At 36.5% G+C, this 72,089-nt stretch overlaps 2 protein-coding genes across 5 annotated transcripts; one reads left to right on the forward strand and one right to left on the reverse strand.

Moving 5' to 3' along the window:
* The first annotated feature begins 17,600 nt into the window (after positions 1 to 17,600).
* On the forward strand, positions 17,601 to 24,085 carry LOC103455965 (malate dehydrogenase, glyoxysomal-like). Of its 4 annotated transcripts, none has more exons than XM_070813291.1 (10): positions 17,610 to 18,148; positions 18,247 to 18,561; positions 18,646 to 18,735; positions 18,899 to 18,982; positions 19,863 to 19,898; positions 20,022 to 20,111; positions 20,213 to 20,307; positions 20,397 to 20,473; positions 22,030 to 22,066; positions 23,268 to 24,085. In XM_070813291.1, the coding sequence occupies exons 1-8, from the start codon at positions 17,849 to 17,851 to the stop codon at positions 20,467 to 20,469; spliced, it is 1,083 nt and encodes a 360-aa protein (XP_070669392.1). In that variant the 5' UTR covers positions 17,610 to 17,848; the 3' UTR covers positions 20,470 to 20,473; positions 22,030 to 22,066; positions 23,268 to 24,085. The 4 variants fall into 4 exon arrangements, with proteins under 4 accessions (XP_070669391.1, XP_070669392.1, XP_070669393.1 ...); XM_070813292.1 differs by having other exon boundaries at positions 22,050 to 22,066; XM_008395581.4 differs by lacking the exons at positions 22,030 to 22,066; positions 23,268 to 24,085 and adding an exon at positions 20,574 to 20,818.
* Positions 24,086 to 40,995: 16,910 nt separating this feature from the next.
* Positions 40,996 to 44,105, reverse strand: LOC139191837 (uncharacterized). The gene is made up of 4 exons (XM_070812863.1): positions 44,072 to 44,105; positions 42,830 to 42,904; positions 41,462 to 41,603; positions 40,996 to 41,326 (listed from the first exon to the last, which is right to left on the reverse strand). Exons 1-4 carry the CDS (start codon positions 44,103 to 44,105, stop codon positions 40,996 to 40,998), a joined length of 582 nt encoding a protein of 193 aa, XP_070668964.1.
* Between the last annotated feature and the right edge of the window lie 27,984 nt (positions 44,106 to 72,089).

Consider the following 72,089-nt stretch of genomic DNA (forward strand, 5'->3'; position numbering starts at 1 on the left):
CTCAATGCCTCACTGCTTGGTCTAATGCAGATTGGGCAGGTTGTCCTGTGGACAAAAGATCCACCAGTGGTTATTATGTTTTTCTAGGCCCTAATCTCATCTCTTTGAGTGCTAAGAAATAAGCAACAGTAACTAGATCGTCAACCGAAGCTGCATATAGGTCTCTTGCTCAAACTGTTGCTGAAATAACCTGGGTGTGCAAACTGCAGGATATCTCATTTCCTTTGTTAAAGACTCCAACCATATACTGTGACAACAAAAGTGCAATTGTGCTAGCATTCAATCCTGTTTTCTATGCTAGGACAAAACATGTTGAAATTGATTATCACTACATTCGAGAGAAAGTTTTACTTGGTCATATTGGTGTGTATCATGTTGCTTCAGCTCTTCAAATTGCTGATATTTTTACCAAGTCTTTAGCTACTGATCGATTTGCAGATCTTACTCACAAGCTCTCAGTTCAGTCTCCAACCTTCAGCTTGAGGGGGTGTGTTGAGAGTACAACCTCTTATAGCAACAATGTACCAGATTAGATGTTTACTTAGCTATTAAGCTTAGCATGGTTAGTGATTAGTTGTACATTATGCTTAGTTGGCACATATGGTTGAGATAGGATATTTATGTAGAAATACCTTGTGTAATGATCTGTTGATGTTAATGAAATCACAATCTTATTTTACTCTCTCTCTCTCTATAACTGAAATCTCTCTCTAGATTCTCAGCTTCTACACATATCACCGTACGCAAAATATTATTGGAAATTGCCGCATTTCTTGACCGTGGATTCCCTGAAATATACACAACATGATAGAAAGATGCCAGACAAGAAAACACATACGCACTGCCCTAGAACACACGGCTGGAATAGAGCAAGCATATGAATAATATATATATATATATATATATATTATTCCTCAAAATAAATAACAAAGTCTCAACAATTGATGGCCACTTTCAATTCTGAAATACTTGAAAGAATCAAGAACCCTAAAATAAACACCAACATATATGTAGACAGCAGAAATATTTGAACAAACGAAGGAGCTGGGAAGCAAACTATATATTTTCCCAGCTTCCAATGGTACCCTACGTATATACCAAACTGTAGTATATATGAATATCATCAAATCAAATTCTCCCATGAAAAATATATAACCTATTATAAAGCACGTGAGATGCAGGTAAAAAAAAAAAAACTTAAATTATGCATTTACACTTGCACAATATCCATTCTACAGAAATAGAATCCCAAAAGTGTCGGTGAGGTTAACTTCATTTTCAAAATGTTAAACCGATCCTGTGCAGACATATTGCAGTGCCAAGGCTAATGAATCTAAATTGGACTGTCATTCACTCACTGTACTGATTACCAATCTACAGTATCGAGTATGTATAATTTACTTGATATTTGATTCAAATGAAACATAAATATTGACAATAACAACGACGAACGATCTATATGTACGTACTAGAGGCTGAAACAAGTTGGTGCCCGCAACAAAACCTTTACTCCCAAAAAATATTGCATTCAATTCGGAACTATACTAGCCGGTGGAGGGAGGTAGAGGGATTCAAGAAAACTTGCTGGAAATTTTCTAGTCTGGAATAAATACTACAAAATCTCATCTAAAAGAAAACCAACAAACTGATCACACAATCATCTAATTACAATTAATCAACACACAATAATGACTTGGATGATAAGAAAATTATGACTTAATTTGTTAGGTAGCAATAGGAGCCTCCAGTTCATTACATAAATCCAGTACATCTAACTACATATACATATTTAAACAGATGAAATTCAAGTGAATATCAGAAAGAGAATGCAAAAAAAGCAGCAGCATATATCGATCATCATTACAATAAAAGAGAAAAAAAAATCAGATTAGATACTGAACTAAACCAGATCCCTCGATTATAATTTGTTTATTCTTTCCATGAACTTTTCACCCATGAAGACGATGACGAACCGGCGAACCCTTTAACCATCTTATTCACTTCTTCACCTTCTTCAGATTCAACAAAGTCAGAAGAATCACACACAGAAAAAATTGAAGGGTAGTTGGTATATGTATATATAAATCTTAAACAATAATAATATGTAGAATTACTTTGGAATCTACCAAATAGAAAATACATGAGAAAACTGTAATTAGAATTGCCTGGCTCCATCCTGTCTGCCTCTAAAATTTCTAGCAAGGAATGGTGTTGTTTGAGTTGGTACTCTTTCTACACAAAACCTATAAGAGATCAGTTACATTAATTGATCCACCACTTCTTCCTTCTAGGGATTTGTTTGAAAGTGACCTCTGATCATGCCCCAATGGATCAATCGAATGTCTTCATATGTAGGGTAGGGCATTTTGGTCAATGCACTTGAAATATTGGGCAATGGTGGTGAAGAAACAAGTAGTCATTGTCTTCTATGTCTTGCGCCATTACTGATGAGATGACTTTGCTTGCCCAAAGCTGGACCCCGCCACTTAGTCCGTCTCTTTTCTTCCCTTATTTTCTTCTTCTGGCTTCTTCCCTTTAGCCTATTTCTCCTTCACAGAGAGAGAGGGAGAGAGAGAGACTATGGGAGAAGAGTGAGAGAGGGAGAGATACGGTTATATAGATTGGGGCCAGAAGAACGAGATGGGAAGATGAAGAAGCATTTGTTTTAGGCCATGCGGCTAAATTTGGCTTGTGAAACGTAAAACTTTTCATTGTGCCCATAACACGGAGTGAAATACCACATGTTATTATACAATTGGTGGAAAACATTTTTTTTTCAAGTGTCCCTGCAACTCCAATTGTACAATGACATGTGATGTTCCGTCCCGTATTCCGGATACATTAAAAAATATCTCCTTTGAAAACACCATTTTCAACTTACCCTCTGGCTAGTTTTCTGGTAAGACAGAAAGTAAGCCTTTCACCCATTTAATTATGATTATTCTCATATTAGGAAGAGGGAAAAGACCGACCTAATGTACTATGAGGGATGAACAAAAAGTAGTACTTTTTCCAAAAGAAATAATGGGATTATTTGTGAGTTTTTTTTTTTTGAACAAATGATTTTTTTTTAAGCTAAGAGGGAGATGGTGGGTTTAGCCTCATAATGGGCTAGCAATAATGTGGTTCAAACTCGTCTTTGGCGATAATCAGACCTAAGACCTATCACTTACAATTGAAGAAGAATATCACTACACCGTAGTACTAAGTGACATTTGTGAGTTATTTAAGTTGGTATAAATAAATAAAACAATAAAGCATAGGCTCAACGTGGAGACTTATATGATATATCCATTATCCACCCCATGGACAATAAAAGGGTGGTGGTGGTCAGGGCCGTCTCTAACATTTTAGGAGCTTTGTGCGGATCTAATAAAATAGCCTTTTTTTTATATTTAAAAAAAATAATTCTTTAGACAATATATTCATACAGAGTTAAACAATCAATATTCAACTTAATTAAAATTAACATCTTACTTTTACTAATTAAATAATCTTCAATTGCTATGAAATCATGATTTAAAGTTCATCCATAAAAAAATTGGAGCACGACTGGTGGTGGTATTGTGCCTTAAACATCAATGATTCTCTAGTACCAACATTTTCAAGGGAACCCATCAAAAAGTTCTCCACAATATAAGACACCAAAAGCGACGTGCTGTTAATCTAGAAGCTCATTATTTTAGTGCTTTTTGAGTGCCTCTACCAATGGAAACAAAAAGGCAGACAAAACAGTTTACAGCCTGCTGGGAAGAACTGAATTTGTGCTTGCATTTTGATTTACCATTCCTCTTACTCTTAGAACTTAGGCTAGTAATTTAAAATTAAATTTACTAGGGCACTTAAATATTAATTATGTTATGTTTGGATGAGCGATTATCATGTACCAAACGATTCAAGCAAAATTAATAAGAAATGCATTACAAAACATTAGATAGATGAACCTAAGACACATATTTGGTATGATGGTTTATGCAACCCAAAAACATTCCTATCAAAGAGATTAAAGGATGGTTTAGGCGACATTACAAAGCCACAAGATGTGCAATATGTTCTTTCAACCGGTTTCCTTCATAAAGGATGTCTTGAGCTCAAATTTCATCGATTGCATGTGTTGGATTCAAGACAATTATATATCTTTCTCTTTTAAGTAACTTTTTAGGTTTTGATACAAATTTTTCGGAGAGCAGAATAATTACCAGCAAGCCTAAGAAGAGGAAGAAGAAGAAACCCATCACGTCCAATGAGCTCAAAAGTCATTTAGAACATAGCCCAAGTATGAAAGACAATTTTCGAGGATGGTTTTATCTTTTGATTGGCAATCAAGGGCAAAGGCTTGCCACCAAAGACAGGACTCAACTATTTTCCTAAACCTTGGTGTGAAGTGTGTTCTATTCTCCTCAAACTTTGAATCTCCTTATATCTAATTCTTAACTAGTCGCCTCTTAGTACTACATTCTACTGATATTCATCTTTACTTGTAAGTAATAGACCTTAGGTTCGATTTTCACTAAAGGAGAATTTGAATCACATTATTGCTAGCCCATTGTAAGGCTTAGTTCACTCCCCCACCCCCTTAGTGTAGATAATATCGTTTTGCCTTAAAAAAAAAAGTATTTTTTAACTAGTCTTTATTTTTAGGGTTTAGAAAATTGGGCTCCATCTTATGAAATACAAGAATGAAGAATGACGTATTTTTTGGAGGCCCAAAAAATGGTTGTGGGCTTATGAGTTTGAATGAATCATTTCTAGAATCTAAAGTACGATAATTTTTGAAATTTTCTTTAAGAAAATTGAGTTGTATTGTTATTTAGTATTATAATTTAGTTGTATTCCTCTTTACTTGTAAGAGAAGTTTTAGGTTCAAATCTTGTGAATGACGAGTTCGAAACTAATTTCCCACCCCTTAGTGTAAATATTTCGTTATATAAAAAAATCAATTGTATTGAGACATCATGTGAGGATATTAGTATGGTTTTGGCATCATGATTTCAAATGCCCACCCCTAGGTATAGAGTATATTCAAAGTCAAATATAACTTTACATCAACTCAAAAGTCATATATGACCCCACCTTAATATATACTTTTGAGACGAATTGAGTCAAATATAACTTTTTTATTTAACTTTTCCAATTTACTGAAATACCCTAACTCCTAAGTTTTATCTAAAGTTAAATATGAATTTGCGTATAACTCAAAAGTCAAATATTACCCTAGCGATTTTGGTGCACTGAAGACAGATAATCAAATTTAAAGTTAAGTATATATTTGACTCTGAACTTTATGATCGATTGGAGATAACTTCATTATTATTGTATCTAACAGCAAAAAGAATTGACGTGTAACAAATAAATTATCCAAAGACAAAATTAGAGCATTGGCCTCCGAACTTTAGTCGAATTTGAGCTTTGTTCATTAAACTAAAACTCGTATCCTTGGACTTATCACTATATGGAGCAATGATCATTTTGTGTAATTTAGTATGAACTTTCATCCTTTATTTGCCCATTTAAATCTTTATTTTTTAGAAAGTGGGGATGGGACAGGTGACCTCATGGAGGATATCCTAACGGACAAGGATTGTTTGCCCTCCCGTGCCCTCCTGTTCGTGTGGTCACGGTTAAATCACGTCAACATTTTATATTAATATTCATTTTTGTCTTATTATCTCCATAAAAAAAACAATATAAAATGTTGACGTGATTTAACCGTGACCACACAAAACAGGAGGGCATGGGAGGGCACCAGAAGTTGGAGGGCAGACAAGCTTTGTCCTATCCTAACACCCTAGAATATTGAAAGTTCTAATTGTGTTACCCAAATAGATTGTTGATCTACATTGTTGACAAGTTCATAGATCAATATCCATAGATTTTTAGTACAGTGGTCAAAACTCCAATTGGTCCAAAGTCTATGTACTAATGATCCAATTTTCTCTTATAAAAATGACCATTTCTTAATAAAGAACGAACTTAGTACACAAAGGAATTCTACCATGCATTACAGATAGGCTTAATTGTAGCAATAACCCTTGAACTTGGCGAATTTAGTTGTGTCCCTATAAACTCTAATAATAGCTCCAAGGGTCCTCCCACTCCACCTAGTGCCGCTTAGTTAATCCATCTATTAATTTGTTAGTTTTTCTGTCAAATATGGAGACGACATAGTAATTTCACCTCGCAAAATTGAATAGAAAACTAAAAACTAAAAAATAGAGAAAAAAGGGTTGGTTGGGTTGTACGGCGACGTTGGTGAGGGAGGATGGACGAGGTAAGTTGGCTTCCACGTTAAGTGAAAGGAAGGGGGCAGGGCTGAATAATGAGGTGGGGGTTGGGGTTGTATTGGGTGAGGAAGAAGGTGAGGTTTGAGGTGGTATGATATGGGGAGGAGGGGACCAAAGAGTCAGAGATGAATATGGAGGAAGATGAGAGATTTTTTCAAGTACATAGTATTTAAGTGAAGGAATTGATATATTTTTTTATGTCTCTCGACATCCGTTGTCCTTTTGAAATTTACAATATGTTAATATGGAAATTGGTTTGTTAGGGTAGAGATATTCGTTATTGGTAACCATGGATGACGATGAAAGATGGGAGGTGCTCGAGAAATCTATGGGATGAAGATGAAGAAGACAAAGGTTATAGAAGAATTTGGGGGAAATATTCAGGAGATATCAGCAACATATAATTCCAATTGGCAACTATCTATAGTTATATTCTAAACAATATTGTGTGAACATATAAACATCCGTTGTGTTCAAAATATATCAGCAATATCATTGAAAAAAGTCTTTATTAAGCTAATACAAGGCATCTTATCAACAATATCTATACTATATCAATATTGTATGGACATCGTATTGATAATATCTATGCTATCTCAATATACACTTCATCTTTCCGCCCCTATCATTCATGTCTTTTGTTTATATCTCTCGTATCTTTCTGACACGCCCCAACTCAGATATCTAAATGACACTTGGATGGCACGTGCTGGCCGACATCCAAGGGTGACGAAAGTCATGAATAAATGAATATGTGAAAATAAGGAAGGACAAGTAAACCAGAAATCATGCAACAACAATAATCCAATTTAAACATGAACGAGATAGAGTATCCAACGGTCACGATTCCAAAATATAGGATGTACGAATATGTAAAGAGCATACCACTATACGAAAGTGCTAGAGAAAGGTAAAACAGCAAGTAACAAATGATCATAAAAGGAAGCCATTGATGCGAAATATATAAGCACACAAATTAAACCCTCTTTTTGACAATTGTAGTATAGATGTAAGTAGGGTATCGTTCTAGGCCGGGGATTAGGAGGGATTGCTAATCTATTAAAAATATTAAACAAGACTCAAGGACACAAAACTAGGCTAAAAACTCTAATAACTCGAAACACACTTAGAATGACTCAAAATAATGAAAACAATCAAATTAAACACTAGGAACTGAAATGGACGGAAATTAAATTAAAAGACTAACAATAAAGAAAACTAACTAAATAATATAATTTAACAATGGATGGGTGTTTGGTTTTGATGAAAAGTAAATTAAACTTAATTAAATTACAGAATTTACAAAAACATGAAATTAAAATGAAAAGATAAATGACGGACTAGCTAGAGGGTTCTTCTCCACACATGTTATACTTGCATACAAAATGATTTCCAGTTGTTCATTTAATAAATTTTGAATCTCAATACTCCAAATTAACCGTGAACAACACTTTTTTAATCTTCAAGTTTTCCTTAAGTTATTGAATTGGACGGGAAAACGCATACAACAATTCAAAACATTCTTCAAAAGTCCCATACGTGAAAAGCACAATAGAGATACAATCAAAGATCATTAAACTTTGTGAAAACTATAAGCATTGACGAGGCATTCGTAACTATGAAAAGCATGATACTCTTGCCAAGAATTTACTTAACGTGATTGTGACTAGCAACCTTTACTACTTGTGAAAATAAGTTCATAACGATTAGGTGAAATTCACTTATATTCTAGCATCAAATTCATGCATGTAAATTAAGCGTGCACTCTCAACCAACATACACAAATCAGTTTTTATACGAACGGATAAGTAAATTGAAATCACAACTTATGAAATCACAACCGAAGGTAATCAATTCATATTACAAATATATTCATGGTTTTGAATTAACCTCTAGCCAAAATAAAATTTAATTACACATTATTAAAACAGAAATAAAATAGAAGTTTGGAAAGATTTAACCGAGAGCGAGAGTGTTTCTGCTTCCTGTGCGCTGACCTCCTTCGTTCTGCCTTCTTCCTGACCTCCACGTCAGCTCCTGGCTCCCACGCTGCTCTGACTTCTCCTCTCGTCTCACCCAGTCCGAGTCCTCCTCGGTTTTCTGCTGCAGCAAGGCAGCTGTCTGCTCCTCTTTCCTCTCCGCAGCTTCACGCTGCCCAAAGGGCAGCCCTCTGCCTTCCACCAATTCCCCCTCAAAGCAGCCTCCCACTTCTCCTTTTATTCTCCTCCTGACCCCTTCTCCAGCTCACGTTTTCTCCTTCCGAGTCACTCCTCTGGGCTGCCAAGACAGCCCACTGCTGTCCTCTCACATGCTCCCTGGCGCCCTGTCCTCTTCTTTTCACATGCTACTCTCTCCCCGCATCTTCTCCTTTCCTTCTGGCAGCCTTGCTGCTTTTCTCTTTTCTCCTCCCAGTCTCCACACCGCAAGGCAGCTCAGCTGCTTCTTTATTTTTCTTCCGTCTTTTCCGCTCCCCCCTCGACAGCCTGCCCTCCTGCCTTTATCACGCTGCCAAGGGCAGCCTTTCTTCTCCCACCTGCCTTTGCTGTCCCGTACTGACTTCCCTTTTATTTTCTGCTTTTCGTTTTTCAAGGCTGCAAGGGCAGCTAAGCTTCCCCCACTAGGTTTCTGCTTATTCTTTTCTTTTCTGTCAGTCTCCTCCCGCCAGTGCACCATCCACTTCTTCTTATTCTTCTTTTCTTGCTTTTATGCCTTTCTTCAATCTTTTGTTTATTTTTTTATTCTTTTCTTCTTTATTCCTTCTTTCTTTTCTTCTTTGCCGTTTGTTCCTTTCTTTTCTTCTACAAAACAAAACCATCATGATGATGTTTCAAACATCATCATGACTTATCATTATTATATTTTTTTTTAATTTAATTTAAAAGCTGATCTACACAGACAGTTTTGACGAATTTATTACATAAAATTTCACTTGTTCTATTTTTATTTTCTTTGCATAACAAATCCTATAAACACAAAAATAACGTAAATAACTCAAAAATATAAGGAACTAACTAAGAAAAGACGAGTGAATTTGAAGTAAAAATATATATAAATATCATCTGATCAGCCATACTCAAGTAGAAGGATGCAAAGTCACTAGTAGGGAAAAGCCTTGATGCTTGGATCGTACTCCTCGTCACTATGTCCTGAAGGGGCGCAAAAATAGAAAATGTGAGTGGACCATAATTTATAATAATACTTATAATAGGTAAACCATTTTATTTCTAAACATACTAACCCCTTTTCCGTTTTAAAAACACATATATAATACTACATGGTAGTTTTCCGAAAACTCTACATGCCATAAAAACATTCGTAAACATGTATGTATAAAACAATGCTCAAGAATGTGATGTCGCCGCCCAAAGGCAAATCCGTAAATCTCGATAATGCTGTACTCACTAGGGGTTTCATAGTCACCCAAAGGTGAAGTTGGGTAACCTGTCCCTCACCTGAAGGTGAAGCTGAATAACCTCTGACCATAGGCGTCATACCTGTGTTGTGTGTATGTGCCGTATGATAACCCACTAGGTAAGTACCAAAAATATTTCTCAAAACCTCGTATTAAAACACTGGAGCTCAAAGGCTTAAAACCTCATTTCATAAATCATAGTAAATCATAATCGTAAATCCGTAAAATAAATCATATTCGTAATCCATAGAATTTCATATACGAAAATATAATAATTCATAACCTTTCGTAAAACGTAAGTGCGATAAATCATAAATAATGCATAAAACGTAAAATTATGAAAGCATACTTTTCGTAAATACAATCCTAATATTTTATAAAAACATGCACGTTAAAAAGGGGCCAACTCACAAGTATTCCGCTACCGGAGAGCCACTCGAACTAGGGAGGACTAGATCACTTCCTAACCATCTACCTAAACACAAATAGAGACCATTTAATAAAACTCTACTAAAACGATGGAATTTCGGAAAATGGACAACGAATTTGGATTCGGCAAGTCGAAAAACCTAAGAAGGGACCTTGGGTTCCCTTACGTGACCCCACGGGGTGGCGGCTCGAAAGGCCACACGCACCTAATTGAGTCGCTGGAAAGTTCGTCGGAAAAGTCGTTGACAGCGCTGTGGACGGCGGTGAATCACAGTATTTTCGGCAGAGGTGTGTGTGCTCCACGTGCCGGCTATAATGCGCACCCACGCACAGGCCACACGCCAGCCCAGGATCTAGGACTGGGTCTGGGTCGATTTGAATCTGGGTCAAGTCTAGGCTTGGATAACTGGATTGGGCTAGTTTTTTGATCGAGTTGGGGCCTAGTTATAAGGTTGGATCTAGGTTATAGATATTGGGTTGAGCCTGGTTCTGGTTTGGGTTACTAGGTTAATGGGTCGGGTTATTGGTTTGAATCTGGCCCAAAGGTTTGGGTCAGATATTGTGTTGGGTTTTTGGTTCACAGGTCGAGTCGATTCGTTTTCAAGTTGTGGGTTCGGCCGGAATCTGGGCAATACTTCCTGAGCTCCGTTCGATTTCAAATCAACACCATTTACAATGATTCAAAAACCAAAATGAAGCTAAGAGAGTAAGGATTCGAGTCATACCAAGATGGGGTTGAGTCGAGGTCGAGATCGGCTTGAAAATGGCTTGCAACCTATGGTTTTTTGCCAGAAAAACTGAAAAAATGCTTCCCCGAGTTCTTTCTGCTTTCCAACATCACCCAAGTTCTCAAGACTACCCTAATCTAACCTAAAACACGATCTAAAGGGGTTCTAGGATGCTTACCTTAGCTGCAAACAACGGAACTTGCCGATGAAATGCAAGCACAGTAACTGTGCTATAGTGTTGAGCAAGGAAGAGAGAGAGTGAAATCGGAGAGGAGCAAGGTAGAGAATAGCAAGTCCATGTGATAGTGATGATGGTGTGGTTGTTGTCTGTATGTATATGGGCATGTGTGCTCGTCGGAAATGAGAAAAGAGAGTATAGACGAGAAAGAGAAAGGAAAATTCTAAAGAGAGAGATGTAACGGGAGTGGGGAGAAAAGCGCACCAGAAATGGGGTGAAATGAATGCCACGTGTCGGCCATGTAGAGTCCAAAGTGGAGAAATATCTCCACTTGTGAAATTACCAAAATGCCCTTGTCGTTCAAAAATCGTAGAAGTTTTGGTTTAGCTCCAAATTAGATTTTGATTGTGCCTACGTGTTCGTATTGACGAGAGCTACGGAAATAAAATAGACAAAAAATTTTGACATGTCGACGGACGAAAATCAACAAAAGTCAACCTTTCTAGGGGTATTTTCGTAATTTTAACTAATTAAAACGAAAATTTCGAAATAGGTCCGTATACTTTCTTTCTATTTCAGCAACCAAACTTTGAATTCTTTCTATTATAGCTAATTTCCCATTTTTTTATGTCTCTAAACATAAGGTGGTACACCACATGTTATAATATAAGTGGTTAACGAAACTAATATGTCATACTTTATGGTATATTTTCCAATGTTTATCCACTTAAATGATGACACCACATGTTATCATTGTGGGGCCATGATAAACCAGCGCTAGAGTAAGACGGATTGGAATATGAATACCTTAGAAGTACATTTAATTAACTTATGAACTCCGATTAGACTGTGCTGCACAAATGAACCAATGATGCCACCATCATCCAAGCATATCTAAAAGCATTTTCACAAGATTAGAGAATTTGTGAAAAACAAGAAGGTTCAAGTACAAATAGTTGACACTGCAGAAAATGTAGTGGACCCGTTCACTAAGGCGATGACATAAAAGCAGCTTGATCGACATTTAGATAGTATGGATGTGCCTCATTGGCGTAATTGACGTCATTGGCTTTAGTGCAAGTGGGAGATTGTTGGAGTTAGGCCTTAAAAGTCAGTTTATGTAATATTGGATATTATGTAATAACTCCACATTAATTAATTAATAAAAGTATATGTTTTATTCATTCATGAGTTTGGCTTGATATTATAATGATAATATACTATAGATGAGTCCATAGCATTTAAGGTATGAAAACAATGTCCTAAATGAGGTTAGGGTAGGGAGACTTGTATTACATAGTCACTTAGTCCTTAGATACATTTCTTAGTTGTTTAGAAAGTGAACTAGACGTTGACTATCTGGAAAAAAAGGCTGGTGTATATCGCATTAATGTTAGAATGGTCTCATGCTATGCATGTTGGACATGTGATGGATATGCATGTGCTTGTCTATTGGACAAGGTCACTAAAAACTGACCATCCAATAAGCTTAAACGTATATATAATGGTACAAAACTTCTGGTTATAGTATCTAAATAATTCTTAGACTTAAAAACATCATAGGTATCTTATATTTGTAGATATGACCTTTGATTTTCCTTAAAGCCCTTAATGAGATCGCATGGCCCGATAGTGTGATATTTGGGTTCATATGAGTATGTATGAAGGTACATGAATGTGTAATAAGGAATCTATCAACTTCAAATAATTGTTCGATAGAATGAGATATGCCTTAAAGCCACTTGAAGATTCATCTTAGAAATCTCTGGCCAGAGTAACTATTGATCAAGCTATATTGGTAAGAAATCCTTTAACATGTGATTCATCATGGCGATCATAGATGACTGTTCATGATTTGACTTTAATTCCATATCACATAAATCTTGATCAGGATATGAATGATAAAAGAACTGAATTGCAGTGTAACTACAATTAAGTTTGAAATAGTATTATGATTAAATTGTGTACTCTTTTACTAATTTGGGTAGCCATGACATGCTGCTAAATGTCACTCATTATTTGTGTAATTAATTTCACTGTTAGCGTTAGCTAGAACCTAAGACGTCACACACATACGATAAGTTCTTAGAACGTTGTATGGATGATGATTACAAATAATTAATTGTTAATTATATTGGATTAATTACTTTGGTTTACTGGACATGGTTTAAATTAAATAGGCATTGAGCCTTATTTAATTCAAAGGGGTCCAAGTCATAAATCCAAAGTGGGTAAGTGAGTGGGATTGGAGTGTGGGATAAAACCCAACCGCCAAACCCTAAGGGGGTGCTGCAATAAATACTCTTTGTGTTCTCTCAATGCACGCAATGCAAAAGTTGTTCAGTTTTCTCCCTCAAATAAAAGAGAGAGAAAACCCTATGCCAAAACACCTTAGTACGCCCATTTTATACTAATCCAAGTGAGATATATTGTTCTCAGATTTAAATCAATCACTCTATCATCCATCGTTAGATTTATCAGTGTGGATGCTCTTAGAGACTCAACACTTGGGTAGTTTCACGTGATCAATCATGAAGAGGAAGATTGCAAGCATAGGGATGATCCAATCATGCATCATGCATGTGGCTAGATATTCAAGTTGGTTAATCTTTTCTGCTTCTTTGTGTGTTGCTTGATCAATTACAATGAACCAAATATATAATCGGCATAACATATTGTATGTTTTTATTATTACTTTTTGTTGCATATTTGATTAGTTGAATTAAACTGTTTCCAATAATATGCCTGGAAATTGAACAATAACCTCTCACAAATACTTATTAATCTTCTGCAAATTTTAACAATTATTCTTACTTAGCCAGCAAGGCAATCTGAACATGTAGGATTGACATTAAGATCTGGAGACCATTCGAACACGAATTGCACTTTCTCATCCTTAATCTGATCAATGTGTCAAAAGCAAGTCCTAGAGTAAAAGATTTTTCATGGGTCTTAGACTTGAAGTCCAAATAGGGTGGTAATCCGATTATGGTAGTCAAAATTTTTGTAAACACTAAACTTAGGAGATAGCATTTTTCGTTGCAATGTTATCAAGGTGGGCTTAGAGTTCTATCATAGGCATATAAGCTTAATCGTGTTTAACTCCACGACTCAAACTCCGAAGTTGGTTTACTTTGAAAAATTGTTCGATTAAACTTTATTCCGTGATAAGAAAGTAGAGGATGAAATGTCCTAAGTATTTTACCCTAACAAGATCAATGACTTGAGTAAATAACACTCAACAAAAATGTGTGAGCAAGCTTTTAGGGTAAATTACATAATACCCTATCAGGTTTGAGGTCTATTACAACTCCATACAACATCTTTAAAACATTTCACTTTCATACCTCACGTACTATTTTATTTCAAAATAATACATTCGTTACATTTTTCATCCATTGGTGTGTTAAATGCTGACGTGACATTAGTGGACCCTGTTACACATCAGCCCACTCCTTCCAAAACTTGGACACTTAGATATCCATCTGTCACATAATGCCAACTCAGCAAAAAGTGCCACATGGCCAAAATTTCAAATTTCACAAATTTTGAATTTAAAATTCCAACCCAATTTTTTTTTAATTCTTATATCTTTATGGGTTTTGCCGGCCCCACCCTTCAAGTGTTCATCTGCATCTCTTTTTTCAACTTCACACGAGAGAGATCATGGCACATGTGTCATCCATCGCCATCATCGCCTATCACATAGCCACCATCGTCACCGGAGGTGAAAAGGCGGTGAAGAAGTGGGAGGAGAAGAGGTTTTGACTATGCAACGACAAGTGTAGCAACAGTAGGAGATGCGGCCATGGAAGCCAAACGAAGGTAAACCCTAGAAATTGCAGAAAATGTGGGAAAAATGATTTCTCTCTTCCGTTTTCAAAATTGGGAAAAGATTAAATCTTTGCTGTAGTGGAATTGAAGCTCCGCGACCCAGACGATGGCAATTGAAATCTTAGAAGTTCAGAACGTCTAGTGGAATTGGAAGCCATGGTGGGGATCCTTGAAATTGAGTATCTGTTTTTTGTTTGAAGAACGAGAGGCAATCATTGACCACGAAGCCAACATCGGCAATGAAGGCGTGGAGGCCGTCAAAGCCGCCATGGTTCTCAAAGTCGAGAGTGAAGGAAGGAGGCAAAGTTGTTCCGGGCAAGGAAGAACGGGGTGGTGAGGCTTTCTTGTTCCTCCCCACCAATTCGAGTCGCTGCCGCTACTGTTGAAAACCCCATCGCCGCACCAAACCAAGAAGCTTGTTGTTGTGCCTGCACCACTCATATGCACAGGGAAAAGGAAAAGGAAAATAAGAGGAAGAAAAGGAAAAGAAAAGAAATTGGGAGGTAACGACAGCTTCGCGATGGAATGCGAGAGCGTTGCCATCGTTGCTTGCTGTTGCTTGAGTGACAAAGCTTTTTGCAGAGGAAAGAAAGCATTCATCCAAATTCAGGCGAAACCCACCCTTGGTTGTTTTTTTTTTAATTAAATGAATAAGTTTTTTTTTTTGAAATTTTGGCCACGTGACCCTTTTTGTTGAGTTGGCATGACGTGGCAGATGAATATCCACATGTGCAAGTTTTGGAAGAAGTGCGCTGATGTGTAATAGGGTCTACTAATGCCACGTCAACATTTAACAGACCAATGGATGTAAAATGTAATGAATGTATTATTTTGAAATAAAATAGTACGTGAGGTACGAAAGTGAAATATTTTAAAGATGTTGTATGAGGTTGTAATAGACCTCAAACCTGATGGGGTATTATGTAATTTACCCAAGCTTTTATTAGATAGAATAATCAAAGTCCCATAAACAGGGAAAAACGAGGACAATTTCAGGGGAGATAAGCCCTCACCCCTGACGCAAAATTTCTCTAATCCATTATTTTCCAATCGAGATCCTTGTTGTTGTAGCTTGCCTAGCTCACTTTAAAAGGATGCCGAGATGGCTTCAATAAAGAAGAACCTGCTCAAGAATCTCGACACTCTGCTCAAGTTAAATTCGCATGCAAAGATTGCGAGGAGGATGATGGTTTTGGCTAAGGAGCATAGTATGAAGCAAAGAAAGGGAAACTTGATAAGGGAAATAAATTCATCCTTAAAGGGTTGTTGATCATCCATATTCCATTCAATAATTCCTCATAGCAACGAATAAGAGTATAGCTAATTTCTTGGCTACGTATCCTAATCATTGAAGACTCAAAGTGAGGGATGGGTTCAATCGGTGAAGCATGAAAAATATTGAGAAAAATCATTCTTTCATAAAAAATATGGAAAAGAAAAGTGAACATGTGCTACTTATAGAAGATTTTATGAGTAATCTCAGCATTGAATCCAAAGAGTTTTTTACGTTGACATCTATTGTCTAATAGCTAGAATTACTTGGAGATGGCGAAAAGCAACCCTTTGCTCCTCATGTGTGTGAGAAGTGAAGTTTTTTCATCATTGTCGTCTTAAAGTCACAGCTTTAGAGGCCCCACATCTAAATCCGGAACACCTCAATTACCATGCAATAGTAACGAGGTTAGAATGCCACGTGTCAGAAGAAATAAAACAGTATGTATTCTGATTTACTCCGACAGGTATGGTTTTTGGATAACTATGCATCCTCAAGAACCCATTTAGATATATAGTTAGGAGTAATTGTGAGACCATGATTTTGTAGGGCCGCAAAAGACGGATCAAAATACAATATCTCAGAAGTTTGGTCAATAGACTCAACAGCTCTGATCAAACTTAGTTGCACAAATAAACCGGCGATGCAACTATCATCTTGTGTTCCGAAAAGGTAGGTGAAGTTCGCTGACTTTGCTAAGATCGACAATTCTTGTTCAACAAGATACAGAAGCCTGATCCAATTAACGATGTAGACTAGTATTCCTCTTGGATTCTCCTTGTTTAATACGGATTTTATATCCTAAAAAAACTCTATGTAGACTAGTATAAATACACTCTTTTAAGATTCACCTCTAGCAACACAGTTCAATATAAGCGATTTGATCACAAGCACAAATACATTGTTCAAAATACATACTATAGAAAATGCGAAAGATCATAATTTTAAACTATATTTTATAAACCACATGATTTGGCAATTGATGATTTTTTTTATTTTTTATTTTTATTACTTTTTTTTTTAAAACTTGAAGAAGCAATTCAACGATCAGCTGCCAAATCATGTGATTTCCGGTTAAAAAAATAAAGGGTGTCCCTACCATCACCTATAAAATGGACAAGGATTGTCTGCCCTCCTTGTTCTCGTGCCCTCCCATACCCTCTTGTTTGTGTGGTCACGGTTAAGTCATATTAACATTTTATATTACTATTCATTTTTGTTTTATTATCTTTATAAAAAACAATATAAAATGTTGACATGATTTAACCGTGACCACACAAAACAGGAGGATACGAGAACAAAGAAGGAAGTCAGACAATCCTTATCCATTGTATAGGTGATGGTAGGGACACCCTTTATTTTTTTAACTTTAAATCACATGATCTGGCAGCTCATCGGTGAATTGCTTCTTCAAGTTTTTAAAAAAAGTAATAAAAAAAAAAAAATCATCAATTGCTAAATCATGTGGTTTATAAAATATAGTTTAAAATTAGAAGATGGGTGTGCTGTGAAGCGCCAGAAGTCAGAGAGTTCGGATCGGTCATATTATTGGGTTTTGGGAACTTCAACTTGGGATAAGATCAGTTTCCATATTCCACGCTTCCCAATTTCCCAGCAAAGCTTTCAGGTCATCACTCATCCTCTCCATCTCCCAAGCCTGTTCGTTTATTTATCGACGATCAGATCAATTTCCCGTCACAAGATCATACGATGCAGCGGCATCCTAGCTCAGAAGTAAACGCGAATCAACGGATTGCTAGAATCTCCGCCCATCTGGACCCTCCAAATCTCCAGATGGAGAACGCTGCCACTGTTAACCGCTTGAATTGCCGCGCCAAAGGTGGTACCGCTGGTTACAAAGTAGCCATACTCGGAGCAGCCGGCGGCATAGGCCAGCCTCTCGCCATGTTGATGAAGATGAACCCTTTGGTCTCCGTTCTCCACCTATACGACGTCGTCAACACCCCCGGCGTTACCTCCGATATCAGCCACATGGACACCGGCGCCGTCGTAAGCTCCCAAACTCAAAATTTCATGTTTGTTTTGATTCATCAATTTCAATTCACAAATTTCGAAACTTAAAAAAATTGGGTTATTGGGTTTTGTAGGTGCGCGGGTTTTTGGGACAGCAGCAGCTGGACGAAGCGCTGACCGGAATGGAACTGGTGATCATCCCGGCCGGCGTGCCTCGAAAACCCGGAATGACAAGGGACGATTTGTTTAACATCAATGCCGGAATTGTCAAGACGATCAGTGAAGCAATCGCCAGGTGCTGTCCGTACGCCATTGTTAACGTGATTAGCAACCCTGTGAACTCCACTGTTCCCATTGCTGCTGAAGTTTTAAAAAAAGCCGGTACCTTTGACCCTAAGAAACTGTTGGGAGTTACCATGCTTGATGTTGTTAGAGCCAATACTTTTGTGGTATGCATTTAGTAACTCAATTATCATGTTTTTATTGATACCCAATTGCGCATTTTGGTTACAGATTATGAAATATGATTGCAGGCAGAGGTTTTGGGACTTGATCCTAGGGATGTCGGTGTTCCCGTTGTTGGGGGTCATGCAGGGGTTACAATTTTGCCTCTTCTGTCTCAGGTAGGGACTGCTCATTTTCAGATTTTCAACTATGTGTCTGTTTAGGGATTAGGATTCATATAGCCGACCCCACTTAGTGGGAAAAGGCTTTGTTGTTGTTGTCGTCTGTTTACAGGTTGGCATAGAGTTTATTTGAATCCATTCTTGCTACTGCTTTATGCAGGTTAAGCCTCCATGTTCTTTCACCGCGAAAGAAGTTGATGATCTAACATATCGCATTCAGAATGGTGGGACTGAGGTTGTGGAGGTGAGTAACAAAATGCTAAGGTTCTTGACTGGTTGCTAGTTATTTGGTATCACATTGACACCACTCTACATTACTTCAAGTGAAGGAAATAATCATAGATTTGTCCTCTTATTTGTTATTTTTTTAATGAATAGGATTTATAGAATAATTTCGAAGAACAAGTGTTAGAAATTAGTTATACAGCTCCAACACCTGGTAGGCGGTAGTTTGGAAGAATTATAAGTTCTATACTTTGACAAAGTAACTCAGAAGGTGCTTTAAAAGGTAGGATAATTGAATGAAGTGGAGGCTGAAAAGCCATAAGGATCTTGAGAAACTGAGTGACTGTATTTGTTTGCTGTTATGGTACAGCAATAGGTGCAAATTAGGGTATGCAACGTGATATTCATTGAACAGGGTGGGATAAGGTATTTTAGCTATCACGAGCTAGCTCCTCAACGAATTACCATTTAGGACGCGAACAAATAATGCTCTGGTAAATGGATGCAGATGGTATTGAGAGTTTTGGGTATTCCCTCAGTGTGTGTAGGCATGGATTCCTGAAGTGTGTAATATGATCTTATGCAAAGGGTTAAGTAGTCTTGGAATTCTCTTTTGCTTCGTATAGAAACCTGCTTTACTCTCTCTAGGCTACTAATAAGTGTGCTCAATACTCAAATGGTCCTTTGACAAGCTACTTAGCTCTTTTGATTGTTTAGTTAAGTCCATGATGACAATAATACTATAGTTTCATCTTTTAGAAGAGTTAAGTATCTCTTTTACATGATTGGAAGTTTAATAAATCGTGCCTTGCTTCAAAACCTTTTGCAATCTCATGCTGCTATTTTATTTTGAGACTCAAGAGTGTTAGTTGACTAGGCAATTTTGACATTGTTTTCAGGCAAAAGCTGGAGCTGGTTCTGCAACATTATCAATGGTTAGTAATTTTAACAGTTCTTTCTTTGGCTTAGTTTATTTTTGGTTCACTATTTTCTTCACAAAGTCCTTGTTTCTAGCTGTTTGGATCCATGTTAATCTTACAAGTGAAAAAAAAATACAGGCATATGCTGCTGTTAAATTTGCAGATGCATGCCTCCGAGGCTTGCGAGGAGATGCTGGCGTAGTCGAATGTGCATTTGTGGCTTCTCAGGCATGTTGCTAGCATTTTATCTGATTTCGCGTGGACCGAGTGTATCTCATAAACTTGTCTCTGTTCTTTTATACCTAACAAGGAATGCATTCCTACTGTAGGTTACTGAACTTCCCTTCTTTGCATCCAAGGTACGGCTTGGCCGTACTGGAGCTGAGGAAATATACCCTCTTGGTCCCCTGAATGAGTATGAGAGGTCTGTAATTTTACCTGTTTTGAGCCCTTGCAATTGACTTGCCTTATTCCCTTCAACAAGTTTTACATTTTTCTGAGTATACAAAACAGGGCCGGCTTGGAGAAGGCAAAGAGAGAACTAGCAACAAGCATTCAGAAGGGGGTTTCTTTCGTCAGAAAATGAACAGGTGTGGTTACTACTTTACGTTGGAGATGAAACCGTTTTAGAATTTAGATGGTCCTTTGATACCCTTTCTCAACATCACGTTGACAGAAAATAAACCGTAGGTAATCAATCAATTAAATGCGAACTAAGAGGCTCTCTACAACTCCTTGATTTAGAGCATCGCAGATTCCCAATAGGTGTTTGAGTTGTGGCATATATGGTATGGTACTCGACCACGTTCCTCAAAATAAAATGTATGCAGGTAGCAATTGATCTTCTTTAAATTCACTTATATCCATCTAAGATTTAAGTGAAATGTAATGTTTGTTGTAACCCAAAGAAAAAGGAAAACGGTATTTTTCTTGTTCTTGCCTTGGGTTGAGATTTTGTTTGGATTTCGACTGTATTTTTTCAAATAAGCTTGGGCTTCAATGAGGGGGTAGCTTGCAACTGAGTTTTCCCTCCAGATCATTGTTTGGGGAAAGCGCCACTCCTCCACGCCTGCATGTTCTGTTTGAAAATGGGAAAGGGATGCATGTGTCGTGGAGGAGTGGTTCTCCTGGACAAAGGAGACCTCGGTCCAGCTCGGTCTTGTCTGGTTGTCTGGTTGTCTGGTTAAATACAAGCCTGAAGAGATGAAGAGTAGAAAATGTGAAACCAACCTCGTCCTTTTCCATTTTATTTGTATAATGACGACCTGAATCCAAGGGGCAACCTAACTTTGAACATGCTTGGACTATGAAGAGAATACAATTATCCCAAGAGTTTGGGGTGTCTCTGGACACGGGTCAATTCGCGTTGACATGATTTCGACACGGACAGATTAGGGTCAACTCAAACATGACACACTTGATTATTAAATATGTTTCTCGACAGTGGCACCATTAACACGTTTAGCAGATTATCATATAAACGGGTTAAACCTGTCATTTCACCTTTAGTTTAGATGTACTCTCGTGTTTTATGGTTAATAGGTCACATGATTATGTAAATTTGTTAAAGCTGTTAGTTTCGAAGTGTTTGTCAACCGTGTGTACGAGTCAACAGGATTACGACCCAAACGTGCTTATGGCTAATTTGAACTCGTTGATTTTAATGTGCATGATAATACTAATTATTGTTGAGTTGGAAGCATCTGTTTGATATCTTGTCACTAATGAGTTTTGTCAAGTGAATTTGAGAACACTTCTCGAATTGTGTGGGGGTAGGAGAGCCATTTGCATGAAGGGGTGTGCTATCTACACACTTCATTTTACTTCTCACACACCGTTTGATAATTTCTGTCCATTAATCTTTCTCAATTCATCCAATCCAACGGCAAAAAATTAAGGTGTGAGAAGTAAAATGGGGTGTGGATATCACACTCCTTGCAAGTTTACGATATATGTGAAAATGTGGTGGGTATCAGAATTACTCTTTGATTTAGTATCTTGAGGGGTTCATAATCATCTGAAGTCATTTTGATTTATCTGATGTGTTTGCACGATATTTCTAATATGTACAATGTGGAATACTACTAAGCATACGAGGAGATACAAAGATTTATTTTCAATTTATGCCTAATTGCTTGACTTGCAGGCCTAACACTCATTTTGCAGATGGTGTATTTAAGCAGGTACACCAATTAGACCCGGCAGTTTTTGACACGATACGGTGACATGACACGACACAAAAACGACACAAAAATAACGGGTTTCGGGTAAACATGATAACTTATCGGGTCATTATCGGGTGACCGGTTAAGAACCCGTTAATAACGGGTTCTTAACAGGTATACACGTGGGTAACACGTGGGTAACCCGTTTCGACCCGTTAAGAAAAAAATTATTTTGATAATTTTAAAGTTTAATTACTAAAAGATTTATTATAAAATATAATAGCTATATTAATATCTACAATATATTTTATATTAAATATGTAGTTTTGTATTATATTCTATATAAGTTTTAAAAAAAAGTTTTAGTCATTATTTATTTTTATTATGAGAGTTTCCTATTATCATTACTAGGATAAATTTTACTTAACATATTGTCCAAAATTAAAATAAACTAATATAGTATTTGTATAGGCAAGAACTAAGAAGACATACATACAAGTATGAAAAATGTGAAAGAATATATAAATACTCGTGATTTATCATTATTCCTCCACGAGTAGATAATGGTTACACTTACATTATCGTTTAAAATTTTAAAATCCTCCAAACCTTCATGAATAATGTTTTTTATTTGAGGGCAAAATTAATAAAATTAATAAAATTAATAATAATTATTGTAGAAGTGTAAAAAATGTAAAAAAAAATATAGAATCACTCATAGTGACAAACTTTACAACTTTCGTGAAGGGGTTAGCTTCGAAATCCAACACTATAATTCATAAACCTTAAATTTATAACCGTCGATTGTCATTTACGTTTTATTCTTCTTAATGAATTTCATTTTTTTAAATTTTCTTTTTTGAAAACATGATCATCTGGCGGATGTAAGAAGATGAACGTTTCAGATCTTTGATATCACGTTTTGATATTTATGCTTAACTGAAATATGAGTCGATGTCATATAGTTTATAGAAACTTTATAAACATCAAGTAATATTTTGACTAATCGTAAAACTTTGAATATAATATCAAAGATTCAAACCGTTCATCTATGATAATTACACCATTTTTCTATTTTGACATACCCTTTTTTGTTTTTGGCCATAAGATTAAATAAATCAATGAAAAACAAAATAGGGCTCGTTTGAAAGTATTTTTCAAATGGCTGAAAGCATTTTGATTAAAATGCTTTTTGAACTAATCCTTATTACAAATGTAGGTGAATCTTGGAAAAGCACTTTAAGTACTTTCTGGAAGATGCACATAAGTGGTGCTTCTTGCATGGAGCATTTCAGGTGATTTGGGAACCTAAAAATACTTTCACCAAAAGCGCTTTCAATAATTTTAAAAGCTCTTCCAAATAAGTCATAATTGAACATGAGTGTGTAAGACAAAACAATCCAATGTAAATGTGTGATTTCATTGAAAAATGACAAATACTTAATAGTCTAATAACATACAAATCCATGCCCATTTAGCCAAATAGAAAACAAGACAAAAGAATATTGCTATTGGGTAGTGGGATGTTCTTGTTTTGTAACATTGTTGGTTGGTGGATGCATTAAGAACATAGTAATATAGGATAACAACAATATGTCACCTGTTCAGCAATCAGAATGCATGAATGTACTTGAATCTTTAAAAAATTTTGACCCCTCGGACGGACTGATAGGGCAAAAATAGTGGCAGTGGTACATCGAAAGATTGGTTCAACAACTATGAAGATTAAGGGTCCTCTAGAAATTAATTATTAAAGTAGGAACTGCCCTTTTCTCAATTCTCAATTTTGTTACCCTACCAAACCCCTGCCGTGGAACATCCATCAAATTGTTGTCATTTTATGACAATGATCTCTTTCAATTCACCAGCTAATATCACAACATTCAAACATGCATACACTATAGATCAATCAAGTTCACCTATTGTTGGTGGGGTTGCCCAATTAATCCGGGAGATTATAGAGTGTTTAATTTCATCTTGTACGAGGATAATGAATTATTCGCTCATCAATCACTAAAATACCTTGCTTAGCTACTATTGCAATCATTTTTATTTTTTTTATACATAACTTACTCCTTATCCTTAACTTAGGATACTATTGATTTCAATGGCAATATGAAACCCTGTATAAGTTTAAAACAATATCATTTTATTGGGAGTTTGTATGTTTTCAAAATATTTGTATGAACAAAAAAAAAAAAAAAAAAAAAGAATGGATTCATAACAATTTTTTATGTATGCCTAGATACAGTTTTTAGTGAAATAAAATTCTTATGCCAAACCAATTCATGGTATTAAAGCATAACCCTAAAATATTCAAAATATTCAAAATATTACATTTTCCTTTTCATTTTTTAAGACAAGAAACTGTCAACGAAGATTAGATGAACCCTAGAGAGCAAGATTATCAGAGAGAGAGAAGCTGATTGCATAGAAGAGAAATCGAGAGTTTTCTTAGAAAAGAAGAATTGAAACTGTAGTGTCATTAAGAAAGAATGAATTGTACACTTTACAATATTAGTGCAAAACCTAACTATGATGGCTTACAACAGCTTATAACTGCCCATCTAATTAATTGACACTTGTCAATAGCACAACCATTGAACCTATACTCTTAATATTCCCCTTCAAACTAGGTAGTAGAGAATTGAATCATAATATTGGAGCAATGTGTCTGAAACAATGGAGCAGAGAGTCATTTTGTCAGGATATTAGCAAACTATTCATTGAGGAAACAAACTAAACTTGCAGTAATCTTTTAGCCACTATTCCCCTCACAAAATGAACATCAATCTCAATATGTTTTTTTTTTATAATCTTTATGTATACCTGGATTACAAGTAAGTGCTGTAGCTAAGAGATTATCACATAACAAACTTGGAGGCACAAAAAATGGAACCTACAAAAAAGTGAGCAGATGTTTAATCCAATTAAGTTCAGCATCAATGGTAGACAAAGCTCTATACTCTACTTCAACAGAGGATCTGGAAACAGTTTATAGTTTCTTAGAGGACCAAGAAATAAGATTGGAACCCAGAAACAAAAACATTGCAGTAGTAGATCTTCTATCATTGGGATCACTTGCCAGTCAACATCATTGAAAGCCCTGATGTTTAAATCCCCTTTAAGATAGTGTACTACACAGCCTTTTGTTACTCTGAGATGTGACAACCCGTCTCTAATTTTACGATTTTATTAATTTTAAAAGAGTGAATTGACGAAAATACCTTTATAAGCGACGATGTTGACTTTTGTTGCCAGCGTGTTGTGAGACATATGAAACATTCTTTTAGTGTGTCCTTGTAGTGCTCGGCACTACGAATGCGTGGGTGCAAGAGGAATTGAATTTGGAGTTACGACGAAGATTTTATGGACTTACGAAGTTTAAGGGCATTTTGGTAAATTCATTATTATAGATAAACACCCTTCGTTATTTTATTAATTTTTCTGTGTAGATTTTCTGCATGGTGGAACCCACCCACGTGGGTCTCCTATCCCTACTATCCCTGTGCCATCTTTTCTCCTATACTCTCTCGATTTTCCCTCACCCGTCTCCCTTTCTCTCAGCTCCTTCTCACCTCTCTCTTTCTACAAGTGCAGAAAGCCACCCACACCGTACCACTTTCACTAGAACGACAAGCATCACCGCACCACCTTGTCATATTTGGCGAGATCCACCAAACCAACACTTGAACTCTCTTTCTTTCTTTATTTCTTTCTTTCTTTCTTTCTTTCTCTCTCTCTCTCCCCCTCTCGTTAGTTTCTCTCGCATGGACTCTCCCTGCTCACAGCAAGGATGCCAACCTCTATTCGAATCCGAGAAGATTTCAGCTAGGAAATTTACGTTTCTGACTAAGGTAAACCCAAAAATTAAGGTCAATCATCTTAGATAACTGATTTGTTTGCGATTCTTGACTTATTTGAGAGAAATGCCAAAGTTTTGGTGTAGAACAATTTAGGGACGGCTGAGGAAACCAAAGGTACATTTTGGTTCCTTGTTCTTCGAGCTTCGATTTGATATATTGGAAAACTAGGTTTGGTGAAGAATTTGGGTGGTTGTAGCAGGGATTTATTCGGCGGTTGCAGCAGCAACCGGTCGGAGAAGGAAGAAAAAAGAAAAGTAAAAGAAAAAAGGTTCTTTAGGCCCAAACCTAGTCCAAAATCTTGGCCAAATCTTTAGCCCAATCGGCCTAAACCCTTGGGTCGATGTTCCAGCCCAGCCTGGTTTCAAATTGGGCTCAGAATATTCTGGGAATATTCACGTTGACTTTTTTCGAAATTTTCTCGGAAACCCTCCTAGGCTAATTTCGACATTCTGAGTCTGTTTTTTTTTACATCCATTTGAAGTTTTAACATAGTGACAATCCCGACGTCTCGGTTGACCATTGACTTTTTAGTTGACTTTTTGTAAAATTTGCCGAGGACCCTCTTTAGCGTATTTTAACATCCTGATTCCAAATCCATGCTTCGTTTTCTTAAATTTGATCATTTAAGTTGAGTTTTACTAATGGGTTCCAATATTATGCTTAGGTGCAATTACTATCAGAGACTCTGACTTCCTAGCTCGAACAGATGTGACTTCACAAGTAACTGTGAGTGGGTCTTTACTTTTATATAGCATATATATAATTGTTAGTTTCCATTTATACATTTCATAAAGAGTTTTCTACAATACGCCTAGATTAGCGTGACGTTTATAAGACTTAGCACATGGATAGAAATTATGAAGTTATGCTATGTCATGGGATGCACAGTTATGCGTATTATTATTGATGTCGTAATTATATTTACGGCTATGAATGATATTATGTGGACTAGAATTATCGAATAACTGTGGCATGACTATATTTACCAGGGCCAATCTTACACATGTATGTGCACATGGCACTGTATGCTCACTTTGAATCCATTGCAGGTGCTAGTCCTGTCCTAGATTGCTATAGGCAATTAGGACTCGTATGTGCTACGCATAGCTCCAGTCTTTATGTGATTGTAGTACTGGAACGTATATCATTGGTACACCCAGTCCTGTTCATGTCAGAATATCTCTGCATGAACTTGTGTGTCAGCATGTGTCGATGAGCACTCAATATGATATGTTTGCTTATGCAAGATTATGTGCTTACAGATGTCATGTATTTATTTACGAATTTTGTGACGTATTGTATTCTTGAGATATTGTAGGCTATGGTAAGCATTGTCATACTATAAGTAGTATGTATATTTTGGAAGATATACTTGTTTTACGACGAGAGGTTATAATGTTTTAAAAAAAGGTTTTTATAAAACTTTATTTTTAGGCTCACTCACCCTTGTTTTTCACCCATCCAGGTTTTAGTAGTTGAGTGTACATATTGACGAGGACTTTTGGCAAATCTTGGTATTGGAGATTATTTTCGATGGTATAATTCTCATCATACTTTACTATACTTTACTAATGCTCTGATATCACGTGTGAAATGGGTTCAATCCCGCTCACATGCGTACTCTTATATTTAGGCACTTTTAGGTTTAAATTTATTCACATTTTCCACATCACTACACTTTATGGCTTTGTCAACCTCCAGGTGTCGGCCAACACATCCCGATTCGGAGTCCAAGTGGACATTCCAGGTCAGGGTGTGTCAATTTGGTATCAGAGCATAAGTTTAGGAAGTATTGCGTTAATCACGTGCGTGATGTAAGCATTCTTGGTTCCTTAACCTAAATGTCGAATCTTGCCACCTCGTCAAGCACGAAAAAAGTGTTAGTTTTCCTTAAGCTTTGGACATTTTAGATGACATATCGATGTTCTAGATGAACATTTTGGCAACCACCTCTAGACTATAAACAAAGAACCTTTCGGCCAAGGAAAATCCTAATTTGGAGATGAGTTTGTTGCCTTGAAGCAGGGCTATTGTGTCGGTAATTGTGTACCACTGATGACTTCGCTCATCAATTCCACTATTATTATCTCATCATCTTTACCAACCCTTTCGAGTTAGGAAATCACAAATAGTTTTGATTCCTTGGCAGTACCCGTTAGTATACCATATATCAGAATTCTTACGGAGTTTTAGTTTTCGTCGAAATTTTCAGAAATGTCCTGAATGACAATGTGGTGCTAAATGGGTAACACTTGATGTAAGAACATTTGGAGGACAGTCACTTTTGGTCCCTAATAGCACTAATCTTCTTAAATGTACTAGTTATCATTTCGGATATTCAGGAGGAAGATCGATTTCTGTTTAGTTCGTTCTAAAGTAGATTATTACCAAATTCCAGATTTTCGGCCTTAAGATATTCCAACCAATACTAGTCTCTAGAATTTTTTTTGGTGATGTACTCATCATTTCGACGAACATAGGCACATGTGTACGAGTTGTTATACCTACGATCAGTAGAAATCTCCGAAGTAGTAAGTATTTTCCCTAGAATTAATGAAACCACCTCACTGGACTAGTTATTTACCAATCGTTCGAAACCATCCACCCGAGTGGGCTTTAACCTATAATTAGCCTAAGGTGGCACTACTAATTGACCATATTATCCGATATTTAGGAATTGTCAACCAGTATTTAGGTAGTATGATTTCTGATACCTGACACATGCTAGTATTTGGGAGTGATACCTTTATGCTAGAACGCCGATTCACAATTTCAGGGTAACGAACAATATCAAAAGTATCATAGATGCGTTAGTTAGTGACGCGATTGTTAGATTGATTAACAATGACTACCTGAGCCGAAGAAACTAAATCTTGGAAACTTAAGAGCAAGCTGTGTAGGAGGACCGTAAACTTGCAGTTGTGTTAACCATTTTACCTATCTAGGTAACCAGAACATTCTTGACCAGTCACCCTTCTGATCACCTCCACAGACAAACTTTAGAATTGAAGAACGAGTTGAAATCGCGCTGTAAAGGTGAATTGAGTATCGAGAAAGCCATGAAGACTTATTAGCACGTGTCGTAGAGAAAGGAAGTAGTATTGTATGTTTCGAGTACGTATACCTTTGGTGTCAATTCTCAAATTTTACTTGGGATATCACCAAATGGTGAAGTGAAATACACTATTGATCCACTTTCTCGTACTACACCAATTTTCCTTGTGTCTTTTCAAACAACTCCTACATCGTTGAGAGAACTTAGTTACGAAAGCTTACAGATTAGGAATTTATGCAACCAAACACCTTATCTAGGGAACCTCGAACCTATTCATGAAGGCGAAAGACCGAACCTTTGGATAGTACCTAGATTTTAGCAACTCAATTGTGTGACGATTAAAACTGTTAACCCATACTTCGAATTGATGGTCTACCCGACCAACTTTTGAAACTCGAGTTTTCTTCCGTAGCTTGTCGAATTCGTAATGGTCTTACTGATGACTTTCCCACCTACTTCAGCAACAAGATCAAATTTTCTAAACACCGATAGTCAACTTTATACCAAATTTATCAACTGTTAACTTTGATTAAATTGGTACTTCTCTTGGGAGTCGTGATCTCAGTAGACAATATTCTTTTCTTTTTTCTTAAAAGGTTGTAGCAGAAGAAAGTTGAAATCCTTACTAAGTGTTATGAAATTCAAGATATCTTTGGTCTTGTCGATTTTATTGACAATTTGTTAGCGATTTTTCGACTCTAGTGTCTTTCCTCACTTACGACCGAGGAAAGTTAATTTAGTTTGGGATGTTGGATATGAATAAAGTTTCTGACAACCGAAGTGTTGTCTCACCTTACCTTTGTTTTACACCTTTCAATGACATTGATCATTTCAAAATCCACGACGACGTTTTCTTTGGATGTTTTGGTTTTGTAGATGCCACATGACGAAGTGTCGCTTATTTTTCCAACGGTTAGAACCGTTCGAAATGAACCATCTTATTTATGACCTAGAGTCAACAATTATCATCTTTACTTGAAAAATGGATGACACTTCTTTGTGAAGAAACGTGCCCAAAATCTTTATTAACCTTAGACCTTTCAAATATATCTTCTTTTGAGAAGAGCTAAATTTTTTACAACGACGATGGAGATACCAAATCAACGCCTACGATTGCACCATCGTGTATCACCCCAGTTGTGCAAATGTAGTTACTGAACAGATTTAGCTTGTCCTATTCCATTTCAGTTGGAATTCATGAGTATTGATATGGCATTAACTACAAACCATAAAGAAATCATTCGAATGGTTGTAATCACTTCCTGTATCCAAATGGAGATGGGGAAATACCACCATAAGGTTTTGGTACGAGGCATCTCATACAAGAGAAGAATATGAAAATGTTCGATGATTACTGACCGACTCGACAAGTCAACTCACTTTCTGTTGGTCCAGAGGGACTACATTTTAGATCTCTTGATAAAGTTGCTCATTCTTGAATTTATCAAATTTTTTGGCATTTCGATCAGCATCTACTCTGATTGTGATTCCATATTCACCTATTTGTGCCAGAAGGCATTCCAGTTAACCTTGGGTACACGTCTACCCTACTGCACTTCGTATGGTTTCTGGGGCAAACAAATCGTCTAGAAAAATCACTCGGACGTTGAAATTTTAGTTGCGACCATTAATTCCTCAATCACCTAATAAATACTCTGCTAAGCGAATCTTTACCATTGGTGTTTGAATTTTTCAGAAGTTATCGTTATAGCAAGATGTTATACATTTAATCTAGTTACTTGGTACTCTAGATTCGATGAACTTATTTTGACCCTCATATTCTTGAGTGTTCTTTTAGCCTTCTTGATATAGTTTTTTTGCTAAACTCGAGTGGAAATTCATAATGAATCTACTTGCTTTGGTATATGTGAATTACAATGTTCGGATGCATAGTGTGCATGACACTATTGTATCTCACTGTGATGCGTGTTTCACTTACAAGCCTTGGGAAATCTTCTTGAAGGCTATAAGTACAAAGTTGTTGTCCGATACCACACTTCACCTTTGGACTAACAGTCAGTCGGAACGAATTACCCATAATTTCGTGGACATGTTGTGTTTATTCGTTCTATAGTTTTAGCCTGATTGTAATAGACACTTATCTCTATTAGAGTTGTGTGTAACTATGATTACTATTTCAATTTTTGATATGGCACCATTTGAGATGTTGTATAGAGATTTCACTCACAGTACATGTTTGACAGATAAATATTACGAACAGGTATTCGAATGATCGAGATTACAATTTAAGAAATTGTGTGCTAATTGCGTTGTTGCCTTTGAGGCGCTAGTCAGATGATTTATGTGTATTTTCCAGTGTGGGGCAAGATGGTAATATTGCACCCTGGGGAATTATCTGCTTACTTATCGTGACAACAGTGAGTTGTTGGTATTGCGGGTTGTAGACCGTAATATTGATAACTTATTTGTTGGATTCGTTAAGCAAGTGGACAATTAGGCCGTTTACATTAGTTTATTTATTTTTTGTTTGGGCTTGGCCCAAAGATACTACACACTTATTCTTGGAGTACGATACACTACGAGTGCATATGTGAAATCTTTCTATGCTTGGTTTTGACTTCAGTACTATTATTTTAACTTCATTTAATTATATACGTATTTTGACAATATGTTACTATATATCTATTTTTGACTTTATGTTTTAAGAAATGATTTTAAATTTTAGTATTGTATTGAAGGAGAATGAAACTATGAGTTTGGAGGCATGAAAGATGAATCATTGTAATCCGATCGCGATGGAATGGCAACCGCTCTACCTTGATTTCTTCTTTATATATATTTCTTTTTATCTTTGAGTGTTTTATGTATAACAACTTATTTCAAATTTCGGGGATGAAATTTTTTTAAAGGTGGGTAGATTGTGACAACCCGTCTCTAATTTTACGATTTTATTAATTTTAAGAGAGTGAATTGACGAAAATACCCTTATAGGTGTAGATGTTGACTTTTGTTGACCAGCGTGTTATGAGACATATGAAACATTCCTTTAGTGTATCCTCATAGTGCTCATTACTATGAACACGTGGGCACATGTGGAATTGAATTTGGAGATATTACGAAGATTTTATGGACTTACGAAGTTCAAAGGCATTTTGCTAAATTCATTATTCTGGATAAACACCCTTCATTATTTTATTAATTTTTTTGTGTAGATTTTCTGCATGGTGGAACCCACCCACGTAGGTCTCCTATCCCTACTGTCCCCGTGTCATCTTTTCTCCCATACTCTCTTGATTTTCCCTCACTCGTTTCCCTCTCTTTCTCTCTCTGCTTCGTCTCACCTCTCTCTTTCTACAAGTGTAGAAAGCCACCCACATCGTACCACCCTCGCTGGAACGGCAAGCATCGCCACACCACCTCATCATCTCTGACGAGATCCACCAAACCAACGCCCAAACTCTCTTTCTCTCCCTCTCGTTAGTTTCTCTCGCATGGACTCTTCCCGTTCATGGCTAGGATGTCGAGCTCCATTCGAATATGAGAGGATTCCAATAAGGACTTGGCGTTTTCGACTAAGGTAAACCCAAAAATTAACGTCAATCATCTTAGATAGTTGATTTGTTTGTGATTCTTGACGTATTTGAGAGAAATGCCAAAGTTTTGGTGCAGAACAATTTAGGGGAAACTCTCCCCCTATTTTTTGATGGCTTACAAGCCCTTTTTTCGGCCAACTCCAGCCACGGCTGAGGAAACGAAAGGTATATTTGCTTATGTGTCGATGAGCACTTGATATGATATGTTTGCTTATGTGAGATTATGTGATTACAAAAGTCATGTATTTATTAACGAATTTTGTGTCGTATTGTATTCTTGAGATATTGCAGGCTATGATAAGTATTGTCATACTATACGTAGTATGTATATTTTGAAAGCTATACTTGTTTTATGGTGAGGGGTTATAATGTTTTTAGAAAAGGATTTTATAAAACTTTATTTTTAGGCCCACTCACCCTTGTTTTTCGCCCCTTTAGGTTTTAATAGTTGAGCTTATATATCGACGAGGACTCTTGGCAAATTTTGGTATTGGAGATTACCTTCGATGATATAATCATCATCCTACTTTACTGTACTTTACTTATACCTTGACATCACGTGCGAAATGGGTTCATTCCCACTCACATGCGCACTCTTATATTTAGGCACTTTTAGGTTTAAATTTATTCACATTTTTCACATCACTACACTTATGACTTTGTCACCCTCCGAGTGTCAGCCATCAAAGCTCGATTCAGAGTCCAAGTGGACATTTCGGGTCGGGGTGTGTCATGAGATACCTGAGGATCCTTTTTATTGCTACAAAATGAGAATACATAAGTCACTACGTAAACTAACAAACCCGATGCATTGTAAATGTAATATCAGGCCTGATGAATGTAAGATTTTGAAGGCCTCCTACCAAGCGTATGTATAATGCTGGATTGTTAATCATCCTTTAACAATCGGTTATATGGTAAACATGATGTGGTACAAGGTTTAGGCAAAAACATCAAAGACTTGGTAAGTAACTCAGTAACATACTTACCCTGAGAAAGAAAAATGCCATCCTTTTTGTGAACAATTTGGATCCCCAAGAAATAAAGTAAAGATCCCAAATCCTTAATATCAACTTCCTTTGTAAGAGCAGTGATAACATCAGTAATAACAGCAGTAGCACTTCCAGTTATTGGACTAAAGGTTTCACCATAATCAAATCCTTTTTTCTTGATTAAGCCCTTTAACAACTAACCTAGCGTTACACCTCCTAAGACCATCTCCAACCCTTGGGGATAAAGCTTAACAATTTAGCCCAGAAAATTTTAAGCCATATCCCAGAAACTGTTTTTCTCCTCCAACCCTTATGGCTTAAAATTTTAGCCCTAAATTATCAAATAATGATTTTAATCTAATTTTTTATTTTTGGTAACTTTTTTGAAAATAAAATAAATGTAAATGATCCTAATTTATTTTTATGAACATTTTAATCTAAAAATATTTAAATTCTGATAAGTATTAAAAATCATATAAATGCATAAGTATTTATAAAGTTTTAAGTTAAATTTGATTTAAATAATTTTCTTAAATTATTTTAGACGTTAGATTTAATTTTGGGCCGTCAAATCTTTTTTTTACCATTAGATTTGATCTCATTTGATCATAGCCGTTAAATTATAAGTAACAAACAAAAAAAGGTTTGAAATATGACAGTTTGGTGGGTCCAAAATAATTTAAGCAAGGCTTAAATCCTACAGGGAATTTAGTTCAGAGATATGTTTTCTCTTCGGGGCTTATTTTAGCCCAATGGTTGAGATGGTTTAGGGGATTTTAAAGCTTATATTTTAAGCTTTATCCCATGGGTTGGAGATGGTCTAATGGTACCATCTGCCTTCATTTTTATCGTAAAAACCCACTTATGGCCAACTAAATTCTTTTTTGGAGGATGGGGAACCAAAGACCAAGTTCCTTAAGAATATAAGGCTGACAATTCCTCTTGCATAGTAGTAGCCCAAACTAGAGATTTCAAAGCTAACTTATAGATTCCAGGCTAAACCTTGGTGAAATCAACACACCAATTTTCATGTATGGCATATATTAAGGCAACTTGTAAACTCTTAGGATGGAATTCAAGTACCACATGGATATGAGAAGAGGAAGACTGAGTTGTAGAAGTAGTAATGGATTAGTCTTCTGTTGCACAGTTATGACTAGGTGTAGTAGATTGATAGGAGCATATTTATGCGACTTAGTTAGCTTGTTCTTGTGCATTTATGTTGTTATTTCTTAGTCAATTATGTATTTCAAGCTATTTTCATGTGTTTGTAGGTTCAAATAACAAAGTTAGCAACAAAGTGCTATTTGGAGCATTTTTGGGCCAAGATTGGATAGTGCAAGCATGGAGACATGAGGATGGACGTTTTTGAAGATTTGAAGGCTAGAAATCAGCATGTGTGTGTGCAAATGTGTTGACCTACAACTCCAAACATCCATCCACTACACCCATTACATCTACTCATTACCAAACATCCATCCACTACACCCATTACATCCACTCATTACCAAACACTCATCCACTACACCCATTACATCCACTCATTACCAAACACTCATCCACTACACCCATTACATCCACTCATTACCAAACATCCATCCACTACACCCATTACATCCACTCATTACCAAACATCCATCAACTACACCCATTACATCCACTCATTACTAAACACTCACCCACTACACCCATTACATCCACTCATTACCACAACATACACCACTACCATCTTAATTAGATGGTGGTCCTCTCCCTAGCCTATAAATACATCCACCCGTCACCATAACAAAGGGGGGAGAAAAAGATCCATCAAAAGACACTACATTCACATCTCACAACTCCATACACTTACACTTTCATTCCTTGGCCGAGAGAACACAATCCACCCATCCACCCTTCATCATAACTCACCTATATCCATCCACCACCATAATTTACCACTCATCCATCAAACCACACCTTGTTCCGCAACAAAGAGAAGAAGGAGGACCCTTAGACGTGTTTTCCATTCAAGTTGGATTGTTGGAGCGTTTTTAGGTGTTTTCATTCTTTTGTTTTCAATGTCTAAATTTGTTTATCTTTGCTTTGTGAGTATGAGGAACTAAAACCCCCTTAGCTAGGGGGGAATTCGAAACCATGTTCATGCTTGCAATATGATTTGATTACCTTCAGTTGTGATTTCATAAGTTGTGAATTCAATTTGTTTAACTGCTTGATTGATAACTTATTCCTGTATGTTTATTAAGAGTGCACACTTAGTTTGCATGCATGAATATGATGCTAGAGTATAAGGGAGTTTCACCTAATAGTTACAAACTTATATTCACAAGTAGTGGAGGTCGCTTATAAACGATCGCGTTAAATAAATTATTGGCAGGAGTTTCATGCTCATCATAGTAACGAATGCCTCGTCAATACTTATAGTTTTCATAATGTTTAATGATCTTTGATTGTATCTTTATTATGCTGTTCACGTAAAGAACTTTTGAAGAATGCTTGAATTGTTGTATGCGCTTTCCCATCCAATTCAATAACTTAAGGAGAACTTGCAGGTTAATTTAAGCGGACTTAATTAACCTGGGGTGTTGAGTTTCATGATTGATCGAAAGAACAACTAAAAATTGGTTTATGTGCAAGTATGTCATGTGTGGAGAAGAACCTCCTAGCTAGCCTTCCATCCATTCAATTTACTCAAATTCGTGCAGATTTCATTAGTTCTTTAATTTACTTATGTTGTTTTCAAATTCGTCAAAACCAAAACCCCCTTTACTTTAAAGTGTTTTATTAGTCAAAATCTGTTTTGATTTGTGTTTTTAGGTGTCCCAAAAGTGTGTTAGAGTCCAAATCTGCCTAGTTTGTGTTTTAGGCAGATTTGAGCGTTTTTAGCTTGTTTTGAGTCCTTTGACTTTGTTTTAAGTTCTTTGAGTCTAGTTTAGTGTTTTTAACTTTGTTTATATGTTTTTAAGTCAGTTTAGAGGTTTTAGCGAGCCCTTCTAATCCCCGGTTTAGAACGATCCCTACTTTCATTTATACTACAATTTGACAACAAGAGGGTTTAATTTGTGTGTTAAGTTAATTTTCGCATCATAGATGACATAGGCACATATACAAGACTAGACATAAAAGGTGTATGAGGCATAGACTGAATAAATGTAGGAGTAATTGAAGTGATTTCATTGGACTAAGGTACAACCAGAACATTATTATGATTTGGTACTGGTATCAAAGGTTGGACATATGGAAATATAGTATGAGAGACATTATGAGACACTTGGTATGGAAACTCAGACTCATTAAAGAGTACATGCCTAGATACGTGTACTCTCTTTTTGGACACCTTATAACAAATGTAGACTTTGAACTTAGAAGCGTATCTAGAAATAAACATTTTGTGGTTCTTGGTTGCAATTTGGTACTACTGTATGGCCTCAGTAATGGAAAACATGAACACCCAAATATCCTAAGGTGATTAATCTCAGGAGCAGATTTAAACAATACCTCAAATGGAGATTTATGATCCAATGTAAAAGTAGACATTCTGTTAATAGGATAAACATATGCTTGGCAAGCAAAAGACCAAAAGAAGAAGGCAATGATGTTGCTTGTAAAAGTGTAATAATGATTTCAATGAAGTGTATGTGCTTTCCTTAGCCCATTTTGTTATGGTGTATAGGGACATGACGTATGATGGATAATTCTCCAATCCAACATATATGATTTGAAAGATTTTCCTATATATTCACCCTCCATCACTTTGTAAAATCTTAATTGACACATTAAACTGATTCAAAATGAATATGTAGAATGGGACAAAAGTGGAACAAACTTCACCTTCATTGCATAGTGAAAAAATCCAACAATATCTAGTACACTCATCAATGAAGATTACATCGTATTTAAATCATTCAGTTGAAACATAAGGAGCTCGGGCCCACATGTCAGTATGAACAACCTCAAATGGACATATAGACGTAGACACATCATTATTGAAATGAAGTTTGGTAAACTTGCCTTCTAGACATCTATGACACAATATAGGTATATTATTATAAACAAGTACATTGGACTTTCTTAATATGTGAGAGATTATGGGACTAAAGGGTGACCTAGTCTGCTATGCCAAACACTTGATATAACTTGTTGTCCAAGATAGGCAACACCAATCACTATCTTCCTCTTTGAACCAGAATGGGTTGATGAAGGTATGTGGTATAATCCATCTTTTGAATAAAATCCTCCTTGTGGTTTTGTCTTCAAGCGAAAAGAAAAAAAAAAGATTAACCAATAGTTATTATGAAGACAAATTTTATGAACTAAGAAGCAAATTTTGAGGCGATTTTGGTACACATAATATTGAATTTAATTTCAAAGGCTGCTATGAAGTATTTAATAATGGATGAACCAATATGTGATATTGATAAACTTTCACCATTAGCCTGTTGAATAGTCTCCTTTAATGGATATGGAGTGGCAAAAGACAAGTTGTTTAGATCAATATGATTATTCTGAGATTTGCAAGAACCTCTAGCTTTTGAATTAAACCCATTTGTATTAGTTACTAAAGCAGTAAGCATTGGAGTACTGAAAACAGTATCAATCATCAAACATACCTCAACAGCAGACAAATTGTCCTAACTTAATTCCTTACAAATAAACAGTGATCATTATCCTTCTTGATTGTTTGCAATTCAGATTTCATCTAGAAAATACTGGTTCGAGTGTCTCTGGAGAATTGCTCCTTAAGTCGATTCCATAGATTTTGAGAACTGGTGCTTTCGATAGCACATGGGAGAGCAACAGGAGATAAAATTGCAGTAGTCAATTGCATTAGAGCCTTATTATGCATCTTTCAAATATTGAAATCATCAGATTCAAATTGCATAGAAGAGCATTCAAAATTAACCTCTGAATCACGAGAATTAGTGTCAAGAAACTGTGCAGGACATGGAGAAGAACCATATACAAATCTAATGATGCCTTGGTCTTCAAGTAACAATTACATCTGGAAATGCCAAGGCAAATAATTTGAATTATCAAGTTTCAGAGTAACAGAAGTCGAAATTGATGAAATCAAGGACGTAATTGGAGATAGCAAGATCTACAATTGAGATGTCGTCACCATTGCAGTAGATACGAATCAAAAGTCTTAAATACAATGACTAAGGAGTTTTATCAAACATCTTGCGTGTGTAGTATCACACACGTAGAATCACAGAAAGATGGGAGAATGAAACCCTAGAATTGGAGATTGAGATAACAGAAGATCAATAAATGATGAGGAAAAGAACAGCAAGGAAGCAAAAGCGAGAATCCAAGATCGATATCCGTCAAGCGTATAGCTTTTCCAGTGAAGAAACCATGTGGACCAAGATAAGATGAATCAAGATTATCAAACTGAGAGAGAAGATGATTACTGAAAAGAGAGATTGAGAGTTCTTTTAGAGAAAAAGGAAAGGAAACTGTATTATCATTAAGAGCATTTCCACCGGAGGTGGAATAGCCCAGTACTTAGTAAAAAAACCAGGTTAGGACTCTGTCAACCCACTCCAGCCCACAAAGTTACCTGGCAACCAACCTAAGCTGGTCTCCAGGCCAGCCCAAATTTTACTGACTAAGGAACCGGGCTATTTTCTTGGCGCGTGGCTTTCACGCAGCCATGGGCGCGAGTACCCAACAACCATTCAAAGGCGGGGCCACAGCGCATGCGCATTCACATCCCACCCCGGGTAGGTGACGTGGCCCACTTTCTGCTGTTGGATTTCCAACGGCTAGTTTTTCTAGACCGTTGGATTTCCAACAGTAAAAAAAAAAATTTGAAGTTCACTTTTGATTTGGACTATCCGATCACAGATCAACTGTCCACGTTTCCCCCCCCAAAATTTAAAAATAAATAAATAAATAAAAAGGCCCAGCGGTTAGAATTATGATCGTTGGACACATGGCAGCTTATAGGCTGTTGGATTTGAATATTTTTCAAATTCAACGGTCCAGATTAATTAACTAAATTAAAATTTATTAAAAATTAAGAAAAAATACAGAAAAATTATTAAAAAATAGAGAAAATTTTAATTTTTTTTTTGTTTCTATAAATACCTAACCCTCATCCTCCACCTTACACCACATTTCAATATTTTCTACACTTTCTACACTTTCTACATTTCAATATTTTCTACACTTTGAGAAAAAAAAAATTTCTTCGTGGAAGCTCGTTGAAGATGTTACATTGTGTGAATGTTGGGTTCACACAATTCATGACCCGATTACGGGTAATGAGATGGATAAGCGAGAAATGTGGAGTAAAATTATGAAAGCGTTTTGCGATGTACATGGAAAAGACGCTATAAGTAGTGAAGGTCTTCAAGGTCATTGGAAAAAACTCAACGCATCCTTTACTTGTTGGAAAAATGCCATCTCTCAAGCTTTTGGTAATCTACGTAGTGGGACAAGTTTAGCGGATCATGTGACAATATTTTTATTTATTTATATGTATTCCACCCGCATCAATATTTTAATTTATTTATTTGTGTTACACCCACATTTTTTATAATACTGTCTTATCCCACATTTATAGACACTAGAAGGACAAGCTTTCTACAATGCGAAGAACCAACAAATCATTCAACAAATGGGAATGTTGGCAAATTGTCAAAGATCACTACACTAAATATATGGAGGAACTTGCTCACCAAGGTGAACTGAAAAGGGCCCATGAAGCGACTAGAGATGAGGAAAAAGCTGCTACTATGGCAACAATATTAGCAACCACTGAAAGACATGATGCGGCGGCTGAGAGACAAAGAGAAATAGTTAATCGAGAGAATGAGATGATTAGAGAAGCACGTAATTGAGAAAATGAGATGCTTAGAGAAGAAAGGATAACTCAAGCAGATCGTGACATTATGAACAAGTCTTTAGTAGGACTCTCTCCGAATTCAAAATATTTTTGGACATCAGAAAAAAGAGACGTCGTGCGAAGGAGGCGTGAAAGAGATGCGGAAACAAGTCGAGGGGGTTATAGCTACACAAATCCTAGCAACGAAGATCCTAGCACTACATATCCTTGCTCCAGAGACTTTGTATAATTTCGTATTTATTCGTAGTACTTTATTTAATTTCTTGTCTAATTTCTTATGTATTATTAGTACTTCATGTAATTTCTTATTTATTTTTATTTATAGATGTAATTTCTTATTTATTATTAGTACTTTGTGTAATTTCTTATTTATTATTATTACTTTATGTAATTTCTTATTTATTATTAGTACTTTGTGTAATTTCTTATTTATTATTAGTACTTTATGTAATTTCTTATTTATTTTTAGAACTTTATGCAATTTCAAATTTTTTTCTGTACTTTATTTAAACAAATCAAATAAGATTACATAACCTCACCAAATAAACTTAAAAAAAAAAAACACACCAAATAAAATTACATAAACTTAAAAAAAAAAACACTTTATTCTTCAACCACAAGCTCATTTTAATTATCTTCACCTTCTTGCAATCCCCACAGGTGCTCAATCAAGTCATTCTGGTGGGTTACGTGCCAGTATGGCTTTTGCACATCAGTGTACCGCTGAACGATCAATTCATTGTAACGTCCATTCCGTTCCAATGGCTCATGTTGCACAAGATCTTCAGTCCAGTCATGAGCATAGTAGATACGTGTTATTGAGTTGTTCATCAAATCTGGCTCATATTCATCGACGACATCATAATCATACTCGTCTTCCACAATCATGTTGTGGAGAATAATACACGTCAGTATGATGGATCGAAGAGCCTCGACATCAAACAGTCTAGCAGCAGACCTGACAATCACCCAACGAGCTTGTAGGATACCTAAACAATGCTCCACATCCTTCCTACACCCCTCTTGACATTTTGCGAAGTGTTTTTCTTTTTCAGTCTATGGAATTGGCACTGTTTTGACAAACGTAGACAACCTTGGGTAAATGTCATCTACAAGGTAGTATGGTCCGTCATATTTAGTGCCATTAACCCAATATGTGCATCTCGGTGATTTTCCTTGCAGCAGATCGTCGAACACTGGAGATTGAGCAAGGACATTTAGGTCATTCTGAGCTCCTGGAACACCAAAAAAAGCATGCCAAATCCATGTATCAAATGAAGCCACCGCTTCCAAAATGATACTTTTAGCTCATTTTCTGTCTCCATAAGCTCCTTGCTATGCACTTGGACAATTTTTCCAAGTCCAGTGCATGTAGTCAATGCTTCCAATCATTGCAAAAGCCTCATCTCCACCTCCACCTTCTTCGAGATTGATCAATTCTTCCTGTTGTGCCAACAATCTTTTCTATTGCTCCACAAATTGTTTATGCACTCTCCTTGAAGAAGACATTGTAAAAAAAACTCAAGATTTTGAAAACGATGAAGAATGATTCTAAGCTAAAAAGAGTTTGGTGTGAGGATGGATGTAGAGATGCAGGGTTTATATGGACAAAAAAAGAAAGGATGAGGTTTTGGACAATGCCACGTGGCACTATGTGATTGGTTGAAAATCTTACCGAAATCTTGCTAAATTATTGCAAACAGGAAGTGACATGTGGCACGTCGGGATTGGTTGAAAATCTTATCAGAAATCTATCCACAAAATAGTACGTTCGGTTAATGACACATGGCGTAATAAGATTGGTTGAAAATCTTATCGTAATCTTGGCTAAATTATTGTAAACAGATAGTGACACGTGGCGCATTAGGATTGGTTGCAAATCTTAGCAGAAATCTATTCACAAAATAGTACGTTCGGATAATGACACGTGGCGTTTCGAGATTGGTTAAAAATCTTATCCGAAATTAAAACTATTTTATTTATTTATTCTTTTATAAAAAAATTTAAAAAATTTAAAATGGGTTGGATGCTAGCGCATTTTTTAAGGAGTGGAGATGCTTTAGCCTATTACTGTTCACTTGAGTGGATAAATGCGCTGGGTGCTGGCGCAATGGCGCAAAGTCTTTAAGGGTGGAATTGCTCTAATAGAGAATGAACTTTACACTTTAGAATATCAATATATATCCTAACTATGATAGCTTACAAATAAAGATATCCTTACAACAGCTTATATGACACTTGTCAATATCACAACCATTGAACTTATACCCAATGACCAATTATAACGAGAAAGTGAGGATATCTTCATTCTAAAAGAAATGCAAATTAACAACAAGCTATTCATATTGCATTATTATACCACAATTATATACAACCGTATATGGCCGCTGAGTTAAACATGCCACATCACTTAATTACAGTATACTTGGATTGCATTCCTTGTTTAGTCGTCCTCAAATACTCTTTTCATCATCCCCAATCTCCTCCCTCCTTGAAGTTCCTCTAATTGTCTTGTGCTTCTTCATCCTCCTTCCTCCTTTTTCCAAAACAAATAGAAAGAACATTAAAAAAAAATGGTAATTGAGAAAGGAAAAAAAAGCATAATTAATTTCAACAATTGCCAAGCAATTGCATCACAAATTTGAGGAACAAGAATAGTGGCCCCATAACCTTCAATCTAATAGAAAACTTCTTTCTTTTGACTCTTCATCAATTTTTTTTTTAAATGCATATACAGGCATTGTTCAAAGAAACGATTAGCTAACCCTTTTTTTATGACAGTAAAAAGGAAAACAAATACGATCAGTTAAAAACCAAATAAAATTGACAAAAAATGGAGATTGTAGAAGGTTGAAAGGGAAGGAGACTAGGGGTAAGAGGGAGAAAGAAGATGGAGTGGAGCACAGGTGTGAGACCTAATGAATTCTAATTAGGGTGTTTCGATTATAATTTATTTTTGAAAGAATAAATGTATTAATTATATTCATAATAAAAATAAAACTAAAAATATCGCATTATCAAAGTAAGCTGCCACATAAAGTGGTATATAAATTATGTATAATAATGTGGTAATAATTGCATTACTCGCAAATTAATGATAGGCTACCTTGCAAGTTGCAAAGCAGTTCAATGGATAATTGAAGCAAACCATCCTACATTAATTAATAACCTATATAGCTACATCATATTTACCGTTTTGGGTCGAAAAGTCTAAATAATGTTTGTTAGGCTATCTCTAACGGAAGGGGCTATGTTTAGCCCCATGCAGAGTTATAGCCCTACATGAATTATTTTTAAATATAGTGGCATACCATATTTATATACCATCTCCAACCAAATGAGCTATTTTTATCCCTTTCAAGTAATTTATTATTTTTAAGTTTGTTCTTTAACTTTATTAGTTAATTGAATTTGAGAATCACTTGTCGCTAAATGAATAAGCCTCCATATTTCTTATTTTTATATAAACTCAATAATTTTTCGGATGGTATTTCGAGTGACACGTGTTGCTAAATGAGTAACTCTCCATATTTCTTATCATTATGTAATCTTAATAATTTTTTGGATACGATTTTTAAGTGACACATGTCGAGATGTAATTGGTTATGCAAATTTCAAATTGGATTCTTATCTACGTGACACTTCTTATCTTCATCTTCCAATGTTAATAAATTGGTTGGATATTGGGGTAAAATTTTCACACCTTTATCTTTGCCCTCTCCAATATCCCTTGTCATTGTCTAAAATTTGTCATTTCAATTCAAGTTTGCAATGAATTCCAACTTTAGATCCTCTTTGCATCCCAACTGGGGGTCCTCATCCAATTTCAAATTAGAAGATAAATGGGTGGAGCGGAGATGAGAAGATGAGGAGTCTGATGAAGAAGATGAGGCATGTCGTAACACAATATTTATGGCGGCAATGGCCGAGACCATGGTGTGTGAGGAAACTGAACAACAATCTCAATGGGATGGCTCTATTGTTGGTCGCTTTTACAAACCACGACAAAGAAAGATGATGCATGAAACTTTGATGAATAACTACTTTAACTTTAACACGGTGTACCCAAAAGAGGATTTCAGACGTCACTTTTGGATGAGGCATCATGTCTCCTAGCATTTGCTTCATGATGTCCAACATATCAATTCGTACTTTTGGCAGAAGATTGATAGAGTAAGCCATCCTGGCCTCTCGCCTTACCAAAAGATTAACGTTGTACTCCGAGTGATAGCCTATGCCTCCCTAACTGATGTGATGGATGATACATATGGTTAGGGGTGGTTTTGGTACATTACCATACCAAAACCTCTGTACCAATTACCATACAAAATATTTGGTACAACAAAATCTATTACCATTACCGTACCAAACTTTCAGTATACCGAATATCAGTATACCAAATAGTTTGGTTGGTATGGTATGCCAATGGTAATTGCCACTTTGTCTTACGTCACTTAGTTTGCCCAAAATCAAATATTTTTAATTAATGTAGAAGTGTAAAAAATATAGAAAAAATATATAAACGCTCGTAATGACAAGCTTTACAACTTTCGTGATGAGCTTAACTTTGAAATTCGCCATTATAATCATATAAATCATAGATCAAAATTTAACCGTTGATTATTGTTTACATTTACGCATCATTTTTCTCATCAAATTTTGTTTTTTTTCTTTCTAGATTTTCTTTTTTGAAAACATGATCTATTAGAGGATGCAGAAAGATGAAGGTTTTGGATTGTTGATATTATGTTTAGAGTTTTATGGTTAGTGAAAATATTGCTTGATGTTTATAAAGTTTCTACAAACTATATGACATTGACTCATATTTCAGTTAACCGTAAATATCGAAACATGATATCAAAGATCTGAACCGTTCATATTCTTACATCAGCCAGATGATCATATTTTCAAAAAAGAAAATTTAAAAAATGAAATTCAGTAAGAAAAATAAAGCATAAATGACAATCGACGGTTAAATATATTTATGGATTATAGTGTTGGATTTTGAAGTTGACCCCTTCATGAAAGTTGTAAAGCTTGTCACGATGAGTGATTGTATATATATATTTTTTTTTACATTTTTTATACTTCTATAATAATTATTATTAATTTTGCCCTCAAATAATTATATGAATAAATACATAATACAATATTAATAATATTGGTAGGTACGATATACCACCAGTACTGATTTTGGATACCAGTACCGTATTGAAATAGTATGGTACGGTAGAAATACCATACCATTACCAATTGGTACAAATTTTTGGTAATAATTTGGTATGGTATGGTTGGTAGGGTAGTTGGTATGGTAATTTGGTAAAAATTTCCACCCTTACATATGGTATGTCTGAGTCTATATGCCTGAATAATCTTCTTAATTTTGTCACACAATTGTTTAGCTTTACAAAGATACATACCTCTGTGAACCAAATCAAGCAGATCTTGCTTGGCTCTTTAGCAAAACTGAAGATCATGGTTTTCCAGGTCATTAGATTGCATGCATGGCGGTGGAAGAACTGTACCATCGGTTGGCAATGAGGATTTAGCGGAAGATCAAGAAAGTCAACTATTGTGTTAGAGGCATTTGCCTCGTTTGACATATGGACCTGGCATGCTTTCTTTGGAGTCCCAGATCCCAAAACGACATTACAGTACTCGGGCGTTCACCCTTTTTTACTAACTTGACGGAGGGTAAATCACCTCAACTGGACTATTACATCAACGAACATCAGTACAATTGGGGTATTACCTAGCAGATGACATCTACTCGAGGTGGTGACACTTGTCCAAGCAATTGCAAACCTTGTGGATGATGCTGAAAGATGGTTTACCTTACACTAAGAAGCGTACCAGAAGGATGTTAAGAAAGCTTTCAGTATTCTACAAGCATAGTGGAAAATTATTAAAGAACCGGCACTAGGGTGGAGTCTAGATAAATTGAACTCCATCATGACGTTGTGCATCATATTACACGATATGATTGTGGAGGATGAGCGAGATGACTATATTGATGGAGAGTCTGATAACAACCAAGATGATCCAAATAGGTTAAGGAGGACTCGTGCAAGGATATATGATGGGCCTAATTTGCCTTTAGATCTAAGAACTGGTAACATCTCTTTCAATGAATACATGTTGCACATCTTTGGGCCAAAAGAACAATGTAGTAGGCCTAATGGACCAAATGTTGTTTAAGTTTAAATAATTATCGAAGTAGTACTAGGGTGGCAATTGTGTTGTTATTTGTTAAATATTGTTTAAGTTTCAATAACTGCCCGAAGTAGTATTAGGGTGGAGATTGTGTTGTTATTTGTTAAATGTTGTTTAAGTTTCATGTTATAAGTATTTTAATTTTACTTGTATGTTAACAACTTAGACATTAGTTCAAAGGTCACAATTTAATTGAAATACTACATCTTAAATATTAAAACTACAACAACTTAGATATTAAAGATTACAACAACTTAAATATTAAACACTACAACAACTTAAATATTAAACACTACAACAACTTAAATATTAAAGATTACAACAACTTAAATATTAAAACTACAACAACTACTATTAATGATAATTAGCCGTTGTAGGAGTATAGTCGGATGTTGAAAACAACTCCTATCGGGCCATAATTTTCCTCTTTTTCCTTTCAAAATGTGCCATACTCATTGGAGTCATAATCGTGGTGTCCCTTTCCATGTTCCTATTATTCATCTCTTCTTGTATTTGTTTTGCCCGTTCTTCGTGTCTCCGCTTCCTTTCTTCCACGGTAATGGCATTTTGCTCCGCCATTAATCGCAATGAAGAGGCCATTTTCTCTCGAAAGGCTAACTCCTCATTTTCCTTACCCTCTTCCTTCAATTTTCTAGCCTTGTTTCATCCCATAGCCCTAGGTATGAAAGACTGACCTGGAGACGAAGTTTCTAGCCTTATTTCTTCAATGATAGGAGATACTTCTTCATCCCCAATTGTATTTGAGGAAACATTTCCAATCAATGGTGTAGTGCCAAATTTTTCTTGTGGTGGATCTCGAAATGACACCCATCCTTTACAAATTTCCCAATAACCTTGATGAGTAAAGGGTTTTTCCATGTCATCCATATACAATTGCTCTACTTGGCGTACCTAGAAAATATAATTACAAGAACTAAAGGAAATTAATTTATTGAATTAAATGTAATATAATTAAATATTTAAAAGAACTTGTGAAAACACTTACTTCGTCGTATAGATTAGCTCCGCTAGCATGTCTCCTTTCGGCCTTTATCAAGGATTGATGCCATTTGTTCAACCTTGGATGAAGTTGCTGTTTCCATTGTGAAGAACAACTCTCGTGGTTTCTGGGGTTCGATGGAGTGGTACCTTTGTAGAACTCGTAGTACTTTTTGGACGTACGAGTCCAACTGCCTTCACTTGTTTGAGAAATACCCTTAATACTATCTTCCAAGACCCATCTATAAGCCTTGCAAAGAGTTTAATCTTCTTTTTGGGTCCAAGCCTTTCCTTTGGTTGAAGATGTAGTCATCTGAAAAATATTGGAAATTTTTTAATTTAGATTATCGGAAGAGGTGAGGGTGTGTATGAAAAGAGTGTTTGAGGTGAATAGAATGTGAAGAATTAAAATAAAATGAGGTAAGATAGTATGGAATGGTGAAAATGATGTGAGAAATGGTGTAGAAATGGTTTAAGTATTTAGGAAAAAAAAAGAGGGAATTTACCCCCTCAGGTTTAGGGTCGGTTACAACCTCTTGCAACATTTTTAAAACATTTTAATTTCATACATTTACTTATCATTTATTTCAATTTCATACATCCGTTAGAAAATCCGTCAAGTGAACCGTTAAGTGCTGACGTGGCAAATATGAGATCCACATTTATGCTGATGTGGCTACTAACTTTACAACATGTAAATAAAAAATATTTTTTAATAAAAAATCCAAAATTTTAACTAATCTAAAACAAATTAAAAATATACAAGAACCCCACATCGTTCTTTTCCTGTCTTCTTCACCCAATATTTCTTCTTCAACAACCTCCTCCGATGAACGTAGATGCTAATTTTCAGACTCATAATAAGTAGTCTGTAACCATGAAAACCCACCATTTCTTCTCCCTCCCTTCATCTAAAACCCGTAACCCAAGAAAAACTCACAACCTAAATTCACACCACCCAGATCGGCTTGGTGTGCTTTTCACGACAATGTCGATTCATGCCAATGCTTTTTTAGAGGCAACGTAGTGGAGCAAGGGTAAGAGCGGCGCGATGAACCAGTTCCAGCCGCTTCTGGTTCCAGCTCTTCTGGTAGACGTGGTGTCCATCGCTAATATGAAGGGGTTGTTGTGGACGCGGAAAACTCAATCGTACTCTAGTTCGTCGAGAAATGCGCTACGGAGATGAAATTGGTCAGTGCCTTCTAGGAAGTCATTTTCCTTTTTTTTTCCCCATTGTCTCTGTAGTTTTTATTTTGGGGCTTCGCAGGTCGTCAGATTTTGGGCTCCATCGGCTGGTTTCATGGCTTCAAGCCTTCAACGGAGGTCCTTCCTTTTTTGTTTTCTATTTTCTCTGGTTTCTGCTAGGGTACTTCGTGGGTCGTATGATTTTGGATTCCATGGGCGGGTTTCTTGGCTTTAAGCTTTTAACAGATCAAGAATTGATGCGGGCAAAGCAGTCGTGGTGCGGGTATGGCAAGTAGCAACGGTGCGACCGTTTTTTTGTCGATGTTCCTCTTGAACTGTTTGATTTGTTGCTTCTCCTAATTGATGTGTGAATATTTCTATAATGCTTGAATTCAACAACCACAAATCAAATTATTTGAATTTGGCTCGTGGGGTTAGGTTGGTTCTATAAGGAATGTGGTTTCAACATATGGATATTTCTAACGGATGTATGAAATTGAAATAAATGATAAGTAAATGTATGAAATTGAAATGTTTTAAAGATATTGTATAAGGTCACAATCGACCCCAAACCTAAGGAAGTAAAATATAATTTACCCCAAAAGAATATTTTTTTTAAAAATTTTTTCCTTAAAAAAGAAAAAAAAAATCAAAATCCAACGGGTACTGCAGATTGGGCCCTCAAACGGGCTAGCTGGTTGGCTGGACTTGCTCAGACTGATGGCCGAAGAGCTCGAGTTTGGCCCCGTGGGTCCCTTTTTCTTGTGGGCCAACCTCCATTGGAGATAAATTTTTTCTCATTGCAGGCTAAACAGTCCATAGCCCTATGACCTAATTCATTGACAATTGCCTTAGATCATATCAGGCTACATCAAGGATAGGATATTCAAACTTAAAAGCTTCCAGCAAAGTTCGTATTCGTTAAAAACATTTGACGTTGAATCTTCTTCAATCAGGTCAAGAGAGTCCCCACCGATATCTACAGTAAACAGTATACATTTGGACCTGCATCTTCTATGCTTTTCAATTCAGTACCAGCTAGAATTATTCTGCTCTTTATAGTTAATTTAACCTTGCCAAAAAATGTTCAATCTCCTTTACAGCTTTTGTGTTCTTCTGCGTGGCCTACCACACTTTGTCACATAGAATTTTCAAATGTTATGCAAATGTGGATTGAAGGCAGAGTAGCGACTCTCCCTTTTTCTTTTTACGAAATCATCTCATTGTCCTCTCCCGTGTCTCCATCATTTGCATACATGGGTTAATAGTAACAGCTGGATCTGATATCTTATCATTTGATGGACGTAATTTCACACAAGAATAACTATTTTTAATTAGAAAATGTAGAATTATATGAATGGAGTTTCTACTCGAGGTTTTGTAACCAAATTACAGAACTTCAAGTTTATGATCGAAATCATTTAAATTATGATCAAATTGAATAAATGATTCATGTGGTCATAAGGTATTCAGAAGATAATTCTTGTAGTGAAAAAATTTAGATTTAAACCCTTGTGGTATAGATCCTGTTAGCAAATTTCGTTAAAAAATATTTGTTCCGTTAAATGTCCGTTAAATACATGTCTAAAATTGTATTTTTCCCAAAACCTTCTTCTTCCTCATGCTTTCTATGTAAATGTGTATTTTCACAAAACCATGTTGTTCGGGGGAAGATTTCTTCAGAGAGGGCTTCTCGGCTCTCAGCACAGCTCCCCAAGGGATTGGCACTTTGGATGTGTAGTCGGGCTTTTGCCTGCTGATGTGCTGCAAGAAGAGGATAGAGTTAATTTTGAAAGGTGCCTCTGTAGGGCCTTAGGTGTAGGTATTGAGGCTCGCAATCAAAACTAACCAAGTGCTAAGCATGCCACTGCTATCTCAGTATAATAGATGTAGAACAAGATTGTGTTTAGTTTATTACTTGCGCCCCAAGTTCCTCAGACTTTTTGTTATCAAAGGATTGTCGTGGATGGGTTAAGTCCACATTAAGTTCTTTTTCTTGCCTTGCGAACAAGGACTTTTAGTTCATAGTCTTGTATATTCAAATGAGGGGAGTCTATATCCCTTAAGTCATTTGTTTGGTTCTTGATTGGTTATAAATGAAAGCATATTCATTAAACTGACTAGATTCAGATGCAAATGAGACTCTTAAAGTAGGAAAACAAATGCATATGACTTGAATACATGCTGGAGAATACATTAAGCAGTAGATCTATTATCTTGTAAAACAAACAAAGAGCTTTGAGCAAGATTTCACCTTGTCGGGCAAGGTTGAACTTCTTGCAATCACTTTTCTTTTGAGTTCACAGGGTTTATATGCTAAAAAATGATGGATGGTAAACAAGTTTACACAAGGGAATCGATACTACACCACTAAGGGTGGTAGCAGAGCTTATAAACTGGACAAAAGATGGCTTTTGTTAGGGAATGATCCTGAAAAGGACTGAGACCTGGGCTGATTGCAACTTTTAGATGCAAATCTGGCTTGAGAGCAGAGTTTTTATGTTTGTTTGTTTGATTGGTTGTCCTTGTCTCTGAGGCCTCTTCCTCCTTTTATAGGCAAGTTAGCCCAACTGTTGTAGCTTTGCTCTTGCCCGAAAGCAATTGGAGGGTAGTGATTCATCAACTTTTTACTTGTATTGCCACTGAAAATTGCTTTTTGGCTGATTGTGAGTTAGTCTCCATCACTTGACATTTAAATCATAGGCACATGGCCTATGCATTAATAGGAAGGCTCCAATTTGTTTCTGGGCTTGATGCTGGGCTTCGAGTAAGCCTTCTCTTAATTGGCATCTTTGGGCTTTCTCATACTTGCAGCCCAATGTTCAAATATTAACCTAAATAGTGCCCCCTTTAATCATTGTGAGGCTGCAATCCAGGTGCTAATAATGATTAAATAGCCGTCGCACATTAACAATCGTTGCACACCTTCACTTGGGACCCGCACCATTTAAAGCAACCATTGGTTAATCAAGACCTTTGCACTAACCCACGAACTCCACCGTTAAGTAACCACTTATTATATGATCCTTACTTAACCTCTTCAGCAAAGCACCTTAACCATTTCGAGCCTTCGAATTCTCAGAAATTCTAGTACACTTTTGCCTTTTCAGTTCTTCAATCCTTCCCCCCTTAATTCCAACTTTTCCTCGTATTATCTTCTCAAAGTCTTCAATGACACCCAAAGTTGCCCGAATTCAATCTCCATGCGAGATTGGTGAAAGGATTTCCACCATGTACTATCTTCTCAAAGGCCTGTATCGCTCTCAAGCAGGCCTGCACACTGAACTTTTCTTCGAGGAGGGAGGAATGCCCTCTTTTAGACCTACATGGACTTCTTAGTTATTAGTTTCTGCAGCTTTCTCAGAAAGGCGCATTACGTCCAGTTTCTGTTTCAGGACTTCTATGGCCTTAGGGAGTAGTCGAGCAGCTTTAATCGCATAGTAGATTCCTCTTGTGAATATAAAGCTATCTTCCCTTGCATTGGTATCCATAAGCCCAGACTTCCTTATAGCTTCTGCTTTCTTGATCACTTCATCATCATAGATGTATGCTTCAAAATGAACTACCACGACAATGTCAAAAACTTTGGTAGGACTTGTGGAAGAAGGTTCTGCTATAGAGGCAAGGATTACATAGGTGTCTTCTGTGATTAAAAGCTTGAAGGAGTAACCATCCGTATGAAATAGCCTTACCAGAAGATTGAAGAAGTCAAGAAAGTAAATGTTGAAGTTAAAGATGCTGAAGGTCAATTAGCCATTTTAGGATAGCTACCTTAGCCAGGGATGTAAAATTATTGATCTGTAATTACAACATTTATGAAATGAAAATGACTTCTTTAATCCTCTTTTACTTGTATTTTCTCCTTGAAGCTTAACTATGATGAGCATATAAACTGATTCTCGGATCCCCTGTAATGTTTAAGCTTATTCAATGTAACAATCCCTAACATCCCACAAGGTTGGGTGAAATTTCTTTAAAAACTTAGCATTTATTAGATTCCTCTGTAAGCTTCCTTCCAAATCTGCCAAGTAATATCCTCATTTGTCCAATACTTGGTTGATAATGAAAGGATCCTCCCAAGTTAGGCTCGGCTTCCCAAAGCCTCTAATCTGAGCTCCCAAAGGTAGAATTGCCTTCCACACCAACTCTCATTTCTCAAAGTCTTCAACTTCACTTTCTTATTGTATGCTCGGGCAACAGCTTTCTTCCCCTCTTGAATTTTATTTAAAGCTTCGATTCGGGCTACATCTAGATCTTCAACTCCTTGATACATAGCCTGAATATATTCTTCACTGTGCAACCCAAATTGATTTTGAATCCTAACAGAACTCACATTTATCTCCATGGGGAGCATAGCATCTTGCCCGAAGGTGAAGGCATAAGGAGTAGTTCCAGTTCCTGTTCTTTTGGAGGTTCTGTAAGCCCACAAAGTATCTTCCAACTTCTCATGCCACTTATTTGGACTATCTACCACCATCCTTTTGATAATGTTCACCAAGACTTTGTTGTTGGCTTCTGCTTGACCATTTGACTGGGGGTAGTAAGGACTAGATTGGATCATCTTAATCTTAAACTAAAGGAAATATTTATAAAAACAAGTTCATTTGAGCAACATCTATGCATGCTATTGACAATTAAAAGGCGGAATCATGCTTGTACACACCAAAAAACAAGACTTAACCCATGAAATTCAAAGCCTAAGAATTACGGTGAACCAAGACTCAACTTAAAACAAAGTGAGTTGAGAAATCTTGTACCTTTATTGAGTCCTCTTTGCATAAGCAAAGGCTAATCACTCAAGAGATAGGGCTTTCATTCCTTACTTCTTTGCTCCAAGGATTTCTTGGAGGAGGATGGTGGAATGAATTCTCCAAGTTCCCAAGAAAGGGAACCTCTAAGTCTCCACACCAAGGAGAGCATTGATGAAGAGATGAGTGACCTAGAGGAAGTAAGATTGCTAGCTATTTTCCTTTAGGGTGGCCAGCCTCTTAGAGAGAAAAGAGAGCATTGTGTTCTCATATTTTCTCCAAAAGAAACCTTAATGATGAAATGGTTATAAAGTTCTTTATATAGTCATTTCAATTAAGTGACTAAAAGAACCAAAACCCTTTTCTTTCTCTATATGGCCGAACGCTTTAGAGTTATGGGCTATTTGGGCCATTTTGGGTCTTAAGTCAATAAGTTATCATACAACTTATGTTAATGGGCTTGACATTCAAATCCCATTGCGCCTTATGGCCCAAAACATCTGTCTTGGTGATGATGTGGATATGGTAAGGCAACATGTAATGCCTTAGTTTGTAGGCAGTGAAGTATAGAGCCAAACATAACCTCTCCACTAGTGCATATCTCGTCTTTACCTCAGTAAGGATTCTACTGAGGTAGTATATTGCTTGTTCCTTCCCACTTTCATTGTTTTGGGCCAGCAAGCTTTCCATTGACTTTTAAGAGGCAGAAATATAAAGTTTTAAAGGCTTCCCCCTCTGAGGTGGCATGAGTACTGGTGGGGAGGCTAAGTAAGCCTTTATTCTGTCTAAAGCCTCTTGGTATGGTGGACCCCACTCAAAATTTTCCTTATCTTTCAATCTCAGCAAAGGAGTTAGCAGCTGAATCTTGCCCACCAAGTTAGCAATGAATCTCTTCAAGAAGTTGATCTTTCCTAGTAGCCTCTGCAGTTGTACTTTATTGGTGGGAGGAGGTGATTCCATGATTGCTCGAGCTTTGTTCTTGTCAATCTCTACACCTTTTTTATGAACAAGGAATCCTAAGAAGTTGTCCGACCTTACTCCAAAAGCACATTTCTTTGGATTCATTTTTAGCTTATGGATCCTCATTGTTGTTAAGGCTTGTCTGAGGTTTACCAAGTGCTACTCTTCAGTTTTAGACTTCATCATGATGTCATAAGTATATACTTCCATGCTATGGCTAATCAAGTCATAAAAAATGTCATTCATCGCTATTTGATAGGTTGCACCGACATTTTTGAGCCCAAAGGACATCACTAAGTATTCGTATGCTCCAACATGACCTGGGCACCTAAAAGCTGTTTTGTGTATATCTTCTTTAGCCATTTTTATCTGATTATAACCGACATTCCCATCCATAAAAGATAAGATTTTGTGTTTGGCAATTGCATCTATGGATAAGTCAGCCATGGGCATGGAGTATTCATCTTTAGGCGTGGCTCCATTAATGTTCCTATAGTCAACACAACATCGGACCACCTTAGTTTTAGCTTTTAATACAGGTACAATGTTGGCCAACCACTCGACATATTTGGTAGGCCTCATAAATCCCTCATTCATTAGTCTTTCAATTTCCTCTTTAACGTTTCCTTCGATCTCCCTTGACATCCTCCATGGTGCTTGCTTTACAGGTTTATATCCCTCCTTAATGGGCATCCTATGTTATACTAAGGTTGGATCTAAACTCGGCATCTCAGTGTAATGCCAAGCAAAACAATCTTTGAAATCGTGCAAAAGGCTGACAATCTTTGTTCGATCTTCCACCTCTAACAGGCCACTAATCTATATCAGCCTTGGATCTTCCTTAGTCCCCAAATCATTGGTTTCTAAGGGGTATTCTACCTCTGGTGGTGGCTTGTCAAGTTCTGCACACAAAAACTCAACTAACTTTAGATTCTCGGGCAAGTCTTTTAGCCCATCCAGGTCATATATAAATTTAGCCATTTGTATGGCTGCTTCTAACTCATTCCCAAAGAACTCTTCTTTACCTCTGTTCTGGGTGCTTGAGGCTACTTCCTTTTGTTCTTTTCCAAGCTCTACCTTTCTTGCTTTTTCTCTCTTCCATACACCAACAATCTTTTGATTAAGGACTTAACTGCAATTACTTGGTCATTCCTTCTTTGTTCTGACATTACTGGTGTTGGGGAGTTGGGATAATATGGGGTTTATCCCATTCTTCCTTAGTGAGGAACAGTCCTTGCTCCAAAAGCTTTTTGGCCTTCACCTTAGTCGGGCAGCTGTTCTCATCAGCTCCTAAGCATTGGAGAACCCCAATACTAGAATTATGAAATTTGGCTTCTGCCACATTGGCAATGGGGAAGAATGGCCGTCATTCAGCCTACACCATCTCCCAAAATCATGGTCCCAATGCTCATTCTTCATGGTAAACTGCTACTTGTTGATGTAGGGTGGAAGGTACCGAGAAACTCTGATGAATCCAATCTCGACCCAGTAAAGCTCCATATGTGGAAATACTATACACAATGAAGAAAGCTAACATGATCTACTTGGAACCCAAGTCAACCTCCAAGGGTAATATCCCATGGGTTATAGTGATGGCTCTAGAAAAACTGGAAACTGTTAAGTCCATAGGGATGAAATCTTCCTCATTTCTACATACTCTCTTCACCTGCTTGAAAGGCAACACATTGACCATGGCTCCCCTATCAATCAAAACCCTTTTGAAGGGCACTCTCTCCAAATGAGCAGTTATATAAATGGGCTTGAGGTGGTTGGCTAAGGTCAAACTTTGGCGACTGAAGACCATTCTGTCGATGTACACTCTCTCGGGCTCTTTCCTTACAAGCTCATGCAAACCTATTCTTTCTAACTCATCTTTTTCTGCTTCATCAACACTAACATGTGTCATCATAGGTTATGTTGCCAAGTAATCGCCTTTCATTGTGGTAGGTTAATCTGGCTCAGCACATAACATAGCAGATAAAACATATGTCATGTTTACATGAAAGTTGCTAGGTCCATATAAGTCCTCATTCTTGCTCCCAATGTGGCCCATGAACTTATCCAACCAAGCCTATGCTTCTGCGGGCAGCATTAATTCAAGCAGTGCTTCCTCTTGGGTTATGCCAAAGTTCAACACTTTTTGTGGGACTTCACAAAGAGTATCAACCAACAATGGTGCGGGCAACCCCCTCTCCGATGAGATAGTTCCAAAGCATATTGGTTATGGGCTCTATCTTGGGGTTGGCATCATCACCATATCTTCTTGAGCTATCCTCAAGATTCTGTATTTCCCAGGATAGAGGTTTTGCGGTACATGGTATCCTTCCTCTTTGGTCTTACTATTAGCTTTCTCCACCTCTTTCTTGGTTCTCTAATGAAGTTGATTTCTTCCCCCATCAGGTACTTTCTCAAACTTTACATTCTCAGAGGTTTCTAAGGCAGTGGGGACTTTCAATGAGTTCATGTGGGCTTTGTGTTGCCTCTAGACTCTCCTGATCATGGAGGCTCCCATTTCTTTGGCGGGCCTCCTATCCTTCCCAACCACATACCATTTCTGCCCGAGTCGAGCATGATTTTTCTTCGTGACTGGATTCACTGTCCTTCCCTTTACTCTGACATCTCTACCAGCATAGCTTAGCTGGGGTGGCCTTACATCCACCCATCTTGGCACTTTGGTTTCTCCACCTCTTCAGAAGCTTCATAATTTCTGAACACTTATGATAAGCTCTTTGGTTGAGAATCTCCTCCTAACCTTTGGAAAACATTTCTTGGGGTCTATCTCTCAGCTTCCCGCATGACATTTCTACGGGCTTTTTGTTATTCTTTCTCTCTTTTTCTGATCAGGTCCTGATCGATAATGGCTTTTGATGCTAGGACTTCCAACTCACACTCACATTGGCACTTACTACACAACACCACTCTTTTGATTATGACTGTTTTGGGCTTCTCGAGCAACTTGATAGCTCATTCAGTCGACCTATTAACTTGCCTCTTTTCTACATTCCCCTCCTATGTAAATTTTCCTTTCTCTTTCTTACCCACGTTAAGTTGATCATGTTTATTGGGGCTTCTGGGAAGAGGTCAATGTCAATCATCATATTCGCATGCGGTTTCTCTAGCAACAATTTTCCTTTCACTATAAAGTCTTGTATCCAATCCCTGAACTGGACACAATTGGTTATGGAGTGATTGAAAGTGTAATGCAGCTTGCAATACTTCTTCATTCTCAGTTCTTCGGGCTTGGCCAGCTTTTTGGTGCTGTCGAGTACAATCACTCTCACCCGAACCAACTCCTCATACATATTTGCGGCATTGGTTAAATCAAAAGAATAACTTTGGTATTTAGGGGGTTTCATGGGGACAAAACCACCATCATTCATTACCACTTCCTGGTCCTTGACTTGCTAGACCAACCCTTTCACTATCAAAGGTTTGAATGGGGTAGTCATCTCTGCCGCACATATGTTCATTCTCTATCTTTCATGGCCATTATCTTTTCTGGCTCTCTTTCAAACTCTACTTGATGGATCGCAACTTTGCTTTTGTAGAAAGGAGGCACCTTAGATGAGTACTGTTTGTACCATATTTAAGGCCTCCGTATTTAGACCTCGTATAAATACTCAAGGGACTCAAATATAATTATGTAATAAATGAAAGGGCAAATATGTAATAAGTGAGGAGCCCTTATTCTATAAAAGGACTCTTCACTCTCCTCATTAGAGAAATCAAGGTTTAGGCCATGGGAAGAGAGAAAACATCTCAGAGAGGGCAAACAAAGAAAATAGGCTAGAGAGCACACTGCCTCTAACCTTCTTGTGTATTCACCATTAAGAGTGAAACAATATCAACATCAGTGTGGACGTAGCCCAAACATTGGGGTGAACCACGATACATCTTGTGTTCTTTACTTTCTTCCAGATTCACAGTCGGATTTACGCTATTCCAAGACCTTCCAGTTTTGTGCATCAACATTTGGCGTCGTCTGTGGGAATCGATACGAAAAACTATGTCGGTTCTTTTTTATTTTTTCATCAAACCACTTGTCTCCACCGTGGATCTACAAAAAAACAAATTCCACAACGCATACCAAAATGCACCGTATCATGTTTTCTGCTTCGTCCTCCACCACATGTTTTCTGCTTCGTCCTTCCTACAGCATGACATAACAAGAAAAACATAGAGAATGTTGTGTTTAAGAAGAGTATGATTAGTTGGGTCATCTTCTGGTTCATTTGCGTGGTTACAGGAGTAGAAGCGGCTATGGCTGTTCAATGATGCAATTCGAGCGCCGACTGCAAGACGTATCCATGCCCCTTAAACTTTGTTCTTTGTCTTAATCACGTCTGCACATGCGAAGTCACAAATGCTATTCACGACGTCGCCGCCGCCAACTACTGGAGTCTTACCGACTGTAGAATTACTGCAGAAGGCTGTCCAAAGGGAAGGGCTACGTGTCATAAATGGGAAATGCTTGTACTTTCTCCCTAAATTCTCTCAGTTTGGCTTGCAAATTCAAAACGTTGTTATGGGATCTTAAACGTTGTTGTTTCCGGGCTAAACGACGCCGAGTCGTGCGATGCCCAAATGGATGAGTTGGGGACGTCCACCTCGTCCGTCGTAAATACCAACGCTTCCAGCACCAACGACAATGCGTGTTCCACACACATCGCCCAACAACAGCGCCAACAGAGCAGTAGAAGCAGCCTCATTTTCTTCCTTCTCCAGCTCCGTCTCTACCTCCACCTTGTGTCTGCACGTCGAAGAATGCGACTAACTGGCTGCTTACCGATGCGGTTTTCGAGCCGTTTGAGGAGGTGAAGAAGGAGCTCGATCTCGTTCCTACTCTCCCACAAGTCTCTCTGGCCCACCAGAAATACACTGACCAAAGTGAGACTGCCATTCACGAGCAGATCAATGAACTAGTGGCCTGAAAAAACACCCACCAGAAGCACTCATGAATAAGATAAGAATTGGTGCAAGGTTCCCACTACATTGCACCAAGGTTCCCCGTCTCCACTTTCTATTGTACCAGAAAATGCCCACCAACTTCTGAAAAAGGTAAGACTTTCTTCATGAAGGGGAGTGCATGCTCCCACCATGCCCACTTTCTGAAGAAAAAAAAAAAACCACGAGACAACTGTGAAGAAGATAAGAATTCTTTATTCTTTTATTAATATGTCAGCCACCTCCCTTTTAAAATAACACAATTTTAATCATTATGAAGATTATATTTATTATTTAAATATTATTTTCATACATAATTACTATATATGTGTCATACACGCCATACTGCCTATTTTGTCCACTATACATTAAGTACCACTATATATATAAGTAATTGCTTTATGCACTTTTTTCAATCTTGTCGCAATGACAGTCAGCATGATATTTAGATAGTACTATTTGCATTTGATTAATAGTTCATGACATGGTATGTGCAACATGACAAATAGAGTCATGCAGCTACTGGTACAAGTGGCAAGTACAAACTAATATGCATAGTTATATGTGCATGAATTGTGACTGCCTCATAACTATACAATATTTATTAATATGTGAGTGTCCAATTACTTATACAATATTTATTCATGGCCTAGAGTATTGTGACTGTCTATGTCACTTATACAACATGTGATTTACCACACGACTAAATAAATTATTTATTTATAGAAGGCACATAGTACAATATTTTTCCTTGACAAACTTTGTCAATTTGATTTATTAATTATACGGTCATACTTATACTGTCATTTATTGTCAGGAATTATTGAGCAACTAGATCCACTGATCAACATTGTTGCTGATTAAAAGAACCCAATATGCGAACCCGACAAGCAGACCCGAATCATGTCGAGAATCAACTTGTTGTACCAAAATTATTCGGCAGCCTGCCGTTGTTATCACTAACTAGGTGATCAAAAGTACGTCCAGTACTCCAAAATTATTCGGCAGTCTGCTGCTATTATCACCAACTAGGTGATCAAAAGTACATCCAGTATTCCAAAATTATTCAGCAGCCTGCCGTTATTATCACCAACCAGGTGATCAAAAGTACAACCCGTCCTCCAAAAAATCATACATGAGCATCACTCATGACAATCACCATCATACATGAGCACCACTCATGTCAATCGTAAATAAACATTCATGAGCATTACTCATGTCAATCATACATAAACATTCATGAGCATCACTCATGTCAACCTCCATGAGCATTAACTCTAGCCCATCATTTATGTGTTGAAGAACGAGCCCTTATTCTATAAAAGGGACTCCCTCACCTTTAACGCAACAAGCCGAACCAACCAAGGCAACATAAGCCACAAGCCGAGCAACCTCGCAACATGTGCTACTTCTAGTTGAGCATCATTTCACATTGAGCACCGCCTCATATCGAGTATCAGTTCTGGACGACATCTAGTTACTTCGGCCTACACATGGACTGAATTTCAAGTCTCTAGCCAAAAGACTCTCTTGACTGAAGACTTGGGGGACTACTGTTTGTACCATATTTAGGGCCTCCGTATTTAGACCTCGTATAAATACTCGGGGGACTCAAATGTAATTATGTAATAAATGAAGGGGAAAAAATGTAATAAGTAAGGAGCCATTATTCTATAGAAGGACTCCTCACTCTCCTCATTAGGAGAGGTCAAGGTTTAGGCCATGGGAAGAGGGAAAACATCTCAGAGAAGGCAAACACATAAAATAGGCTAGAAAGCACACTGCCTCTAGCCTTCTTGTATATTCACCATTCAGAGTGAAACAATATCAACATCAGTGTGGACGTAGCCCAAACATTGGGGGTGAACCACGATACATCTTGTGTTCTTTACTTTCTTGCAGATTCACAGTCGGATTTATGTTGTTCCACCAGTAATAGCTTCTTATACTTGGTGGCAGCAATCACCAACTCTTGTAGCTTATTGAACTGTGCATCATAAAACTTCTCTCTCAAAGGGAATCTTTGTCCTCCTGAACCTTATCATGAAGTCTTCAGTTGACTTATGCTCATATTGCTTGACTTCCACCAGATCGTTGATAGTCATCTCGGGCTCAACCTTGTAAAACTGGTCATGCAAGGCCATCTCCATTTGCCTTCAGTCGGCAATAGAATTAAGGGGCAATAGAGAGTACCATCGAGATGTTAAGCCCACCAAGGAGTTCACAAATAATCTCAACTTGTAGTTGGGATTATCTTCAAATGCCACACAGTGATTAGAGAACTTGAAAATGTGATCTCTAGAAGACACATTGTCGTTTTCTCCGTTGAATGTTAGAAATGCGGGCATCCTGAAGTTGATTGGAAAAGGGTTCTGCTCCTCAACGTACTTAGGATAGGGCTTCTGATAGGTGATCCTAAAGAATGGGCAAGCTTGTGGTTAATCATTCTGGGCCACCATCTTCCTTAACTCAGCTAATTCATCCCTGAACTGTTAATGAGTTGTATTATCAGGAAGAGTATAAGGAGGTTCCCATTTCAAGCTAGCCTGAGAAAGTCTCTTTTCTTGGTTCGGGCTTTCTCTACTTGGCATCCCCTCCCTTACTGGCCAATGGTGGTAGCTTATAAAGAGGAGGCTTGTCTGCCTTGGTAGGCCCGCCTTTTCCACTAGATTCCCTGATTAACTGGGGCATCCCATACTTCATTCTTTCTTGCCCGTACTGCCACTTACTAATAAGTGAGAATAGTGGGGGTTAGGCAACTCTGCTTCTAGGATTTCTTCCAACACTGGCTGACTAGCTCCAGATTATTCCTTGTTTTTATCTTTACCATTCTTTTCCTTGAGCAAATGAAAGAATGGAATAACTGGTTCTTTCTCAGGGCTTGCCCCCCTCATATAACTATTTTTTGAAGTAGAGTACTCTAGATCTAGTCTTCTTTGCAAACTCCCTGTCAAAGAACAGAGTCTGCTTACTTCTCCCCTAGTTTCCAGGGAAATCTTCTCCATACTTCTTAACATTTGCACCATGGTGGCTTGCAAGTCTTCATTGGTTACCATTCCCCCTGACTTCTCAGATGAGGTTGGGTTTCTCATAATAGCTAGTAAGGAGGGAAAATTCTCTAGGTGATCTGTCATGTTTGATCTTGGTAGACACTGGGTAACCTATACTCTGTGTTCCACCTTAAGGTTTTCTCATTCCTTCTTCTTTTTGGCATACAAGACCAATGTGTCCCACTAGGCGTGCCAAAACTATGTTCATGCAAAGATTTCTCCGGAGAGGGTTCCTCGGCTATCAGCACAGCTCCCCAAGGGATTAGTACTTTGGATGTATAGTCGGGCTTTTGCTTGCTGATGTGTTGCAAGAAGAGGATAAAGTTAGTTTTGAAAGGTGCCTTTGTGGGACCTTAGGTGTAGGCCTTGAGGCGCGTAATCAAAACTAACCAAGTGATAGGCGTGCCACTGCTATCTCAGTATAGCAGTTGTAGAACAAGATTGTGTTTTGTTGATTACTTGCGCCCCAAGTTACTTGAACTTCTTGTTATCAAAGGATTGTCGTGGATGGGTTAAGTCCACATTAAGTTCTTTTTCTTGCCTTGCGAACAAGGACTTTCAGTTCATAGTCTTGTATATGTGAATGAGGGGAGTCCAGATCCCTTAAGTCATTTGTTTGGTTCTTGATTTGCTTTAAATGAAAGCATATTCATTACACTGACCAGATCCATATGCAAATGAGAGTCTTACAGTAAGAAAACAGATGGATATGACTTGAATACATTCTGGAGAATACATTAAGCAGTAGGTCTATTATCTTGTAAAACAAACAAAGAGTTTTGAGCAAGATTTCACCTTGTCGGGCAAGGTTGAACTTCTTGCAATCACTTATCTTTTGAGTTTACAGGGTTTATATGCTAAAAAAGGATGGACGGTAAACAAATTTACACAAGGGAATCGATAGTACGCCACTAGGGGTGATAGTAAAGCTTATAAGCTAGACAAAAGATGGCTTTTGTTAGGGAATGATCCGGAAAAGGACTGAGATCTGGGCTAATTATAGCTTTTAGATGCAAATATGGCTTGAGAGCAGAGTTTGTATGTTTGTTTGTTTGATTGGTTGAGTGTCCTTATCTCTGGGGCCTCTTCCTCCTTTTATAGGCAAGTTAACCCGACTGTTGTAGCTCTGCTATTGCCCGAAAATAATTGGAAGGTAGTGAGTCATTAGCTTTTTACTTGTATTGCCATTGAAAGGTGCTTTTTGGCTGATTGTGAGTTAGTCCCCATCACTTGACATTTAAATCATAGGGACATGGCCTATGCATTAATGGGAAGGCGCAAATTTGTCTCTGGGCTTGGTGTTGGGCTTCCAACAAGCCTTCTCTTAATTGGCATCTTTGGGCTTTCTCATACTTACAGCCCAATGTTCAAATATTAACCAAAACACATGTCAGAAAAGTATGGATAAGAAGAAGGTCTGTAATTTCATTTCAACCTCATCACTGATCTCGATGCCATCCCACTCATAGCCCTGAATACACTTTTCACAAATACAAATGCACATCTTTGGCAGGGATATCTAGGACCGATACCGGTAGTGTTTGTATTGCATTCACAACACATCTTGCAACCATTACTTGGCATATCAAACTCACGAGACAAAACCCGTGAATCCCTGCCCGAATAACAACATTCCAACAAAGAATAAGGAAGCAGCAGCTATTCCTCGTCCTCCTCGTCCTCAAAGCTAGATTGTTTTTCTTCTTTTAAATTTCAGTATAATCCAAAAAAAAAAAAAAAAACTAAAATCCCCACAGTAAAAATGATGGATGAATTGGAATACAATTGTTCCTCACAATAAAAATGATGGATGAATCGGAATATTAATGTTTTTACTGTTACTAAAATATTGCTTTTCACAACAACACGTCAAAGTACAGTTTTATCCAAGCATTTAGCGGACATTTGTAAAAAAATCACTTTTTAACTAATTTTTCTAACGGATTACACCACGTGGGTTTAAATCCAAATTTTTTTACCACATGTGCTAGCTTCCGAATACCTTATAACCACATGGACCATTTATCCGATTTACCTTATATTATAAATTATTTTATAAAAATCTGAAAAAAAATCAATAAGATTTGAAATCATTAATTTAGCCTAGCATCTCTTACAAAATTAGGATGGCCTTTTTTATTATTAAATTGGAGTTGTTATATTTTTTTTCATACAATGGTATATTCATATCAAGGTAATAAAGTCATACTAGCTATTAGTATATTTTTATTATACAGGTAGGTATTTTAGGTACGTATGTTGCATGTATGTTTATTGTAACTATACTTTTGCATATAATCAATTAATAATGTATGTGATTCAAAATGACCAAAATGCAAACGTAATATCACAATATTGGCCACCTAGGCTTAGTCAAAATCCGTCTAGCAAATGATGTGATCCTAACTAGCCTTAAGAAAAAATCGTACATATCTTTTATATAATCATTTTCATGGACATGATCTTAATGAATCTATATTATCAGGAAAAACCTCTTTGTCAACTCTCTTATATGAAATCTCAAGTATATTTTTAGTAGTTCGAATCATTTTTTTATATTTTACAATAGGGACGATGGAAATCATTTCAATTAATTCACACGCGCTATCCACATATATTCCACTTTCTTCCAACATCTAGCTCATTCTCTTAGTAACCTATAAGTTATATCTATATTTTGGTTTCAAGTACTGTGTCTTACAAACCACAGAAAACTAGGTCGACTCTTCATAAGTGAAATGAGTTAAGTTCACTGCTACACACAGTCAAAATGATTAAGTGGTGAGGAAGGTTACGAAAATGAATTCTGATTTTGATAGGTCTAGAGTTCGAGTCTTTTAATATTGTCGTAATTGAGTATTTTAGAAAAAGAAAAGGAAACGACACACTAGATGAATCGTACTAAAATAATGAGTTAAGATTATATTATACCTATGGTCGTATGTCCACTTTGTTTATGATAAGAAACTTCGCTGAAAGTTTTAAATTTATAAAGATGTGGTTGTATTAAATTTATTTTTTCAGAGGGTGTCTGAAACTTTCAAGTTGGCCTTGTGAACTACAGCGACTTCAGAGCAGAGGCCGATAGATAAAATTGAATGAAGTCAAAGAAGCAGATAGAGAAGGCAACATACATATATTAAATTAGGGTTGCCAATTGCCATGCATGAATTGAACTATCCTACCTACATCGTGGACTTGCAGTTGCAGTTCCCTTTTTCTCAATTCAATTCAATTACCACTTTTATTACACAACCAAATCGTCAGGCTTGAGTCCTTGAAAACTGAAACTGTAGTTCCTCTACCATCCACTCAAACATCTCTCAAAATTAACCAAACACTTAGAAATTATTGTTAACAAGAGATTTATTGTTTTCATATATGCATGCAAGTCAACCTATATTATTAGTAACTTTTCGACTAACACAAGGAAACCTTTTGTCAACAAGTTATGAAGCTTATTTAATTGATGAAGATCTAAATAATGCCATTGTGGCAATAGTACAGGGAGCAGAAAATGATGAAGATTTCAGTGGCACGCACACTCAAGCGCTTCAAAATAAATAACCACGAAAAACCGACGAAGACAATTGTTATTACCACTTCAAACATTGCTGAAGTAAATATCAACTCCCTTTTATAAAACCCAATGTAACACTAACTAATTGCCATTGCCTTTTATTTTTCTCTCGTTCAAGAAAAAACAGGTATTGTGACTTAATTGTGGGAGGTTTGCAAGGGCAGATAAGTTTCTTATCCGTTGGATTCAGGGAAATAAAGGGGCATAAATCAAGGAAAAGTAAAACGGGAGATATTGACAAACATTTGCTGATTCCATATGCGTTTTTAAAGCATTTAATTACTTACTACTCTTTTGTCTTAGCATTGCAAAATGCAGCACAAGACAAATAGACATATAGTGGGAGAACAAGATTCAAATTTGAGGCACATTCTACAGGTATTTCTATTCATTTGTAAGTGAGAGGTCTTAGGTTCAATTCTCGCTAAAGATAAATTTAAATCACGTTATTGCAATCTTATTGTAAGACTAAGTTCACCCCTCCCCTTAGTGTGATATTATTGTTCGTTCATAAAAAAAAATTCAAATTTGAGAATCTAAGATTAAATATGTAAAGGATAGTTGGAAGTCACAGTCATTCGTTTTAGTTTTTGAACCTAAAAGGGCAATTCTCATTTTACTATCCTCAAGTATTGTGGTGTTTTTCAAACTTTTATACATCAATTTTTTTTTTGGGGTACCAATTTCATACCTAAAATGAGGATTGTGTGACACTTTCATACTCTTGTTAGTCTTTCTGTCAAAACCTCATTAAAGCGTGACATGACACATATGTGAACAATGAATGGGCATCATGTGCCACAATGAGCCCTCATGGACATTAAAAAATTTAAAATTTAAAATTAAAAGGGGTTTTATTCAAACTCCCCACCACACTAGGCCTGACAATTTTTTACATAACTTGTTAATCCGACACGGAAAGACATGAAATTAACAAGTTTTCGGGTTGACAAGATAATGAATCGGGTCATTATTGGGTAAACCAATAAGCACTTGCTAAGATAACAAGTCGGTCTAGATATACACATGGGTAATTCGTTACACGATAAGAAAAATATTAATTTAATAATTTTATACCACTAAAAAAATACTATAATTTACCGCAGTAGGATTTAATATGAACTGAACTAGAAGTTAATATATATATATATATATATATTGTTTAAATTAAATTAGAAAATTGATGACCATTGGATCGACTGAGCTTTAATCTCGGCTGCCCAATGTTTTCTTTCTTTTCATAATTATTTTTGGTAAACTTCTCATAATTTGAATGATTTATAATGTGGTTTTTCTATACTTAGTTTATGCAAAAGAGAATTCTGATGTTGAATGCCTACTGCAAACATCATCAATATATTTCTTGAAGATAATAAATCAAGCCAAAGTTCCAATACCATTTCCCCATAATGATCGATGAAAATTGAAGGATTTTGTAAAAAGAACAACATGCAAGCTTTGAATTTCATTGGCAAGGTTTTAATTTATGAGACAGGTTTCACAACCTTGAAAAGAAAAACTCCATTTGGCATATCGTGCACATTTGATATTTTGTAGTGATATATTAATGTTTTTTGTATTAGGCTCATATTTTGGAGTATGTAGTACTTAACCACAAATGTGTTTTTATGTTTTGAAGTAATATTTATGTGGCAATGTGGTATGTGCAAATTTGGACAAATGTGTTTTTATGTTTTGAACTAAAATATAGGAGGTCCTTAAGGGAAGGAGTTCCTTAAGGGAAGGGGTTCTGTCAGCGTAGGAGATTCCACCTAGGATTCTAGTGGGCTTGGTTATGTAAATCCTTGTGAACTTAGGTTTTCCTTTCCTGGTAAAACCCTACTCTTCTTTCTCACAATTTATTTTAATGCACTTCACTTGGTCTACTTATCTCAAACAAGTATTCCAACTTATTTGAACGCATGAATATGACTGATTGTGGGGCCTTTTTTATTATATTAAAAAAACGGAATAATTATGGAGCCCACATCACATCGAACTTCAACAATCTGAACCGTTTATTTTTCAAACTGCATGAATTAGATCATCCTTACAAAATATTAGATAAATAGGAAATATTTGAAACATCTAATTGAGTTCAAAGACATTGATGAACACTTTGTTCTATAAGAAACAATGAGATTTCATTGTGATAATTAAATAGGCAAATGGTTTTGGAATGAATTAAATTTTTGCAAGGACGATTTATGAATCGAGACTTACAAAAAAGACTGTTCGGATCATTGAAATTCGATGTAGAGTGGATCCCATAATTAATCTCCATTTAAAAAAAAGAAAAGAATCCCTTAATTCATTATATATCTGCACATACGTTTGAAGATCCCACAGGATTAGTGATATGCTGAAATTCATTAATGGACCTCCATAAGTTTGTTGTCGTCCTTGGGGTTGTATGAATATGCATGGGTTCCTATTTTTTAATTTTTTATTTTTCATAGTTTCCTATTTTTCTGTCTGAATACGTACAAATACTCCTCAAGATTATATGGCAATTATCAAACAAAGGCAGTAATTCATTCACTCATTCTTTTGATCCGTCTACCACACAAAGACAGTTGGAATGGTCGGACGCACCAGTCAATGGATTTTAAAAGTATATTAATTTCTCTTTAGGGTTTTCGGACGACTGGTCCATTACCTGTGCTCGACAGTTGACACCAAACACCTTCAATCCAACTTTTTTCAATTATTTGGGCACTGAGATTCTGAGAATAAAATAAAAATTTCGACCAGATTATATTAGATAAAGCGAGTGTGGGCAGGTAGAAGTGGGTTAGGTTTGTTCATATATTTTGGTCTTTTGCCCTTTAACGTACCAATAAATTACAAGTTCAACTACGTAACCACGCTCTAGAAACTCTAAACCCTATATTTGAGATCCCTAAACAGATCTGTGGAAAAGCCTAGAAAATACAAGATGTTTTTATCTGCTTGTCCATTTCGATGGATTTGAGCTTGATTAATGTTCACCGAAAACTTAGACAGGACAATACATATGAGTGATTCATGCATTAAGTCCCTAAAGAAGTATTACATTTTTCTTTCTATGCATCCTGTTTTCCCTATGAGAATGATTTCTCTAGTCTTCCACCTAGAGATGGCAATGGTTTGGTTTGGGGATGAAAATGTTATATTCATCTCCATAATCACGAAAATTAATCATATTTATAAGCGCAAATTAACCATTGGTTATTATCCATAACCATATCCACCGGGTAACGGATTCTCTATCAGTTAACGGTTATATCCTTCTTTGTCAATACAAAAAATATATTCGTCCAATTGATGCATTATGATTTAGTAAATATTAATTTCGTCATTAAATATTTGATGTATAAAATGATTTATAGATCTTGTGAAGTATAAAAATTAAAGATAAACATTGATGATGTTGGCTAATCTTTGATATCTCCCATAAGTACCGTTGAATTCTCATTAATTTTGATTGATATCAAAACTTTCGAACTTTGCCACAAAATGCAACGCACACAATGCAACTTTTGTATTTTCAAGGTAATGGACTCGGTGAATAATGAATATACATATACATATATATACATATATAATACTATTATATTATATATTATTCGATTTAGATTCGGATTAATGACTCCTATAACCATATCTGAATAATATTCATAGTTTTTCTCCATATCCAAAATATACCCGAATTTTCATACCCAAATCCAATCCATTCGGGTAGTTATCCACAGATATCGAGTTTAACGGTTACAATTGCCATCATTGTGCTTGTTGTGCCATTTGACTTGACTCTATTTGCACGGGTTGCCCAAAGGGGCTTTGCTCTTTAATTTAACTTTAACTTTTTAGTCAAAATAGTCTGAAATTAGCATAACTCCTCACTTTAGTTCCTAATAATGAAAATCGATAGAAGTGGTCGGTTCTTTTGTTACAATGTGTCAATATCCACTTAAATTGTTATGTGAATGACAATATGACCACCTTTTTACGAGTATTTTTGTCAAACCAGCTCATACACTTAAAAATGATTTTAACATTTTTTTAGAGAATGATTAAAATAATTTACGGTGGATAAACTCAGAGATCACTTCTATCGATTTCATTGTCAATGATTAAATTAAAAAGTTAGGCCAATTTCAAACCAATTTTAATTAAAAAGTCTTCAGCTTTTCTTTCCCATAAAATGCGCAATTACGCAAAGCTCTAGTGAATAAATAACAGGGAAAAAATTGATTCACATAATAAAAGGACAAAGAAAAGGGGTACTAAATAGGGCTGGAAAAAAATCGCAAAAATCCCAAACTGAATCGAACTGAATCGAAAATTTCCCGAAACCAAACCAAAAAAATCCCAAACCGAAATTCTCGAAAATTTCGGTACCCAATACCGAAACGATCCCGAAATTTCGGTACGGGAATCGGTCTCAAGTTTTTGGGATTTCGGTAATCCCAAACCGAACCGAAAAATATATATATATTATTTAATTTTTAAATATATATTTAGAATTTTAATAGCCGTTGGATTCTATTGAGATTTGATCTCAACCGTTGCATATAAATTGTGTATGATTTATCCTTCCTGTTGTGAATGTATATATGTGTGTCTGTGTGTGCATGGGAAACATGAAAAAGTTTGGCATTTGGCATTGTAAATGACTAGGACAGATAAGGAGGGGAAGGAGGAGTGAAATGCACGCTAATGACTAATGGGAATTTTCATGCTCAGGTCCTCCATGAAATTTAATCTAGGCACATATTAAATTGTAAGTTACAGATTAAATTTATTTTTATTGCAACAGATTGGTTTGGTTGTATACTTGTAACTTAAAATGGCCTATGAAATTTATTAAGAAAATTTAGTCTGCAACAAATTGGCAGTCCAATATAAAAGGTTGAATTTTAGCCCAAAACATAATATGTCAAATTTTAGTCCAAAGGCCCAAAATCATTTCGGGATTCCCGATTTGTCCCGAAATCCCGAAATTATTTCGGGATTTCAGAAAATTGGGATTCCCCAAAAATTGGTTTGGAATCGGTATTGGATTTGGGTTTCCCAAAAATTTTAATTTGAGAATCAGGACACGGGTTTCGGTTCGGTATCCCATACCGAACCACTACTAAATAAGTGTTTTCTCCTTTCGCATGTAAAGGTGAATACTTAACGAACACATGGGGAAAAGGCCTTTTCTCTCCATGATGCATTCATTTTTGGGGTAAACATATATAACTTGCACGTCCATTTTAAAAGATGAATTGTCAATTGCTATGTCAATGTCGAGTTCTATTGCAAAAATATTCTCACGAATCTATTGCTTTTTTTTTTCGGTAAAAAAAAAAAATAATCGATTGCATGATGAACATGTTTCTTACCACTTATTTTTACTTACGTAGAAAAATAAATTCCTAGTGTTCGTGTTTGATCTTTTCTTTAATACAGGAATTAATTGGCCTTTTCATATAAGACATGGAATAGATACATGCCTTACCCTATTCACAATTGTCTTATTAGTAAATTAGTCACAAAGTGTATCCGAGATGATTTCTATAAGACATGTCTTGCTTGTTAGTAAGAAACAAGAAGTTCCTAGAATTTTTCTAAAAACAAATTAAAAGTTCCTAAATAAGAACAAGATTTATGATATCAGAGTTAGAATTAACTTTAATTTTACGAAATTGAAGCAGGAATAAAACTAATTTTATATAAATTGTTTACTAATTGAATTACGGGGACCGGAATATAAATCAATAGTTACTAAAATGTGGTTATTCTTAAATTAAAGTGAAATGAAGTTTTGATTTGTTAGACTAGTTCAAATTTGAATGTTAGTGATCAGATGACCAGGTCACTGCAGTCAATTTTGCATCCGATCAATTATATTTGCATGCATTGCAAACAGAAACTACCCACTTCATCAGCAAACTGGTTAACTAGAGTTCCTGTAAACATGGAAATTCCTGAAACGAACAAGACAAGAACACGTGTACAAAATAATATTTGTATTAATGATTTAGGGGTTACAATCTCTCTCAAATTTGATCA

This window comes from Malus domestica, chromosome 15, assembly GCF_042453785.1.
Source record: "Malus domestica chromosome 15, GDT2T_hap1".
Taxonomy (NCBI): Eukaryota; Viridiplantae; Streptophyta; class Magnoliopsida; order Rosales; family Rosaceae; genus Malus; species Malus domestica.

Coding starts and splice junctions, on each gene's coding strand:
- LOC103455965 (XM_070813290.1), top strand. CDS start 17,849: ATGCAGCGGCATCCTAGCTCAGAAGTAAACGCGAATCAACGGATTGCT. Junction 18,149..18,246: donor ACATGGACACCGGCGCCGTC/GTAAGCTCCCAA, acceptor TGGGTTTTGTAG/GTGCGCGGGTTTTTGGGACA. Junction 18,983..19,862: donor GTGGGACTGAGGTTGTGGAG/GTGAGTAACAAA, acceptor CATTGTTTTCAG/GCAAAAGCTGGAGCTGGTTC.
- LOC139191837 (XM_070812863.1), bottom strand. CDS start 44,105: ATGACAAGGGATATTGGAGAGGGCAAAGATAAAG. Junction 41,604..42,829: donor GATTGGGGATGATGAAAAGA/GTATTTGAGGAC, acceptor TTGGTGTTCCAG/GAGCTCAGAATGACCTAAAT. Junction 41,327..41,461: donor GTAGATGACATTTACCCAAG/GTTGTCTACGTT, acceptor GGTGATTGTCAG/GTCTGCTGCTAGACTGTTTG.